The following is a 72,089-nucleotide window of genomic DNA, read 5'->3' on the forward strand; positions in this document are numbered from 1 at the left end:
TTTGTTACTCTAATTAAATCTTAACAGACTAACCGAAGAATTGTTATTAGTGCCCTTGCAGTGATCCTAATACTTACAGTTCAAATAATATACAGTTAAAATGATTTGCAAACTTTCTAGTATCTCCTCCCTTTCTCTGCTGTTATCTCACCCTTCGACTGCCCCTTTGGGTCCTAAAGTGAAAGCCTTCAGCTAGAGCAGGGTGCGTACAGCAAGTTGTCAGGTGTCCCAAATCCTTCGCTGGGAAGGATATGACATTGCTGTTGACTATTTCTTCCTCATCACTCTCGGGTTCACATGGGGCCCTTTTCATGTTCTACACTGTGCTCTCTCTTCAGTGGTCTTCAAGTACACTTTACATTCAAAGTTGCTATATATGATATCAGATACTCATTCATTTTTCTCTCTGTTAGGTCTAAACTGGCTTTACCTGGCTCCCAAGGTTACATTTCTTTCATCACCAGCAGTCATCGTACCTGAGCTGTTTACATCCTTGAGTCTTCCATATCATCCTGTGTCTGTACTTTCAAGGCCTCTGTTATCAGCTCATGCCTTTATTTCTTTTTGCTGCATTTTATTCTAGGGTCACAGTTAGCTCATTTACACGGAGTAACTACTTATTATTATGACCCATCAGTTAGTTACATATATATTACACTCTGTGTGTGTGTGTGTGCGCACGCATATGTGCGTGTGTTCGTAACATATATAGACCACAGAATTGTACAAAACTTCAACACAGTAGTTAACAGTCACCATTAGATAACTGTTAGAACTAAACAAGCTAAAATGCAGCTCCAGACATGCCAAGAGAAGTCCAGACAAAGCCCAACAAGCCCTGAAGCATGTGCTGGAGCTTGATGCAAAGCCTGTGGGCTGTTATTAGCAATAGCGACACCATGTTTACTGCGCTACAAGGTTAAAATTTCTTTAAAAGTTTTTTAAAAAAAACTATGAGGAGGTCATTTCAAAAAATTGCCTTTGGCAGTATTCAGCCCATGTTAGAAAAAAGCCCACTGACAGACTTACAAATTATAATTTTCCAGATATGAAAGAGAAAATCCATGCATGAATAAGAGAAGAGCATGAACACTCTTCAGCAGGCCAAGCAAACATGGTCAGTGAGAAAAGAACTAGGCTTGTATAAGACAGGATGGAAAACAGGGGGAAGACACAGTACACTGGTACTTTTCACTGATGAAGAGGATAGAAGAAATGTTTATTTACTGATGTTCATGTAAAGAAAAGGAAGTTAGATTAGATTTTTTCTTAAATATATAGTTTTCATAATAGAGGTTGGGAAACATTGGAATAAATTGCCTGGGAAGATTGTAAAATCCCATTGCTTGGTGGGGCAGGAGTCCAGAACAGGCTGGATAAACAGATCAGATACAGCACAGGATGATCCTGCCTTGAGGATAACAGTTGGCCTTGGCAATCTTTTGGAATTCTTCTAGTTTTCGTCTCTGCAATTCCTCAAATGAGCTCTTGTGAACCCCCAAAACTGAGATGTCAACTACCATAAATTAAGAACAACTCTGGATCAAAAAAATAAAAGGAAAGGATATGGGAACCCACAAGACAACCCAGGTGCCTCAGAATTCAGGAAAAAAAGGAGCTGATTTTGATGGTGCTCACAAAGACCTGGAGTTCCATTTTAATAGATGACAAAGACTTCAGTTAGTATTTGCACATTTCCTCAGATACATTGACCAAAATGGGAGAGCATCTCTGCAGTATTCAGAATCAAGCAGTATTACATTCTTTGAGACACCACCAGAACTCTGCAGAACCCCTGCCGCCCAGGTTCTTCTTCCAGTACAACTTAGCATTAATTCTAGTAACATAATCTGATTCCAACAGATATATTCTTAGCACACTGGAAGCAGATCCTGTGACATTAAGTGTGCATAAAGATTCAGTCCTATCTGTAATAAAATTCACACTACTTTTCTAGCAAATAAATTTTTATTATAAAAATGCATTGCTGAAAATATTGCCCTACATGAATCCTGCACCATCATCCATAAACAAGTATGAACTGGGTGTTTAGTGGACAGACACCCAGAGGGCTTGTGATGTTGGTGAGTTCTTGGAAATATATTCTCTGGAATTATAATTTTCAGTGAATTACTACATGCAAAATGTAATTAAGTTACAAATGCATACAAGTCTCATATTTTTTTCTAAGCAAATTGATACTAACAAACCTACCACACACAAGTACACACCTGAACACCTTTTTATGCCAGGCGGAAACAGACATCTACTCTTCACTTTCAAAAATAAAGTGGAGGAAAATTTAAGGCTGGGAAAATAAAATTAATGCATGTTATGATAAGTATTAGTGTTATGATAAAATACGCTGAACCGTGGCCCACTTCTGACATTCCAGGGTGCTTGTTTTCTTTTTCTTTGTATGAAATGGTTACAATGTCAAATTTGTACTCTAAATATAATTTCAAGAGCACCATTAGCATGTAAAATTGCTCCTTTTTTGCAATGTATTTCTTTCTTAATTAAGCAGAGGGTGGGTTGAAGTTCAGTGACTAGAAATACTTACCCCAGGCAGAGGGTGGGTGGTTAGCTGCTGACAATGTTTGTTGGAGCACTTAGTTTATTACTTCAGGGTTTGAATCTGATCCTCTCCTTTGTGGCAAGGCTGGGTGTGTAAATGTACCCTGCAGTGCTGTTAAAGGGCTTAAAGTGGTGATGCTGTCAAACTAGCTGTGTCACCACATCCAGAGCTTTAAAGTGCAGTTACAGCTTGAAAAATGATTATGAAAAATACCACATTCTTACCCAGCTGATCTAATCCCCATATGCACTTGAGGTATATCTGCTTACTTTACTGACTAAAACAAATGTTTTGTACTGTTAGCACTGCAAAACCAAGACAGCTCTGAAAGATTGCACAGGATTTTGCTCTCCCTCATATATCATCAACAAACCTGTCAGATAAATTCAAGCTGCAGAGTATTTATTATTGATGATGATGTAACAGAGAGGAAGAACAGATTCCTGGTTGAATTTGCACAGTAGGCAGTTAAAAAATTCATCTTTTGACTCACATACAGAAAAAAAATGCCATCAGGCAATCACTACCAGACGATGGAGATTCTTTATCACAGTCACTTTGGCCTTGAATGTTGGTGTCATTTAGAAGACCAAAGCGAGGAGCTGAAGTTCTCCATCAGTCAATGAAGAATGCTAGGTGTCTCTCTCTGGGACACAGAAAACACGTGTGTTTGGTGTATGCCTATGTGAGATTTCAAGTTAGATATTTAAAAGAGCCTAAATGAAATCCTGTGAATTTGCAGCAATATACTAATCCCCATCACTTCTGCACAGTCATTTTTCTGATGCATCCACACCTTTATGAATATATAACTGTGAAGTTTCTTGAGGATAATTTCTTTATCAAGAGGATTACACTTTTCCAGTATACATTATAACCTCAGTTTCTGCAGCTATTTTTGAGGCAGTAGCACAGGTTATTTAATTAGCTATCTACCTAATCACCTACCTACCTACCTACCTGTAATCTGTAATTCCTTCTAAGATTTCTATCAAGCAAAAACACATTTTCATAACACAGATACATTCATTGGAGTCAGGGCTGTCACTACTGTTCTTTAGTTATTCCTGCACACCAGAACCAGCTGAAGGGAAGTAAAGGATATGGATGCTGTGTGTGCAGGCTGCAACTATTTCTGAGTCTGTTCTCACTATATATGCAATGTAAGTCTCTGCAGTTGTTCCTGTAGGCTCTTCATATCTGATGCCTTAATGTACTTCACAGTGGCTCTTGTCCTTTCCAGACTGAGAGCCTGGACCCTACAGGTCAATGCCTTAAGAGTGCGCTGATGCACCTCATTAACAGAAACCTTGACAAGACAGTAGCTGAGGGTAGTAAAAAATTCAGGATATGTTACAAAGTGTGCTTTCAAACTTGCATTAATTTGAAAAAGTGCAGCCAATTTTTCCCAGACTGCTGCCAGCCACAGTTGAGACCTACAGACTTTCTTCTTCCAGGTTTTAAATTTCTAAGCAGTACCACTAGAGTTATTATGAAATGAGACTGAAAAGGAAAGCTACCTACATTGTTTCTCCATGTTAACTCAGAAAAGGGATACACTCTTGAGCATTTAAAGCATGAGTTGCTGTCTTAAGAACTTGGGTGTCAAATTGCAAGCCCAAAAGAAAAATAAAGCACACCAAAGAAGCTATAGAAAGCTGAAAACAAGCCTGAGAAAGAAACACATGTTTATCCTTAATTCATCATTAGTTCATCTGCCTTACACTGCTTCTGTGAAGATGCAATTCCAGCTTCCAAAATTCTGGCTGTTTGCAGTTTAAAGTCCATATGATGCTCTTCAGGGGCCTCCTTGGGAGCAGATCTAACTGCCAAGGAGATCAGCTCTCACACTGTGACCACAAGATCCTAGCAATAATGGCTTTCACTGGAATCAATAAATTTGCAGTGCTGTAAGAGGAGGTTTGTGAGTATGGAATGCAGAACTTCCACAGGTGCCTAGCTGAGAAATGACCCTCTATTGCTTTCAGCCCTAAATACAAAATTCATTTTTTTCAGCTAAGCTTTCTTCCACATATTCTTCACATACATAGATCCCATATCCCCTAACCCTTACTACAAAAAATAATCAATCTGTTTCTCCTACAGGCTATAAAATAAAAAGGATTGTTCTTTTCTATTTTAAAATATTAGAGAGGTATTACAGAGATCAGGAATTAAGAAGGATCATGATAAGAAAGACATACAAAGAGGAATAGACTAGAACTGTCCACAAAATTTAAATGAAACCATTTCCTATTACAGTGAATAGCAGAGAAAATATGCTGCTGAATTTTCCGTAATTTTTCCTTCCTTTTCCTGTCTATCATTCAGTATGGGTGTTACTTTGCTACTCCCATTTCATAGACAGACGGTGTAAAATGTGATACACAAGTGAACTTCAGTGATTTATTTACAGAAACCTGTTAGCACACAAGAGACCAAAATTCCAATATAGGCTCTTGAAGTCAGCTTTAGAAACATAAAGACTATTTTTTAGTCTCCTGACTGGCTGTCTATTTTATGGCAATATTTATGGTCCATATTTGAATAGTGTTGGATACATGAAAACAAATGTGAACAGCATTTATTGTAGGTCATGTCTAAGTGTGAAAAAAATGTGCCCAGCAACCTGACATACCTGAAAATGTTGTTCTAAATACTGTGACAAACTACATCACACTTGGTTCTTGGCCTCTTTCCACATTTCTGATTCCTCTGCCCTGAGCTTCCTTTTCTATATGGTATCATTCTTTGAATGTAAAGGCACAATATTTTTGCTGCAGATATTTTAATTTCTCTTTAAAAATACTTTCTGAGGCTACAGAAGTGCTTACCTAAAAACCATCAGGCAATCTACAGAAAATATCAAGAGAATGTTCCCCAGATTTTGATGGTGGCACCGAAACTATTGGAACGCTCCTCTTAAAAAATCTTTGACAGATGGCTGGTAATACTGGGTGACTCCAGATTTTGACCATCTCCAGCAGCCACCATATCATTTGTTGTTCTTAAAAAGTTTTTAGCAGCTTGGCCCTCAAATTACAAATTATCTTGTCTTCAGACAGAATCAGCAAGGAAAAAAAAAGAAAACCAAATAATGTCACTGAATGTTTCCCAAGTTATTGACTGTTCTACGAGCACAGCTTATCGCATTTTCACATTAGCATATACGCAGAATGCAAACATACACCAGCTTAAAAAACACCCTCAATATTTAAAAAAAAGCAAATGACAAATGTGCAGAAAAAGTCGCCTCAGCAGTGTTAACTCAGCCCCTGGTCTTTATTTCATAGTCAGATACTTGCATACAGCCACCTGCCTTGCTCAGTAAACAGATATTACATTCAGGTAAAAAAGGTGTTCAAAAATTCGTTTTGTCTTCTTTTTGTACAGTGTCATGTTAGGTCTTGTTAATACTGCATTATTCAAACTCTCCTCTGAAGCCATTTGTCTAGATTTCTCTGTAGTGCCCACGACTGTATTTCACAAACAGCAATGAATTTACTTTTACAACTTTTTACAAAGTAAGACTGTAGTATTACCCTCATCTCACATTGGGCAGGTAAAGCATCGAGATTCAGATCCACTAACCTGGGGAGCCTTTTTTCTGGGGTGATTCAGACTTCAGTGATCTGCCTGTTCTACTCCTGCTCAAATCACAGCCCCCAAAGACTGCAGCCTTCACATCAGCGTATCAGTGCTCATACAGGAATTCATATCACAAAGTATCAAACAGGCAACTTAGAGGAAAAGGTCATTAGTCAGCACTTAGAAAAATGTGTTTTAAGCAGCTTGCCTAGCATCAGGTAAAAATTCTGTGGCAGTGTCAGAGACAGAAATAGAAACTGGCTTTTCAGGGACCTCACCATGAAGCAACCTTTGTAATCTTGCCTCATTCATGGTACAACTTCCAGCTTCTATAAAACTGAGGCAGGGGGCCATGAGGAAGCAGCCTCCCTCATGCTCCAAGACACTTCATTCCCAGACCCCAGTCCACCCTCTCCGAGACTGAAGTTGGGGTCCTATGGTATAAAAGAGTGTAGGGCTGTGTCATTAAGGACATGAGAGGTGCCATGCTGGAAGAGACGAAAGGTCACTCAGCATCCTGTCTGACAGCTGTTGGTAGCTGATGCTTAAAGAAAGGGCACAAGAAACAGGGGAAGTGTGCAGTGGCATCGCTTTCTACCTTACAGCAATGAAACGTTTGAGACGTCTTTTTTCATTTTTTTTAAGCCAGAAGTTGCATCCAGGCTAGTGCATTTAACAGCCACCAATGGACAGCTACTAAATAAAGCGGTCTAATTCATTTCTGAACCTATTTTTTGCCCTACACAGTGTCTTACGGCAACAAGTTTCATGACTGAGGTCTGAAACAAATACACTTATCCAAAATAGCCTATATTCCTCTGCTTAGGATACTACCCTGACGGGGGGGCCTGTATGTTTGAAACCCTAGGGTTCAGAATAGAACTTATCTGAATTCTTCACACAAAGTATGAGTGTTTTAAACCCTGGGATACTGTACAATTCAAGATACTGATTGCTGTATGGAGCCCAAATGCATTAATATGCTAGGCAAGCTTTTGAAATGTTGAAATGCTGCTGACATCTCAACTCATGTGCAACATGCTTGTTATGGGGAGAGTTTCTTTGACATTCAGGACTAGTGCTTGAATAATGATTTTTACAGTTCCTAACATGAACCCTAGGAATTCACATATAGCCATGGAGCTTTATACTTGGAAGCACCTGCAACAGAGAAAGCTCCACTGATATTCCTCAATACACCTGAATACCCTGGAGAAAGAGCCCTGCCTATGTTCTCCTCATGTATATACATACATGTACATGCAAAAACAACACAGTCACTTACTAAAGAAAGAGTGAACTTACCTCTGTAGGAAATTTGAAAAATGTTAAAAATTCCTTAAAAGATAATAATAATAAAAAATCACCTCTGGAGAAATGCCCGACATTTCACCTTAAATTCCTCATTGAAGTCCATGGAATTTGGTACTGCATCAAACCCTAGATAGCTTAAGAAACCGATGAAGCATTATCCAGCTCATATGATTAGAGGTTATCATGCAACCTTGGAACGATTAGCTACTTTAAGTTCATCAGACTGGTAGCAATACACCAGATACAAACAGGCAGGTATCAGTTAAATGAACCAAAATTCAGGGAATTGACTGACCTTTATCAGGTAGCTATAAAAAAGGAGGAGCAACTATACCTCACCCCCAAAAGTTTCTTTTTAAATTTCAGCCACTGTTCAGCCCATTATAATTATCCTAACTTATAAGCAATAAAATGTTTAGTGGTACAACTCAGGGAAGCAGAATGTATGAGAGAAATTATGCAGTTAATGGGGAATTGCTCAAGTTGTAATTTACTAAATATTGTTGCAGATTCCTTGTGTCAGGTTGCAATAAAAGGAAGATCCTCCTAAATTAATTTATACTGGTTAATTAACTCCTAGATAATAACTAACTATATTTTTATGCAACATGAACCCAGTATTTTAAGCTGGATGCCTGAGGTTAGACACCCAAAATCTCACGGTACCAGCTGCTGTTCTGATCCTTTAGCCTGAGCATGGACTTAAATGGCTGAAAGAAGGTAGCCACATTTGAATACTGGGCTGTTGATATGCTACAGCAAATCAAGAATTAATGTCATTTATGACTTCACTCTGACCAGCCTTGTGTTTCTGAGGCATTTCCTAAAATATTTTTTCCTGAAAAATCAAGGTAGGGCTGAAAAATGAAAACTGGGCTGCATTTAGATTGTTATAAACACTGCCCAGGAATATAGATGAGTATAGTAGGCAGTTATTTGAGTGGCACATTTACTGGAGATCACTGGACACTCTTCAATAATCCATACCACCTCAAGCTAGGAAAATGTGTCCTAAAGGCAGGACTGTAAATGTTGCCCTGTAAGCTATTTCTTCATTTCTTCAATCCTTTACTTTAGGTGAGGGGGAGGAAGAGGAGAAGAAAAGACTTGGTGTGCTACATTTGCTGCCTGTGCTTGCTCCTGTTGGTCATGTTTTAATCTTTAAGAAATCTTACATAGTTATTGCTCTATGAATAAATAAGTAAGCATAAATAAAAAAATAGAAAAAAATAAATAAGCCACACATTTTCAAAGAATTTGCTTCATGAAAAGACTTGACATATTTCTATAACTAGCTATGGAAAAGCTGCTTGAGAAAATGTCACACCTGTACCACAGATTCAAAGAGAATCCAAACCAAGACATATTTATTGGCTGAAAAGGTTAGCTTCAGTTTTTCTGGAATCCATTTTCCTGTTCATTATCCTTCCAAAGTATGAAGGAGAAAGGGACCTGAAAATTTAATTTTAAAATATTGCTGATAATTGCCTATTTCTGTGCATTTTTAACACTAAGACTCTACAATATACAAACTGGACTAACTCCACTGAAGCTAAGAAGGGCTGAGGCTTTGATTTACAATCTTTCCACATTGTTCCTCTAACATCTGGTACTTCCAGGAAGGGCAATAACACACCAGGAAAGCTCAGTCAGGTCCTGGCGTTACAACATCACCCTCAGAGGAACTAGACAGTGATGACACTGTGGGCAGCTTTAGCAAGTGGTGAGATTACTATCACATAGTACCAATGCATTAGCTCTCATCTGTGAATTCCAGAACTTTTTAGACCAAAAAGAGTTATCATCCTTACCTTAAATACAGATAAAGAACCTCTAATTATATGCAATGACGTCCCTAGTGAAACAGGGAAAGTCAATGCCAGAGCAAGAACAGGAACTGAGCTCTTCTGAATACACGCCTGATGGGGTTTAACCAGGTAGCTTTTAGTCAAGGTTTATAAAATCACATTTTGACACCTAGATAGCTCACTCAGTAGAAGAATTTCATATTGTGGGTTGCTGTTTCCAAACAGTTTGTGGACATTTCAGATCAATATATATCAGTATCATACAGGGGAGAGACTGGCCCTTTATACTATTTGTTGGTGGCTCTTTTTAATTAACTGAATCTAACTCTAGTCTTTTTGCAATAGAATAGGAATATAGTGAACCTGAGAGAGTCACGGATCTAACGGGCAAAGCCAAAGAATGCGCTTGGGGCACTGACAGTAGAAGAAATCTGTATGATTTCTGATAAGTCCCAAGGAGGCATTGTGTGAAAGTCATTCTGCTCTCTGCCTCCACACCCTCCTAAATTAGTAGGCTGCTGTGGAAAGGCACAGTTCTGCAAGAATCACTTTGTGCTTTTCAAGACCAAGGATGGAGCCATCTTCACGTGCTGCTAAATACAGGAAACATTGCTGCTGTTGGACAAAACAAGGCCTGACTTTTAACTTCCTTATCGTTCTTTGAGGTACCTGCAGGGATCAGATCAGTATGTTCAGAAGGAAAAGTCCATCTTCCTTTATTTTCTTTCACAGCCTGTTACAATTTACTAAATGCTCCCCAGGGGTCAACCTGTGTGCAGCAGCACTGTGCATTATACAGTAAATACTATCACAGTACTTACACCAGCATTGTAAAGAACTACACCTGAAACCTTCCATTTCGTTTTGTAGTACAGAATAATGTGTCCTCTACAATACTTGCAACTTTACAGTATAACGTACTAGAATGACTCATTGTCCTACTTCAGATTCAAGAGAAGACAGACTTTTCCCTTGTTCAAAAAAAAAAAAAAAAAAAAAAAGCTTCTGTTCCAGCTGTGACAAACAATGTGAATTAAGCATTCTTGGCAGGTACCTTCTTCCTAATGTTTACCGGTCAGACATGAACGGTAGGGTCAGCCAACTTCTTTCCAACAGTAAGAAGGGCATACATTTTTATTGTAGAAATATGAGTGATTTTGTTTTGTGGTCACCTTATCCCTGTGTTCCTCTTCCAACCAAAATTATAAATGATCTTTCAATTTTAAATGATCATTTAAATGATCTTCAATCAAATTGAGGTGTCCTATATTTAGATACAGAAAATATTTGTTTTCTTCCTTTCTCCTTTAGATACTGTGCCAATAACTGAAGTCTTCTTAGCATTAGTTTGTAATAATACAAAGCAGTCACCACTGACTATATTTGCCTCTTGTGGGAATGAGTGAAAACAATTAAGTACAAAAATGTAAGTCTTCAGAAGATGGGAGTTTCCGGATACTGAAGGAGCCTGTTCAGAGATGTGAACTCAAGGTCCTAGCTTCTTCTCAGACTCAGAATTTTTTTCTCTACAAATTAAGAGCACATCTGATCTGAGATTATAGAATCAGATTATTAAGAGTGTAAACATTACTTGAAATTGGGGTGAAACACCAATGACATGGTGTCTCTCTCAGCACCGAGAGATGAAGCTTTTATACTTTAAAGAGACAGACATTTCTACCAAAGCCTTACCAAAATGTTCCTGAAGAAAAAACTTATTTTTTTAATCTGAGAGAGACAGAAGGCAGGATCTCTTGATCTCAGCATCAGAAGAATAACTTTCCCCAAACTTTCCTTTGTTGCTAAAACATGATATCCTGGATTTAAGGAAAGAATCAAGAGAGTTTCCAGAAACATTATTTTCCTTAAAGATTTCTTTTGACCTTTTTATAGATTTCTATATCCATGTACCATCATATGACTTTTCATCCCATTAAGTGACTAAGTGACTATAAGTGAACATCAGTTTCTTTCTCTTGGATTCTTGTTTTGTGGAAGAATGGAGAAAACTACAGAAACCTTCTGAGGCTATTGGTTGCCTCAATATAGGCATCTAGTGCCACTTAGGCACCTAACGATATCCTGACTAGTCTCCAGCTACCACTCTTAAAAAAGGTGTAGGATAACTCTATGTTCTGTTTTGCATCTGCCAACCTAATGCAAGTATTTGAGATACTCTAGGGAAACTAATAATAGCAGTAGACACCTTTAGTTTAGGCAACCGAATTGTTCCCCTACTTCTGAACAATATTAAGTAGTATCAGCAAAGTATGCATTAGAGATGCTACCTTCATAACCTTTCCATCCAGAGTGCAAAGTTTAAATACCTGATGGTTCTCTTAAAATACACTTCACAAGAGAAAAACGTAGCTATTCAAGCTATGTCCCAGGATTAGAGATTTATCTTGGACAGGGAACATTTTCACACTTCCAGATGTGATTTTACTTAAACTCTCTTGTAGTCATCCACAGTGTCAGCAAAATGCTGCTTCTGTGCCAACCCCTAGAGCTGTCCTTCCTGAATGGGCCCATGCTAAAATGCTTCATTTACAGTGCCTTCTTCTAAGCATCCCACAACCTTGACTAGACCAAAACTGTCAGTAACTAGGACTTCAATATAATTCTTATGGCTAGAAAAGAGGCCACTTTGTTTTCTTACCCTTATTTTGGTTCTACTACTCAACCCACACTAAGCAAAGTTACAGTGTCTCCCAAAGCATCACTAGAATAATTCTGTCTAGAAACGTTATTGCATGTGCACCTACTCATGAAGAAAAGTTTCAACAAGCCTTTTCTCCCTCAGTTTCAGGTCAGAAAAGTTTAATAAACAAAGCATCTCCCTGTTTGGACTGTGCTTTCCTTCATTTGTCACCTCAATAAAGAGTGTATCCAGCTTTTTCAAAACTCATTAAGGTGCCACTCTCAGACACTCAGAGCAGAAAGGGCCACCGTTCCTCACCCAAGCACAGTTCTACATGGCCAAGAGACACCAGATGCATACCATGTACTTTGGGGAGCAAAGATGCGAAGACAGCAAGCAGGTACAGTCATTACCCCTACTGCCCCACTGGGACCTGGGCTGGCTATGTTGTCAGCAGTCCCTTCTAGCCCATTTCCAGTCAGGGATTTCAATTGTTGAAAAGTCTGTAGGCTGGAATAACCACTTAAATGGTTCAGTGATGTAGCCCAGGAACAGAAGCCAAACCTGGGCTGCTCAAGAATCAGACTGCTCTGGAGTCACCTGATTATCTGTTTCAAACAGCTGCCCACAGAAACTGAGAAGTCTTCCACTAACTGAAGTCAGTAACTGAATGTAACTGAAAACGGAAAACTACTTAATTAGTCAATTGCCCCTTTTTAGATTCAACTATCTTATGTAATGCATGTTCTGAATGAGCTGGGAACACTCACTTAAGGCAGGTGTAAGATCCTATCTCTATCTTTGTATTTGTTGGCTTTCACTAGTATGTATCACAGCTCTCAGAATAATTGTGACATTTTATTTGTTTGAATACAGAGGAAAAATATAAATATTTCAACAGAGGGACTGATCCAGTTTTCATTTAGATCAATAGAAATTCTAACCTTCTTCTGAAATTATATCAAGCCTTTAATAAATAAAACTTTATTTTGCTTAAATAAAATATGGAATGGCACCATTCCACAGGAGAAGGTAAAAATAGTCTTTTCCTTTGAAATGCCTGTATCTGCAGGTTTATTCCACTTCCAACAGATGCATTAGCATCACATTTCAATTTTTTTACTTAATGCCAAAATATATTAAAAAAAAAAGGTTCCTCATTATGCTGAGCTGTACTTGCATAATTATTCCTTAGGCTTCACTTAATTATATGCCCCACCATGTGTTACTTTTCAGCATCCTAAGTGGTACCACCTTACTGCTAGGAATATTAAACAATGAAAGGCAACGCTCTTTTGTTTGGTTACACAGCATGCTGTGTCAGGATTCAGTCTCCTCGCACAGCTCCCCCCCTCCCAGGTTCTGAATTATATCCTTTACAAGTGTTTCAAAGAAGGGCACTTATGGCCATGCCTGCTCTACACTGTTAGCGTTGCTGTGTGGCTTTTTGTGTTTCCTGTATCGCAGAATTTCCTCCACTAGTCAAAATGAAATTTGAAAAATAAATAAAAGAGAAGAAAAAAAAACAGAAAAGGCAAAAGAAACTATAGAGATTCAGAAGTTTTATTTCTAGTCCTTTTTCACTTATCCTGCCAAGATCACAAGCTAGCAATCGAGCTGAGGAAAGAAGTATTGGAAAAGGTATTTAACTGCAAATGGTATTTCTTAGGTACCTAACACTGTGTTACTCTAACAGAATAGGGATGCTTTCAGTGAAGAAAAACAGGCAGTGACTAGAAAGATACTAAAGATTTCTCTCCGGTTCACAACTGGATGGGAGTTCTGATCAGGCCTTGTACATCCTATAAATTTTTTCAGCATACTCCAAAAACACAGAACCTCCTGACCTTACAAGTGTCAAATGCTGACAGATTGACTAACCAACTCAGAAAGGCTATTTTTTGTATAAGCAGCACTTCCTGAGAATAATTTAAAAGATCCTGATTCTGAGAAGTACTTTGGCAATGTACAATTCAGTGTGACAGATGGGATTTCTATATGGTCAACACTACTCTTTACCAGTCAGAGAAGCTGTGAACCCTAGGCTACTTAAATCAAGTAGAAGACTCCCATTGATTTATATCAGCTTTATGTCAGGCTGAAAATGAGGATCTATTAGGAGTGTCCATGAGACAGGAAGCTATTTTAATAGACCAGTCCAATAAGGATTCACTTTATTTTATTTTATGGCTTATTTTGTATAATAATATTCAAAATTATATTCCTAAAACAAAACCCCTTCAAAAAAAGAGCATGCTCAAATTAAACCTTACTGATAAATCATCCTGAAAAACAAAGCAACCTATCAATCATTTCCAATCAACAAATCCTAACATTTAATCACAGGCATATTCAACATGGATCCACTTCTGTCTTTAAGCTTTTAATTAATAATTGTGTTGTCAAAACGCAGAATCATGAATAGTCCTTAAGGCTTTTCCTGTACAGAAGATGATGAATTCTTGTACTTCACCTATCAAAAGTTTATTCACTTCTTGAAGAATATGTCCCTTTAAAGTATGTATGTCCAAACAATCAAAATTGCAGGCTTTTTGCCATTTTAAATTCCAGTATGAACGCTGTGGTAAGCAAATACTTGATAAACAAATACTAAAAAGGTACTTTCTTCTGGGTTGTCGGCTGCCATTCAACAGACATTAGCTAGTGTGATGGATTTATTACTGTGGGCATTATGGGGCAAATTTTATCATTCTTGCTCACTTACTTCATTCCAAGTAAGCAATTTTTTTCACAGAATGGAAACATATGCAAAAATGGTGGAACCTGGCCTTACTACTGCACTGGATAGGGAAGACTAATAACATGTAAAGGCTGGAGATGCTCAGGAAAAAATCAGACTGTGTGTTCTCAGGTGAATAGGTCAAAGATAAAATCATTCCTTTTTAACAAAGCTCAGAGGAAAACTGGGCTCTGATGGGCTTCTGCCTGCCAGGTAGATTCATAACCAAACCTTTTCCAGTTTGCAATCATCTCTGAAACTCCCAGTCCCCCTTGGCTTCTTGGTCCTGCATTGTGAGGGGCCTCACTTATGGAGCCTAGTTGAAAGCTGCTGTCTCATAGGCAGGTGAACAAGGTAAAATAATGCCCAAAGTCAAAGGCTGACAGTCTTGCTTTTTCTCTCCTGAGAAAATAGTTCCTTCCACAGGCTGTAACTGCTACTGCGGCTGTTTCATTGAACTATAATAAAAATTAGAACAAAAGAGATACCTGTAGTTAAAATGATGAAAGTGGATTTGTTTACTGAAAGAACTAATAATTTGGTATGCAAATAATTTAAGCTACCCCAGTGTTTTTCAACATCTCTTCTATGAAGCTTTCCAGTGTGTTGAAAGGGCATTATAGTAGGCATTTTGCATTGTCACTAGCTTACCTCAAAGGGAAATGCCACATCCATTGTTGACACAAACAGCCTGCTCTATTTGGAAATCCTTACATTTGCTCTCATCAGCAGCATAATGAAAGATTACAGTTTTAGGGAAACAGTCCTCCCTTTTCAAGCTAGGTGCACTTCACTCTCTGGTTTTGTGAAGGACTCTTTTCTTTGTTTGTTCGTTATTTTTAAAATAAAATAGCATAAAGGCAGCAGGGGAATAGCTGAAAGGAACTGAATTCTACAGACGAAGAATTCTGTAAGTGCCTCATGCTCTTCTGGATGAATAATCACAAATACCGTCCAGTGCTCTTGTCCTAGCTGACCACTCAGATAATGATCAAATGATATTTTTTACAGTCTGGCTTATCTGGGAGTTACACAGACTCTCACAGTTTCACAGCATGCTGGGAAAAGTTGTAAGCAAGCATCCTTCTCCCCAGCTGCTCCTCACCTTCTCCTCTTCCTTCTCAAAACAACTGTCCACAAGAGGGCCAGGCACAATATAGCGTAAAAAATACTAATTGAAAATCTATAAAAAAACATCATCTGGACATAAATTTTGTAATTGTATTTTGAAATGGACTGGGGTTTTTCTGAACTGCAACTCTACTGGCATGTAGAAATTGATAAGCCTATGGGACAGTTAAATTAGCACAACTTTTGCACATCCATAGGCTTAACTGACAACTACAAATGACAAGCTAACAAAAACAACCACAATGCAATGTTGTTCCTAAAGGCTTATTTGAGTAAGTGGATTTGTTTTAAAGAGAAATGAATGGATAGCACCCAATATTGCAGCAACATTAAAAGTATTGGTTTTTTCAAGTGCTAAATAAGGAATTTGTCTTGGAAGAAAGAAAACAGTATTTTCCCTAAGGCTACTCTGTACTTGCATGCTTCATTGTAAAATTTCAACCTAAAACAACACAAAATACCCCTTTTGCTTTCTTTCACGCTATTTCAATATAGAGTTGTACCCAATATGCCCTTGCCAGAGAAGGCAGGGAGAAAGAGAAACTAAACTGGAGAATAAGAAATTCCCCAAGAAAATATTCCTGTGTTACTCTATTAAAAAAATAAAGTTTGTTCTTCTAGCACTATGAGATACCTTTTGTATTCATCAGACTGACAGATCTTAAGAAAGCAAGTCATTTTGGGGGCTACCTCCACAAAAACATTATTTTCTTCATGGACAGAGCGTGATTGGCTTTAGCCTGGTTCAGAGAAAGGAACGGAATCTTTATCTGACTGTAAGAGAGGGCCTGATAGCCCTCTCCAGCCCTCCACATTTTTTTGTAACCTGATGAGCATGCCCCTCACTGAATGGCACAGACAACGCAGTCCAGCTACTCTCCTGCTTTCCTGTGTGCCTTTCTTCCAAGAAATCCTGTTAACAATTACCACATTTTGCAGCAAGACCCTGAGAAATGGAAAGCTGCTAAAAAAAAATGGGAAACAAACTGAAATTTCAGTAAGTTTTCATTTAGCAAAGCTGAAGTCAACCAATATCAATGCTTCAGATAGTATCAAATCCTACAAATAGAATTTCTGCATCTTCATAAGTTTTGCTAAAAAGTTTTGAATATCTGATCCTAGGTGATTCAGTACTTCAAAACTGACTTAGGCCAGAGATATGAATTTATCATATTGTAATGGTATTTTGATACTGTTTTGGGTATGAACGAAGAAAAATTTTAAAAGGAGATCATAACAAAAGTAAAACAGTGTCAAGTCTTTCTGCATAGAATGTTTAGCTTCACTTGTTTTCTATAAACCCAGACTAGAGACTGTGTTTAAAACAGTATTTTGGGGGGCTTTTTTCCTAAAAAAAAAAACAAAGAGGAAAACAGAGAAAAAAGAGCATTTGGACTGATGCCCTAAGTTCCATTTTAAGGTTGTATGAGTTTTTCTCCCAGCTACCTAATGGTAGAGAGAAACAATGGTAGAGAGCACTGTAAAATGTTCATTATATGTAAAAAGCTGTATTGAAAGTGCATTGCTAAAGTTGCAAAATCAAGCACTCAAATTAAGGTTAATTCTTGTTTGGCTGACTTTCGTCTTCCTTGTTCATATGCAGTATCTTACAGTCTTTAAATGCAGAATGACGTGGTTTTTTCTCTGCAGGCCCCCCCAACCTCAATTCAGGGTACACGAAGAATGGGGTTCGAGTAATGGGCAGGACTTTGATATTTTGGGTTATTTTTATTGTACAGTGTCTCTAGGCCTCCCTTATACACACTGTTCACACCCTGGGCTGAAAACAGGATTATTCATTTCCTCATGGGCTTCCCTATGGTGCTCATCACTCAAATCTGAGCTTTGTGCAGGTTAAGTTATCTGAACAAAACTTCTCTGAAGTGGCAGCATATTCTATCTCCGCTTTACAGATAAGCAAGAGAGGTGCACAGACAACAGCCAATTTTGAGCTACCCAGAAGCCAGGCTGGGGTTTTTTTGGTAACGTTTTGGAGTAATTTGCATCTTCAAGCTCAGCACCTATTCACTTTAATTGCAGCTGTGACTTCTCAGTGCTTCTTCATCTCAGACCTCAAGACCTGAAGCTGAGCATTCAGAAATGAGAAATACAGTTATTGACCATCTGTGAAACATTTGATGTAAGTTATGACACAGCATCACACAGGAACTCTGGCAAAATTAGGGATAGACTCTACTTCAAACCAGAACTTAGCTACACTAAAGGAAAGGCATCCTTTCTCTTCCAACCTTTGTCAGAAATGAGGTAGACGTTCCACATACAATGGCATCCTTCACTTCCCAAATCTGGGCAGTAAATCATTCTTAGAGTAGGACGATTTTGTCTATTGAGTGCAGTATGAGTCCAGGTTAAAAATAGGAGGCATTCACCTGAAGTAGAGCTTGCTCATAATTGCATACGAATGAAAAGAATAAATTAAGATAATGGACAAACTTCATTATAACATTTTCTAACTTTCAACCCCCTCATTGATGCTTCAGCTCTTTGTCACATCTTTCATTTCTCTTGCCTTTCTCTCATTCCTCCAGATTCTAATTACAGATTTTTTTGTGCAGCTCGTCCCTTTGCATGTCTGTTCATGCTGTGGAGATGCCCTATATGCACTTAGTCAGCATTCAAGGCTGTGAGGCGTTTGAGCATGATCAGTGAATACACACTTCAAAGGGATACAAGCTGTTATTGAGCATATGCAATCCATATTTTTTCAGACCTTACATATGGCCAAATGTGCATGAATTTTCACAGAAGTGGCAAAGGTACAATGTACAAAAAAACAAATGTTAGCCCCATAAAATATCAAGTCCCTGATCCAAAGAGTAAGAGAGCGAGGCTATTTCAAATACAAGATTTCAAAGGTAATACAGTACTCATCTCTAGCCTCAGTTATAATCCTCCTCCTCTTCCACTCTTAGTCACATAGATGGCTGATCTGTGTTTGAATAAAATAAAATAAAAAAACAAGCAACCTAACTAAAAAAAAGTTTGTTTTCCCCATTACAAATCAAGTTTGTTCATCAGATCTCCTTCATATTTAAATTATTTATTGCAAAGGTACCAAAGCAGTGATATGCTGGAAGAGGTTCACATGAGCACTTGGTTTACCAAAGCCAAACATCAGTCCTCAGTTAAAAAAAACCAGCCTCCTTTTTCAGTTTTTAAGTAATAAGTTTTTTTCAGAACATGCAAAATTTTCTTTGAAATGGTAAACCCATCTCTCAAATAACAGTAACAATCAAAATAGCTGAAAGTACCAGTTAGTAAGGTTCCTTTCTCTTTCAGGGATCTAAAGAGCTCATCATACAGGCATGCATACCAAGAATTCTTATATATAAATGCATAAATACATTTCAATAGATGATTCTATTCACACTGACAGCTACAAATAGTAGTCATTATGAATACTTCATTTTGATTGCTCAGGCCTCTTCCAAAATGATAAGGTCAATCTTATCAATGTCTTTATAAAAACGTACAACTGCTTCCAATTGTGGGACCAAAACTGCTACTGTTTTTATGAGTGCATCTGCCATGTCTGTGATCACAACAGCTCCTACAAGAATAACAACCCTACAGTATATACCACCAGGGATATCCTCTGGCCTGCTTGACCAGCTGATGAGAAAGGAAAATGTTTAAAGATAGGAAGGACATCTCCTACTGATTACAAAATAAAGTAACAATGCACCATTGATAAACCAATGGTAGATATCCTAAACATGCTTTAGCGATGTGATTCATGCTCTTGGTCAAATGATGCAAGCTCTGAATTACAAGGATGTGGAAAAAGGACAGTAGGACAGAGAAAGGGGTATGCTTTGCTCAGACCACTCCTGTAGTGGGCATCCCCTTTTACTCTACTTAGGAAGACTACATAACATTGTTAGAAAGTGAGTCTCAAGGGCCAATGCTACCTATAGAAATTTCTTTGACACCAAGCCACCAAAGTAATTAAGGAGTTATTCACATGTATAGCAAGAGATTATTTGTCTCCAGCAGGCTGCTCCTAGCAAGTAATATGAACTGACTTGCATAAAGTTATGACAAAGTATGTACATATCATACAGCTACCTCACATTGTACAGCTATCTGACTTGATTATGAGAATCATAAACATTGTTTAAACACATTTAAACTTACTAGTTAAACATAACAGATCTGCATACACGTTATACCAAATAATCACCCAATGCAACCACTGTGTGACTACAAGAAAGAAAGAAAGCAGAGACTTTTTAAGGCAATTCTATCAGCTCTGGCTAGGATCATGTAATAGACCAAACACATGTTACAGACAGCAAAATAAAAGTCGCTGGAGAGAAATAGTAGCTCATTAACCGGTAAAATCTCCATAAGAGATTCAGCTTGAAACTGACTGACTTACAGAACACTTCAGATAGTGCCACATTAACCTTTCTACTGTTTTCTTCTCAGCTCTTTAAGGAAGCCCATAAGATACCTCTTGGCAGAACAAGATGTAAGACTCTCCAACCTATGAAATGATTTCTTGAGTAGAAATAATTTCTTCTAACCTGCTTACACAGAGAAACCATTGCATAATATTCCAGGTTATTAATTTCTAGCACAATAGATTTTTCCACAGCAGCTCCACAAAAGGTCCCTTTGACCACATGGCTTTATTTCCAGAGTAGCCTTATACAGGTATTCTGCTGTTTTGGCATTCTACAATAGGTATTCTAGGTTCTTTATCTCTTGTAAACCAAATTTATGATATGCTGATTCCCATTCCTTCTAGGGGCATCAATAATTTCTTCCAGATTTAGACTTAGGTAGATTGTAAATAACATCAGAAATTAGCACAGGAAATTCTTTTTCAACACAGAACTCAAACTCATAAATATGAACCGATATGCAGTGCTCCAAATGGGACCATACCACTACTTTTTTCATCAAATAGCTGTACTCCAAGTAACATTTTTTTTCATTTTTAACTGAGTTTGTTGGATAGCAACACTCAGTCATGGGCTCATGCCAAGAGATGGGGCATGAGCTGACCAGTTTCCTGCAGGGCAAGGAAGCCTATACCAGAGTATGTGCAAGGTCTTTGCGGGATCAAAGCACTCCAGCCTTATTGCTGACTGACAGTACCACATCCCCCATTTCTGACTTTTAGTAAGCTTAGAATCATGATCTCAGTACTAACTTTTTCCCTCAATAGTTAAAACAGTCACATAGGCCTGGAGACTGCAAACTGGGCAGAGTGGTGAACATGCTTGGCCTTTTGTGGTTTTAAATATTGCCTAGTACAGGAGCAGCTGATCTGGAATGTGTGTTGTAGCAGTAATAAGACACAGGGTGAAACTACAGTTCAGCTCCAGAGCTGCATAAATGGGACTTCCATCATTACATTTCTTTGCCATGTTTGAAAAATCGTTCCCTGTGCATAGACATTCTGGCTATAACCTGTGAGAGTGTCCAGTGATGACTCATCTGTTACAATCATTGAAAGGGGGTGGGGGAGGAAAAAGGCACTAAAAACCTTACACAGCCCATATAATTCATGCCACAAAGCACAATTGATACTTCTCATGTAAGTTAGGCTACCTGAGTACCCTTTCTACAGCACAAAAGGCAGCAATTTCAGAGTGACAGCATACATTCACTGCCCAGATTCATACAGAATGGTTGATTGAGGACAAAACCTTATCCATAAGGGAGAAATTTAACATTGATAGTGTGAAGTGTATTATTTCTATTACTTCTGCTAGCAATATTTGACAGAATCATATCTCCTGATTCAACACATGAATAAAATAAAAATAATAAACAAGCACCCAAGTTCTAGGATTCTTTTCACTAGATCAGTTTCTGAATAAATATGACCTCTGTTTTGATATTTTAATAGCCATACATATTACTTTGCACCTCCCTGTGACGGTAATACAAGATTCAGTTAGTTCCATTTACTATAAGATTTTTGTGACTATTATACTTGCTTCAAAATTACAAAATGCTAAAATTAAATTTACCTACCAAGTGCCTTGAATTGGAATAGGCAGAAAAAGAGAGAAAGAACAAGTGATCTATTTCTGTTTTCTACTTTCCTTCTAAACCAGGTGATGCTGCTTAGATTTTTTTCTTCCTAATTTACATTTAACTTGACTGCTGATAATGTATCTCTAATTTGTAATTTAGACTGATTACTGATGACGTATATGGGTCTGAAGTGAATCCTATAATCAGCCTTCATATTTTCAGAAGTGACTTAGGATTTCTGGTTGCTCCTCTGAAAAGGATCTGGGTTTTTTTTAGAAATTATTGAAACACTCACCATCTGAACCTGTAAAGATATTTATGCAGTTTGTCTAATCACTGACTCTCTCACAGCCATTGGCTAGTTTGGATAATTTAGCTCCATCAGCTTTAAAGACCTGTGTTTTTCTTTTGCTTTGCAGATTTTCTTTGGTTTTGGATACATCCATCATGACCTCCTCTAAAGTAATTAAAACTCTAGGGTAACAGAAAATCTTTCAGGTGACATAATTGTTTTCTTATTTGGGGGAACATTTTAAGCATTTCAACTATATTTGACATATTGTACTCATTTTTTACTGAGAATTATTACTATGCTTAAAATATGACATCAATGGAATAGACCACTATCAAGGGGAAATATCTCCTTCAGTTATATAAATAATGATGGGAACCCATGTGGTTATAAAACAAATAAATGTTAAAATGAAGATAAAAGGGTCTTTTTTCCAGTCAGACAACATTAATTCTGTGAAAGAGATCTCTGCAGCTATGTCAGATGTCTTGTTTGCAGGCAATAATTTGGATGGTGTACTAAGTAAGGTGAAAGTTGCGTCTTGTACCATTGTGGAGCTGCTGCACTCCCATTGCTAGGAATAACAGAACCTGTCCAAATGCTTCACCCAATAGAAAAACATACTGTCCATATGAATAAAATACTCTTTAATTTGCCCCTGTTTATATCTTTTTAGTCTGTGATTAGCAGTTAAGATGAGCTGTTTAGCAGTCTGAATGACTATAAGGCACTCTGTTTAGATTCTATGTAGTCTTTGCTTCAGCCTTGTAAAGGTATTGGTGCCTGCTTAGTGCAACAAGCACTTTCTAGATGGCTTCTTACTATAAGCAGCACTATGATTTTAGTCAGAGAACTTCCCTCAGTGCAGTTGTTTCTCATGGTGTTTTGAACACCTAATACAGTCAAGGTTAGCCTCTCATCTAAATAGTATTAGTATACATAGATAAAAAGCAGGGGAGAGAGAAGGAAACATTCACTGCAGGAGAAAGCATTCCTTAATATGTTGTAAACACCTTCTCTGCTGTACACACACATTTTTTTTACTATGACTCATCTATAGGATATCAAAATCCATTTTTTTCTAGCTAAATAAATTTTCTCCCTAGAAATCTATACAAATCCATGTATCCTAAGCACATTTTAAGTACTGTCCTCTTCATGTGTCTTTGAAGACAAAATGCACAACATTTTAATGTAAGATGCTAGGAGCATAGTTATTTGCAGCAGTCAATAGCAAGTGCAGTAGCATAACTGGTAACTATTTTCCCCTCAGATCCCGTAAGAGGGAGAGAAAAAGGAGAAAACAGAAACAGCTTAACTCACCAAAAATCAAACCACTGCATTGCCCTCTTAGCCACTGAGTGTTTTGGGATGTAAGACCGAAGATTACATCAGTACAATAAAGGCTCCCTGCTCTCTCAACAATCACAAGCTGTATGCTGTGCAAAACAAAAAAAAAAAAAAAAAGGCAGCTTTTCACGAGCATGTGAACCAGTAGAAATCAGAACAGGTAGAGAACAAGGAGAGAGGGAAGGGTTAAAGGCATCATCGCAGCCATTAGAGGGAAAAGTTGAAGTAATACAAGCACAGTAGACTTCTCTTCTTCCCCACCCCCATCCCTCCTCCTCCTCCTCCTTCTTTCCCCCACTCCCCACTTCCCAAGCCGGATCACTGTTTAGGGAGGGCAGTCATCACACCATCCTGAGCAGCAGGAGCTGACGTTGGATGGAGCTGCCAGGTAGCTGAAAAAAGGCACAGAAAGCAGCTGATACCCACTTTTCAACAGGGTTTTTTTTTTAGTCTGAATCTGGACTTCAAGCAATGCAGCGCCTGAGACAGCTCATCTAAACCTCACTGTATTGCAATACTCGCTCTTTCCAAAGAAAAAGACTCCACTGAGTAGCAGAATGCTGCCAGTGCCGCAGCTAGGGCTACAATACAGCGCCTTTTTGTAACATTTTTAAATCTCCTTCTGCTCATATAATAGATACATACATACACACATATATAAATTCTTCCTTTTTTTGAGAGCACCTTTGGCTTTTGTTACCCTGATGTGACTTTTTCCTCGTCTTGGAATGATGGGCATCTTTCTGGCTTATGTTGGATTCATTTTCTTTTCAGTTATGTATATTCAACAAGGACTTTCTACCCAAGGTAAGATTGCTTGCTGTCAAATATGTGCGCGTGTGTTTTCTTGCTGAAACAGAGTGAGAACAGGATTTGGGGGAGGGGGGAGTGGTGAAGATAAAAAAGAAGAAAAACAACCACTGTGGAGAGGAGAAAAGGATGCCAAGCATTAGGCTTAAATTTGGCTTAAAATGGTCTGTAAATAGGAACAGAAGGGAGAAGTTTCCCAAAGTGGGAATAAAACAGACTTTTTTTACTTGGCTGCAAAGAGGGAAATGAAGCACCTTGCAAAAGAGTAAAGGGCTGGTAGTGAATGGACATATACACATTTTGATTGTGCATGTTTGTGCGTATGTATGCAAGCATACAATAAACATCTACCCGTGCATGCATAATTGCTGCATTCATACCGAGTACCGGATGGCTAAATCTACTGCCTCCCTTAAAATATTGCAGTCTTCCTCGGCGCTGCGTCCCCTTTCCCCTCCAATCACCCTGAGATCCTCAGTCAGACCTTCGCTTCCATTTGGTGACTATGTGTATTTCTCCAAGAAAAAAAAAAGGAAAAGAAAAAAAAAAATCGACCTCTCTGAAGACCTCCCCGCCGCCACCTTCCTCCCTCCCCGCCGAAAGGCGCGCCTTGCATTTCAAGCAGCCCCGGCGCTGCAGGAGCCAGTTGCTTGGGACCTCGAGGGCTGCGGCGGCGCTGTCAGCACCATGGACAGATCGCGCGAGGCCGCCCCCGCCCCTGCCCGCTGCCCCTGCACGCCGCCCCCTGCCCAATCCCCCTGCCCCTGCCCAGTCCCCCCTGCCCCCTGCCCGCCGCCCCTGCCCGTGCTCGCTGCCGGCAGCTACACGGGGCTCCGGGAGCGCGGGGGGCTGCGCTTGGCAGGGCAGCAGCAGAGGGTGGTGGCGATATTCCCCACTCCACTCGCACGCGCTGACCAGGAGGGGAAGGAGAAAAAATAAATAAATTTAAAAAAAAACCCAAACTTGTTACAAGCGCCGTGTATGCAAAACACAAAGCCCTTTTGTCTGTTTAACTAGGTGACCAGCAATTGCCTACTGTAGGGGGAGGGAGGAAGAAGGGACACCGTGAAATAAAAAGCTAGCAGCTTTGCTGAGCATCTGTTTCCAAGCACAAGTATAAAAGCAAAGCAAGTAAAACTCGTTGAGCGTATTCCCAAATTACCCCACCAATTCCAGGTTACGAAGACTGGATGAGGAGACACAGGGGAGGACACATTAGTAATATTTCCTTCACATCATAATATGCTCCAGTCAACCTGTAACAACACACAACAGAAAGCAATACTGCAGGTCTTTCCAAATTTTCCTCTTCTTAAAACACAAGCTTTACTTACTATGCTGTTTGGCAGTAGTCCCCCCTTGCCTGAGTTTCATTAGCTTGCACAATTTTAAAGTGAGTTATACAAAAGGCTGAGAAGGAAATGAAGATTGAGACTTAAAGAAATACTGGTGTCCTGGACTATGCCCATCGGGATTACTTTCTAAACCTGGCAGTGGTACATTGAGATAGGCAAATCTGGTTAAAGGACCAGTATGCAAAGGTGAAGGTTAGCTCTAGGAAGTGTCTGTCAGGACAAAGACTTAGAAGATGTATTGCTTCTTGATCTGATCATGTAAGCGGAGGCTCTCAGAAAAAATAAGTTACATGCATAAAGCCTTTGAAATAAGCATTTTGATGAGTGATCATATAAACATTTTGATGAGTGGTCATAACCCACGCTTCCGAACGGTGCCCATTCTATTATGCATTTCAGCTAGCCACAGAAGGTTTAACAATTCACATGTTTCAAGCTCAACCCTAAAAAACACAATAAATCAGCTAGCCTGATTTTCTTCCTCTTTCAAATTGGTCTTGCACTAAACCCCTCAGTGAGTTTGGTGAAATACTGCATTCTGCCCTAGGGTATTCGGTCCTAATTACATGTAACTGTATCGACCCACGGTAGCAAGTGGTGGGGTCTGTAGCATTCCCATGAGCAGAGCTTAGAGTACAAGGTGGATTTGTACCTTGGGGAGAAAATGTAAACTTCAGTGATTGACCAGGGGAGTTAATGTGTGGGGAAACCAGAGAAGCAGAAAAGAGAAGGAATGAGGAAAGGAAAACAGAGAAAAGAATGAAAAAAGGGGGGAGGGGGGAGACAGGAGGAAAAAAGGCAACAGATAAAGGAGAGAACAAATGGTGTGCAGATAACAAGAGATCCCAAAAAGCTATGCATTTGTTTTGCAGCAAAATTCACTGAGTTCCCCCGAAATGTCACGGCCACTGAAGGGCAGAACGTGGAGATGTCATGTGCTTTCCAAAGCGGCTCCTCTTCGGTATACCTTGAAATCCAGTGGTGGTTTCTGCGGGCAGCTGAGGACCAAGAGGCTGGAGCCGAGGTGACAGGCACTCAGGTACTAATGCTCTGCATGGGGTCCCCTTTCCGAGCAACCAAACCACCTGGGAACACCACAGGAGACAGAGTGAAGAGAAAGGGAAGGAAAGAGAGAAAGGGGGATGGGAGACTGAGGAACGAGAGGTGGTTCCGGATCTCCCCAGAGACTTAATTTGGACCATGAAATAGCAGCATAGGAACCTGCAGAGAAAAATACCCACTTCAAGTGATGGCACCTTTGGTGCCTGTCACTCTCAGGACGGCGCTGGGGACATTCACAAAACCACAAGGATTTCCAACGAGTGATTTTTTTTTTTTCTCTCTCGTTTTCCCTTTGGAGAGCAGTTGGTCAGGGACTGCTCCTTGTGGGAATTTTTATATCCCGAACGGAAAGATCTTACATGGGCACCCTGATTTACGGTTGATGCAACCAAATTTGCACCCGTAATGCAGCTGCCGCGGGAGCGCACACGCCTTTTGATCTGGGGGGCGGGGGGACCCAAACAAGCCAACAACCCAAACAACAGGGCGGTTTCAGCCTTCCAAGCCGAGCAGAGGCGGCCGTGTCCCCTAACGCTGCCTTCCAGGGAGCCTCATTCCCCCTCGCCTCCCCCCAGCAGGTGGCACCCGCGGCGCGCCGCTCCGCGCCCGTCGGCCGGGCTCCGCGGCGGGGCGGCTCCGCGGCGCCCCCGGCGGGCGGGCGGGCGGGCGGGGGGCGGCAGGCGACCCAGGGCCGTCTCCTCTCCTTGCAGGTGGAGCTCTTGCCCGAGCGGGACTTGGACAGCGACGGCACCAAGATAAGTGTAAGTGGCCCCGCAGGGAGCCTGCGCCACGCCGTGCGAGGCAGCATCGCTGCAGCCTTCTCGGGCCGCAGGAGAAGGACGGGGAGGGCGAGGGAGAGAGGAGCCCCCCGGACGCAGGGAAGGCCCTGTCCGGCTCCCGGCCCCCAACCCCAGCAGCCACCGCCAGCCCTGCCTGCCGCCATGACCTCCTCGGGGAAGGCACCCCAGCAGTGCAGCGAGGCTGCCCCCCACCCCTGCCTCCTCGCCGCACCTGCTTTACGAACACAGGCCTGGGGGCTGCTGAAAGCCCACTGCCCCTCTCTGCCCCTGCCTTGCCGCCCGGAGCAGGGGCTGCCAGGATAGCCCTTGCCCACGGAGCCTGCAGCCCTGGGGATCCCAGGGGATGGAGGCGTCAGCAAGCGAGGCAAAGCCCGCGGGGTGGGCTTGCGGGTCCTCCGTTTCCACCAGGGAGGCAGACACCCCATAGCCATCCTTTAGCTCTTGCCTCCATCTACCCTGGACAACTGCTGGGTCTGCCTGTGCCTTCCAAGGTTGGTCTTAAGGCTGAAACTCGGCTTTGAAGCTGCACTTTGTTTCAGTGTGGTGGACAGCTATTTAAATGGGTGTTTTCACAGCTTCATGCCCACTGGTAGAAAAAAACTCTTTCTGTAGCTCAGAAAATCTTTGGACAAGACCACTCTGTTGGGAGTAATCTCTGTTCTTCACCACAGACTCTACTTCTGAGGAAAGTGGGTTTCTGATACCAGAGTTAACTATCTGCTATTTGGAGATCAAACCAAAATGTCTTCTCAAAGTCGTAAGCAACATTGTTCCAGCCCTTGTCCAGGGAAAGGACACAAGGGCCTTCTCCCATTGCACACCCATAATCCAAGCCAGGCAAAGCGACAACCCCAGCCTCAGAAGAGCTCGGACCCTGCTCCATCAGCATCCCAACAAATGTACAGAAGTGGGGTCGTGGTGTGGTGCTCACTGCACTGGAAATAGATACTTACCAGATCCTGCAGCCCGAGTATTTCCTATGAGCTCCAAAGGGGTTTTTCCCTCAGATGCAAACCCTTAGGAAATGCCTTCCAACAGCATCCAAGGCTTTAACTATCAGCAAAGCTTAAAATAGCAACAGATACAAGCATTTTTGTTTAATACTTCACTCCTCTCTTCAATGCCTACAAATAATTAACCAAGTAATTAAAGATAGGTCTAAGTGCAGTTAGGTAGAGCTGAAGGGCATTTATAAATTAGAATAGATGCATGTTATATTCAGTACCGTACATATTTTGGCCATACTAACATTTCCCATGGTACTCTTCACCCTACGTTATAAATCATTTGTGTCATGGACCACATCTTCAGCTACATTTGCAGACCACCTTACAAATGAGAACCAGATGTGGCCTTTGGAAAAAATTCCACTAGACATACTGCTAGCAGCAAATTTATTCCTTATCAATGCTAGCTCATTCCAAATTCCCACAACAATCCATAAGATCTGTGACACAGTATGAGCTGTAAAGCTTGTCCCATCTTTCAAGTTAAAAATCTCTCTTTCTCTCATTATGTATGCTAATCACTCATGATGGGGCATTTATATAGTGCTTCTATAAGCTTGTGTAAAACATATTTTATACGTGCAATAAAAAAGTCAACATTAGGTTGACAGTCTAAATAGACTTTCTATAAAAGTAGCCTTTTTTTCTTGGAGGCATACATAGAATCTCTGTTAATATTAATGGCAATTATCTTCATGAAGAGGAGAATAGGCTTTTAAGTGCATCTGGTAAATTCTTATCAAGCAATGATAAAATATGGGAACTGGGTTTTAAAGCTGTGCTGAAATACACCATTTCTATTGGTTTTAAATGATAATTGGCTATAAATTGAAACCATGCTTGCATGCTGTCTGCAATCATTTCTAAATTTTAAATGCAAACCCCCAAACAAATTCTGCTCTCTATCAGTGCTGTGCAATACTGCTAACTTTGCAGATAAACGTATGGGGGCAAATGAAGGCAGAATACGACCTACAGATCTCTTTCCATTCAGATGGCTCATACAAAACTTCTTTAATCCTCTTGCTTGAGGATGAGCTGTTCAGTAGAGATCTATTATTATTGAATATGGTTTAAATAACTATCCAGTACTTTCTGTGTAATTAATATTGCATATGTTATGCCTGAAAGCATGCAATCCATACTTTCAACTCAGTTTGCCAAATATAAATTCAGAGCTGGATATAACACTATAGGCTGTAAAGCCCATTCACTACCTGAGAGCAGTAATGTATTCACAAGTATTGCTCTTCAATTTATCAAGCAGGCAGAATAACTGCTTTGCCAACAGTGGTGACTATAGTATGCCAAGCTATCAGAAGCAATGTGTTGAGTAATCATCAATAACATGTGCCTAGTTTCAGCCTAACAGTTCTCCATTTTTGTGATCTGCCACATACTCATTACCGTGATTTTTCCCCAGTGCCTGTCGTTTATATGATGCAAAGTAACATTTGTATCTGTATTTATACAATGGTGGAATTAAAGCAGATTCTAGGGTTCCTCAAAACTTAAGCTTTCTGTCCTGCTTTATCCCCTTTCACTGGCTTCCTGTGGGGCAAGAGATATTAATCTAAATACAAAGTAACAGACAATTAATTAAATATAAATTCTCTAAAGTAATGAACATACAGAAAGGAATCTGTTACCTTCCCTAATGTCTCTCAATACCTATCAGACATTTCTGGATGCATAATTTACTCATGTACATTTTAATTATGCAGGATAAAAATACATTACATTATCCTCAGATGTTAAAAGCAGCTAAAGATAAATCAGGAGTCTGATTTTAGCTGACAACTTTGAAAATGTTCTTGGATATGAGTTGCTTTGTATTCTCAAATCATAGAAATGATATATGACTTCTAATAAGTACACACTTATATAAATGAGATGAAAGGAACTACCTCACACAAGATGTCTTCTTGTGCTTAATAAACAAAAAATATCAAAGGTTTGGATATACACCTGAATGAGACAAATTGACTGACAAATATGCAATTTCAATACAGTGAGGAGTAAAGCTAATCTAATAAATTGTTAAAGAAGTTTAAATATTGGCAAACGTCTCCAACAAAGTTGTTAATGCAGTGGTTCAAAAGCTGAATTATTCAATAAAGCCAACTAACTGGAAAGGTTTAACTGAAGAAATGCCTGAAGAAATATCAGGTTTATAAAAGAGTGCTCATTAAAAATGTTCATGATCTTAAGCAATTAAAAGGAATGAGCAAGGTAGTTTGGGTTATTTGTCTGAGGCCAATTAACATTTCAGACCATACCATTAAAACAGTTTGGGAAAGAAGACATCAGATATCCTTAAAGAAGCAAATAGTCAAACCCATCCTTGATGTAACTTCCCTGCAGTAAGCATAATCACACGACTGATTAATTTGGTACTTGGTCTTCTCTGGATAGGCTTTACATCAGTAGAGTCTTCCCAGAGAAGGAATTATAATAGCTGATACCTTGGTTTTTGTTCTTGGAAAATTTGCAGACAGTGAAAGTACAAGGGAATGACATCTCCCACAAGCTGCAGATTTCAAAAGTGAGAAAAAAGGATGAAGGCTTGTATGAGTGCAGGGTGACAGATGCCAACTACGGAGACCTTCAGGAATACAAGGCCCAGGCATTTCTCAAAGTCAATGCTAACAGCCACTCTCGGCGAATGCAAGCCTTTGAGGCATCTCCAATGTGGTTGCAAGACATGAAACCTCGCAAAAACATCTCAGCAGCTGTTCCAAGTAGCATCCACAACTCTGCCAATCAGCGTGTGCGTGCCACCTCCAGCCCTGAAGCAGCAGCCAAAATCCCCAAACAAAGTCCACAATCAGGTATGGTAAAGCATTTTGAGCATTTCATTTGATTGCTTACCAGCATGTAAAAGGAGGATAACTCAACAAGATAACCAGGAGTTGTGACTAGGAAGATTGTGATGATCATTTATTCCTCCTTCTTCCTGGCCCAATCCTTCCTGGCATCTCTTTCCCTCCCAAGAGATGAAAAATAAGCTTTGGGGCAAAAGAAACAAAAAAAAACCATTAAATTCCTGTATGTGGCATTCATCTCACCTGGCTTTATCCATCTAAGGTCAGGTCTTTAATCTAAGTTTAGCATTCCCTGTAACCAGCAGAGAGAGAGAGGCATGTCAAGTGAATGATTCATCCCAGTTTAAGATGGCTGTGCATGATAAATGAAATGAAACACCCATCAGGTAGTGTTTCTTCCTAGATTAATTTAGTTCAGTCACCTAACTTTTATACCTCCAACATGAGGTGAAATGAACCTACTTTTAGTATCAGTCCTATTTTCAAAAGGAATTAGGCTTCTAAAGGTCTAAACAGACCACAGATATGCACTTTTTAATGGGGTTTCGACAATTTTTTTCTCTTATGTAGGCTTTAGGAAGAGTTTCACAAGGAATGCGGGTTTGTCATCTTTAGCAGTGTGACAACACATTTTGAATCAAGCATTAAAATGGCAATGCCTCAACTGTTTGCCACACAGAAATTGACTACTACACATTTGTCTGGAAATTTTCATACATCATTGTATAAATGACCTACATTGCTTATCTTTGCATTTGCTACATTGATACAGTAAATTCTACAGTTATGCAAAGGTACCTAGATCTACAGGAGGTGACACTGTTCACCACTGTAGGACGGCAGTAGTGAGAGGGACAGGATAAAGAAATTAGACATGTTGTAAAGGACCAAAATTTTTCTGGAAAACAAGTTGTGCAAGTTAAAGCATCTTGAGGTTATTTCTGTTTATACTGAGGTCCCATCTTGGCAAGACAGGTGGTCACCACCTAGCTTAAAACACATAGTAAAAGCTGACCCAGTTTGTTCTGATTCTTCATTTTTCTGCTGGCAAATGCCATGTCATCAAAACCAAAACTGGGAATACAACAAATTCCATAGCACACCTACAGTTAAATCCCTTTTGTCTTACAGGCAAACTTAGAGAAAAAAAAATTTTGATAATATATTTCATTTACAGAGTGGAACAATCTGTTTATTCATATGAAAATTATTGTTGTTGCTATTATAAAAGATGATGCACAGACTGTCGCCATTTACCTCTGTATGTGTAAAATCTTTTATTATTATTATTTAAAACTTACATTTAGTTCTCTTTAAATTGATTTAAAATCATCATTTTACAATCACCGTCCTTTCACAGAAATGTATAAACCTCTTATTTTCCATTTGACCCATACATAGACTTGTCCATAAAATGAAAACTCTGCTTTCTGGTCAGTGCTATGTGAAATCAATTAAACTAGTCACAAGCTTGAGAACTCTACAGCTACAGATTACACTGAATTGGGGCCAAAGTGTGCACACATCAGTTAATCCATTAAATCACCTGGATATATAATTGAATTTATAATATCGTTTATGCCTTTGGTCCCACCTATATCTTGCCTGATTATTGGGCATTTGTTTTTTGTGAATTAGTAGGTTATAACATGGAAAGGTCTCTTTAAAGATCATAAAAAACTTCACCTCTATCTTTTTATCTGAGCAAAGATTACTGTAGATCAAGTATAGACAACCCCAATCATAAAGAATTTTAAAATTAAATGTATTAAAACACAGTTTATTTTATTTGTTTTCTGATGGAACACAAATTAATGCTACATTCATCAGAGCTGAAACTCACCTGCTGAAGAAACAAAGATTATACCAGGAAAGCATATGAGGCTTAATTACAATTTAACAGTCACTCACTACACAGTAATTACTGGCGATATTTTTCTTGAGCAACAGTTTAACTTTCAAGAACAAAGATTTACTTTCCTTTTCTTGAGAAAACCTGGGCCTGATTTTCCAGCCTCAGTCTGATTTTAATTTTAACTCCATTTTGCACTCATTCTACACAGACACAAATCCCCACAGAAGCACAAGGCAGTGGGGAGTTTTAGCTCTAAGTAACTTTGAGGAGCAATTTCAGCTGAGGAAGGAGATGAATCAGTTGTGAGACGTCAGAAAAGCAGAAAGGAGATGGCAAAGATAGGCAGGAATGCTGTGAGTGCTCTTTCTTTATCTGGCATCTGATCAATGCACCTTCCTTATACTTTCAATGGGAAAATCCCTTTCTTCTTAAACATTGTGCAAACTATACTTGCATGCATGAGACCACTGTGTGATTACATCACAGGCAAGAAATATATCCATCCAACCTAGAACACAGAAACAGGTTTTAATACAAAATTAGCATTATTACCCAGATGTTCGTGTTTGAAAGACATAGTGAGTGACTGTGATGTGTTTATTCATGGTGAGCAATACATTAACTTCAGCAATATTGTCTGAAGAGAGAAGCAGTATTAACCATAGGTAACTATGTTAAATAACTGCCAGCATTAGAGAGCCAGTGTATGGTTACAGGCAAGCAATAAATTTTCCTACCATGTTCGCGTATTATTACAAAATCCTTTCTACAACAGAGGGAAACGTGATACTGGGAAATTATTGGGAAAGCAGCATTCAGCTGTTTCTGAAGAACTCAGCTATGAACATAAATAGATTGACTCTGATGATATGAATATTTTGTCCCCAAAATTTATATTTGAAAGGTAGATAACACTATTTAATTTGTCCATGCTGAAGCATACTGCAGAATTCTGTGTAATTCCAGTTATTTGTTATCCATACATTTTTATTAGGTAGCTCCAGAAAAGCAGTTGACAGTCACTGCCATTTTGAAGTATCAGCATTTGCCAGCTGAACAGCTATTTCTGCCATTCCCTCACCCAAAAGGGAGAATATCTGCGAAAACCGTCAAGGGGCTATATAGCCAGAGCTGGCAAATTAATGCAGTATGAGGTCCATTTTGCACTACTCTGAAAAGTGAGTATCAAAAAGCCCCCATTTATTATCACTAAAGTAATGGGGATTCAATATAGGAAGAAAAAAAACTAAAGAGAATATCTCCCCCAAATAGTCTTTAGATAATATACTGAGAAGCATTAAAGGTCTACTTCAAAGTCAAAGAAGTCAGGAAAGCAAAAGTCAAAGCTAACACAGCTTGACCCTTTCATTTCATATTCATGGGCTGTAGTAAATGAAGTAAGCCATCACAGCATAACAGGAATCTGAGTAATATGACAGGCTAATCTGCATATATTCAGAAAATGTCCTATGTAGGTGGAGTGACAGACATTTTTTTTCCACATAAATCATAACAACATATCTTAGTCCAAAAGTAAAAGTATGGAGTTATCACAGGGTCCCGTAACTCTAGGCAATGTGTCAATTAACTAGGGTCTAAGAGCCGAAATGAATTCAGTCCACGTGAAAGGAAGCCAAATAATCTACAGGCTGTGCCAAATCTCATTGTTTCATGGATATAAATCTAGCGTAATTCTGATAAGACGCATTCAAGTCACTCAACATTTGTAGAAACACAAAGGGCTGCAGAATTTGATGTGCTGAGAACGTGCATGTCCCCCAAACTCCTCCTGTTCTGCCAAGGCTCTGATAAAGCATTCAAAACCATTAGTTGCTTTCCACACTTGGGCAGATCAGGCTCAGAGAACTCAAGAGGGAATAGCTGCAAATGAGGAAGAGATGTTAGGCCCAATTTCTGAGTGCTTACACACAGCAGATTTCTAGCAACCTTTTGTTCTTTCCTAAAGTAACAAATTTAACCATTGACCTAACTACACGCCAAAACTGTTGCTCTGATGATGGCAGAGTTGCAGTGAGTGACTTGAAAAGCAGCACGAAGGAGAAGAAAGTCTTTACCTAAACCAGAATAACTCGGCTTCTTGGAAGCATAAACCACATCAACAACCTGATCATCAGGCATGAATGCAAAAGAAGAGGATGAAAACACATTTCTTGAGTCTGCTGATACTGATAAACAAATGACATTCCTTCCAGCCTCCACTTTAGCTACAGAATTCAGGAATTCATTATTATCAACCTATTACAAGCGCATTTTTTATGTCCAATTTGGAATCTTCTGGGATATACACCAACTTTTTTTCTTTTTTCATTTTTGGTACATCTCCTTTTAAAGCCAAAGCACAAAAAGCTCTGGAGGCTCCAGCCTCCACCAAGGGGACAGCTGACATTACTGTTTACTTCACTAAGAGAAAGACTGGTTTTTGAAACTGCTTTTTTAGAAGCTGAGTACCCAGAAGGCTAGGAGGCATCACCTGTCACTGCAGTTGTTGCACTGCAAAAAGCCAACTTTCTGTTTTCTTAAGACTCCATGAAAGCAAAAGCAAAATGAGCGTTGCCCTTCTTGTTCTGACTCTTACTCAGCAGCAGTTCTCAGAAAATCTTGAAAAAAGATGATTCAAAGAGTATCCCATTTTACACCTGTATACATTACAATCTTTATTTTTTATTTGAAACTTGCATTTAATTCTCTTTTGCTGAAATGGATCCACTCCATTTTTTTAGCTCTTCTGAAACAATGGAATAAATTATAACCATGTTAATTCATGTAGCCATACTAGCCAGTTAGTTGTTGACCTTGAAGTTGTAAGGATCTTCTGAGGAGTACTACTCTACTCCAAATAACTTCACTGGCAAAGCAAGGAGGTCATGACAGGCGCTAAAAACATTTTTTTAGGCCAGGATTTGCAAAGGAGAATGAACTGGCCACTATCTTGGCTTTCTTTCAAAAAACATACTTAATTTCTTATATGTGTAAACTTAATGATAGAAACAAATGTATACATTTAAATTCCTACTTCTACTACTTCGTCCAACTGAATTTAGTAACAAAATCAACACCATTTGCAGTGGAGTTGGAGTTCTGTCATCACAAGTTAAAAACAGATTCCATAGATCATGCAAGATGGTATCTACTGTCCTCTCTCCTTTTTTTTGTAGCAATCCCTCGCTGACATTCCCCCTCACTGATACTACAGCATTGTTAAATTCCGCTTCCTCTCACAAAAACAGATTCAGAAACTGAGAGGAGGAAGCACTCTCCAACCAGTATGTGCGCGTTTCTATTGTTCTAAGAGTTTGAGCAACTGTTCGATCCCACGTGCTCAGGCCAGACTGAGTTCTGGGCATGCTTAGTTTCAAACATATCCTCCCTGAAATCAGAGAGACTATCTGCATTCTTAACTATGCCCATGGTTAAGCACTAAGGCTGAACTCTAGAAGAAAATCATGCTCTTCTAATATTTGTTGAGATAATCATGGATTCGGACCTCCACAAAAACATATATGGCATCTTCACTGTATAATCCATACCCCTGGTGCTCGTAAAGAAACCTTCATACCCTTCATTAGATAATCACAATCAAGGGTAAGAGGGAATTTCAGAAAGCAGTTTAGGGCAGATCAGAATCAGCCTGCTAAAGGAAAGGGGATTCACTGGCAGATTTCCTTTTTTGTTAGACAGACATAACCTGGACTACTGCTGAACAGTTGCTTTTTCAAATAACTTACAAGTTCTACGTATGAAAACATGGAAAACTGTCTTTGGATGCTGCACTACACATCTGCCTCCCCTGAAGTCAATCCAGAAACAGTGAGGACAAACACAGCAGGAACTATATATTCAAAGTGAAAGAAACTCATCTCACCCTTTCTCCATCTACACTGTTGTTTATCTACACATATGTATGTTGAGATCTTTTCTACTCTGTTAGTATCCTTACCAAGATACTTGGTTATTCATCTACCATTGCTGTGTATGCACTTAATCCCATCTTTTCCTTTTCTTTTGACTATTTACAATGAACCTTTTAGAGTCACCTCACCTTCAGAACAAAGCTGACAAATAAAAATGCAGTAGAGGGCCCACAGAAATTGACTGAATAGAGGAATCACAGTTACGATGACACAACGTGCCTGATATAACTTTCTTTTGCAATTAACCGCTGGAAAGATCACAGATGGACCACACAGTTAGTAAAGACAGAAAAGAAAAGAAAGGAAGAGAAGAAAACAAAAGCTGTTTATGAGCTGTTTGTCAGCTAACTCGAATTGCTTTTCATTGCTGCACAATCAGGCAGCTTGCACTGGGTCATCAGAGATTGCAGCATATGTGACAGGGCCTGCTCTTGAAATAACTGATGGGATTTCCTTGCTTCATAACAAAACCTGTGTGTTACTTCATGCATATACAGCAAAGCAGAGGACATTTTTGCTTGTTTCAGATGAGAAGCAGGAAGCTTCCTGTCTATGGTGCATTACTTCATTCCAAAAATCCTTTGCATCACTTATAATTTTAAAAGAATGGCTTGAATTATCTGCTGGTTGGAATGGATACAACTCCACTGAAGCCAAAAGAATGGCATTTATTTACAATAGCAGAAAAATTGGCTCAAGGACGAGGATAAGAATGAATTCTCTCCCAACTCATAAAGTGAGGGTGAATTGTAAGAAGAATCCAAGCTTTACCCAGCTCACACCATCTGAGGAAGCTTAGAACAGCAAGGCTGTCCGCAAACATAATGAAGGAAAAAAACCCTGAAAACTGCTACTTTCAACTCATTCAGATTCAGGGCTGGGGGTGTGTTTTTGTTCCTTCATTTTTTGTGAGTGTTTGGTTTTATCCTTTCTCTTTGATGGACTTTCTCCTAGCGTTTCTCTTTGAAACCTCAGCCCAGACTAGCTAGAAAGCTCAAGGCTCTTAGTATTTGCTTATTCTCTGGACAGGGATTTTCAATTTGACTAAATAATTCACAAGCTTCAGAGATATTCCAGACACAGAACCTTTTTTACATCTAGAGTAATAATTAATTAATCCTGCTTCGCCGATGATAAAGCTGGATATCATTTTGAAGAACACTGATGATCTTTCCCCCAGCTTTGTGAAGAGAAGACTATGCCCCAACCCCTACATTTTACCTTATCATAAGGAAGTTGCTGTCATACTTTTTGACAGTGCAATTTGCTATCCTGTCTGTTTATGGGTGTTGCAGTCTGATCCGCCTCACTGAAGTTTGTCCCCCACCCACTGATAAATGCTACTGTCTTGGAACAAAGCTGCCTAATGTACTGGAAAGAATAAAAAGATGAAAGCTAACTGCCACAGCCACCATTCCCAGCATGTCACACATAGGATCTGTGTGTTCATCAACAGCAAGAAAAATGCAGATAGCAAATCACCACACTGCTTCTGCTTCCAGTGGTATTTCTACTGCTATTATTCCCTCAGCTACTAGTGTTGCCAGAGACACTGAGGGAGGTGTCTGGCCACCAAATCACAGCCACCATAGAAGCGCCATACCTACTGACAAAACAGGGAAGGGGAAGAAGAATGAAACTCCTGTTAAACATGACTATAGGGCTATGGTGTACCCACCTTCTCCAGTTCATCCTGTGTGACTGAACAAAGTGTTAAATGGACAAGGTATTTTGTCAAGGAGCAAAAATAAGATCATTACGAGGTTAAGAACTGGCAGTAAGTTAGAACTATCTCACAGAGAGCTAAACTTTCAGGTGGTGCAAAACCCTTCAGTAAAATAATACTGATTGGTACTGTTGGAGACTATGGCTACACAGTATCATGTCTGTCTGAAACTCTTACCTACCAAAATGACAGCTCAAATATCTATTTGATGTTGTGTCTAATCCTTCATGTACATACAATATGCATTAATCAGCAACTGTCCTATACCCCAGGAGGCTTTGAATAATGAAGAACATTTCATGACTATGATTGCTCCCACACCTCAGAATTTGGAAGAAAATGGTAAAAAAAATCTGAAATAAAAGTAGAAAAATTCAAAAATTTAGAATGTGAAGAAGATGAAATTAATACAGGATTCAGCACAAATCCTTCAAGCTTCCTTCTAAAAATCCACCATTTTTGAACAAGTGCACAGTGGTTGTAGTGGTGATAGCAAGTTGTATATCTTTATTTGTATCACAGTAAGAGCAAGGCTGAAGGTTATGACTTGTGAACTCTAAGTTAGCTGCTACAGTTTAAGATGCTGCTGCTCTGAAATTCTTGCCTTGCCCTGGATCAGCAGGTATTGTGCCAAACCTGGATGGGAGAAGCGAACAGGTGCCAGCTGCTCAGCTGTCCCAGTTCACAGTCTTGAGTATTAAATTAAGCCAGTGGACTATGACAGACGATAAACTAAAACATTGTGTTGTTTAATGGAACAGATGTAGAGGTGGCACACGTTTGCCTCTGTCACTCCTACTATGGGGGTTTTAATTTCTCAAAGAGGAGGAAGTAGAGAGATGGAGGCACTAACATCTTAAACTGCTCCAGCTAAAACCATTAAGCACACATGAGTCACAGCCCTTAGACGGAGGTATGCTGTTAGTCAGAGGCATTGTTCTAATCTCTATAACAACTACATTATCCATCAGGCAAACAAAGGATTAGAAGAATGGTCCCTGCCTCAAAACACTTACAATCCAGGAATCAGACAGAAGAAAACAGACTGATTAGTCAGATGCGTACAGATAAATGGGAGCTTAGTTGAATTCCATGAAAATAGCTCTTACTGGAATGATACAAGTAGAAGGAGATTAGGTTGACTGTATGTCAAACACAAGCCTAAGCAGTGTCAGGTGTGAAAAGTGAGCAAAGGGATTGAATATCTCATGCTGAAATATTTACAAAGAATGATAATTTTCCTTCTGCCTGGGTTACATTAAGCCTCTTTGTAGAGGCTTACTGTTTTTCTTGGTATGACAGTGCTGTTGAAGATGGCAGAGTAATATTAAGGACCATCCTACTTAAGACTTTGTAATAGATGAAAAGATGAACAGGATGTGAAAAGCACAGGAGAAGGAAGAGATGAATTCAATTACATTTTTCTTCAAATAAAACTTACTTTTTGTAAGCAGCGTTAAGGTATCCTTCAGAAAGGGCACTGTTACCAGTTTAACTGCAATGCTGCATATATCAAATATACACACATTTATTTGTATTACAAAAATATTGAGCAATTTTTGGATGGAGCCACGTTTAGCTACAACAATAGAAGGTTACTAACAAAAAAATAGAAGGTTACTAACAAAAAAATCAATTCAAGAAGAAATTTGGTTAATAGCTGAAGTTGCCACCTTCATTCCAGATGGGGCATAACTCTGACAAGTAAAGGGATGAGGATGGGTTACCACAGGTCAGCCACAGAAGCTACCATTTACTTTGGAACCAGCCATTTCACACAGATAAACAGAAGTGCACCGATTTACTCATTTTTTCTGTCATGCATTAAAAAAATGTCTACGACATTTTATATCCATGGTTTTCTGGTGTAGCATAAGGCAGAAAGGTGTTCAGTGTTGATAAGAGCAGCCATAAAACATGCTGCCAATGGTTCTCAAACAATAGGATTAACACCACCAATTCACCAAATTAGGACTTGCATCTGCTTGAGCTTACCCCTCCTCTTCAGCTTCAACTACTGTAATGGGCACTGAGATCGGGTTGCTTCTCACACTAGTTCAAATAGCTAACACCCATGTCACCTCTACTTGCAACCCCTTTCCCCAAAAGTACTCTCTCACTGAAACAGAAACAGCTGAAGTCAATGGATTACTTATATATGTGAAGAGACATTCAGGGTAAAAAGAAATTACAGGCTGAAGTATTAAATAAAGGGAGAGAATTAGCATATCCATTTCAAATGGCTGATGCCTGAACATTTGTGACTGAGAGCCACAGACAAACAGAATGTCATTTTCTGAAGAATAATCAAGGAAGTCTGGGTATCGAGACAAGAAAATCCACAATATAGCAATGGAAGTACTTATAGTCGTACAGGCACTGAACAGTTCAGAGACTTCAAGAACCCACTCCTTGGCTGAAAACACGAAATTTGAGGCAGCTGAGCACTAAAAAAAGTTTAAGCTGCTAGAAGGAGGAACATGCTTCTGGGTATATCTAAAGGTGAAAGCTGTGTGTCTTAGGTTCAAAAATCATTTTGACTCTGACACATTCCACCTTGCGTATCACCTGCCCATCAGAGGCAATTCATCTGCACCTCATTTCACCAAACACGTATCTAATCTAATATACTTCTCTCAACTTGTTTAAGTCTCCCATGCGAAAAATGTTAAGAAAACTGAAATTTCAGGAACTGAATTTTTCATGGGATAGTCTGTCCAGATTCCTAGACTCACTTTCAGACCAAAATAACTTAGATTAGTTTCTGAGAAGCATTTGAACAAAACTTATGATAACTGCTACAGAAAGTAAAGACACTCACAAAACCAAAGTAGTACTATGTCAAGACTTCCAAATCATGCTAGTATGAAAAGTATCATCTAATCCTCAATTATTTATTAATGCAATTTGAACACAGCTATATATTAAAACAGAAGGAAATGCATTGATGTGAATGGGAATTGTGAATTACAGGATAAAGGAGATGAGAGAAAGAGAACAAACAAAAATTACACTACAGGTAGACTAAACCAATTACATTACCCAGCTCATTTTCTCAAAGCCATGTGGTTGAATTCAACAGCATATTTTTGGCTCTTCTCATCAGAACAGTACCAAAATCTACAAAAATTGATGCATTTCCCACTTCTGCTAGATTTTTTAGGATTTCAGCCCTCCCTTCTGCCAGCCCAAGCTAAAAGGATGACATGGTCAGTTTGGTTGATGTAAAGGATTATTTTAGCTTCTTCACAGTGAATGCTGGGGCGGGAAGTGCAAATGACTGGTAGCCCAAGTAGAAAGCCTGTTTGCAGTCAAGGGTTAAATAATGAGAGATGAACAAGAACACTGCTTGAACATTAAAAAGAAAAGAGTGACTTGGAGACACGTTGCAGAGGTAGAACAACACTTAAAGGTAGCCTTGGGTACAGGTTGAGGTAACAGAATATGTAGAAACCAGGCAGACTGTAAAATCCCACTTTTGGTCACACCAAATATTTGTGTAACAATAATTCTACTTCTTTCCTTCTCCTTGGCATTGTGAAATTGCATAAGTCATTCAAATTTCCACTCTGCATTATCTGCTTGGACTAAAAAAATTTTTTTCCTTCTTTTTCTCTTCATACTGCTATCTGTTGTCCTTTCATAGATTTATTGTAACTTTTTCTGAACCCTGCTTGAAATCAAGTATCATTTTACTACACGCTGCCTATGTTTGAAGTCTCCTCGGGTCCTTCTCACAAGTGTTTCCATCCCATTTCACATTAGAACATGGCTTTAGGCATAGCTAGGAGCAAGTTAAAGGCTGTGACCTGTCCCAACCCAGAAAGAGCTCCAGGAGTTATAGTGACACAAACCTTTCACACAGGCCTCTCCTCTGCTCAGAGCGTGGAGCACTGCTATTTTCTTTTATGCTGTCGCAGTACTCAACACCTCTATTTGCCCGGGCACCTTTCCCAGCGCAAGCTAGGGAATAACCAGGATTCCATTCTTCTTCCTCGCCGGCTCTTCTGGGCATCGCTGGCAAAAAGGAACACATAGCAAGACAAGTAGAGCTACACATCACACACAAAGTCTAAGTAGACTTCACAGAAACTCTACGTAGGCTAGTCTAAGTTTCTATCAATTTAACTACTGCTTTAGCCGCTCTTCTTGCAAAATGTTAAAAGAATTAGAAATTCAGACTTTTTTGTGTGGCATGCAAGATGAATTTATTTGCCCTCCATGGTACATTCATCCAAGACAGCAATGAACAGTTCACACTGTTTAAGACTGATAGAAATCCAACTAGTGTACAGCCAATGGAGAATGGTAGACTGGAAGCCTCAGTTAAAATACCTACATTAGAAAGCCTGAATATGATACCCACTTCTCCCCCTTTATTGTTTATTTTCCCCAAATTTAACAGAAGTGATTGGTCCTTAAAATATACATTAGAAGTAATTCCCCTAAGGAGGAAAAGGGGGACCTTATATCTATTAAAGGGAAATTCTTATTCCAAGTGTGTGCATATATTCCAGATGTATAGAAGAGCTATATGTAATTATGATTTCCACAATTCAGAAGAATAAACAAAGATAGCAATTAGTAGGCCAGAGAGAAAAAATGTATTTATTTCAAACCTGTGTGAGGTATATTCAGATCAAATTCAAAATAAAAACAACCCTGCTTGGCTTCACCTATCTTTACGGACTCAAACCTGCAAAGGCCTTTCAGTAAATCTATGATTCATGGATTTCCCCAATAAAATTACAGCAGGTATTTCATGATCTTTTACTTATTTTACATAGAAATCATGCAAAATATGATTTCCTATGGTTTTAACTAGGCTTGACAATAAGGCTATTTCAAATCTAACACTAAGGAGCAAAACTGACTGCTGCAGAACAGCAAGCCAGACATTTCAAAAGTGTAAGAAAATGTCAGCATAAGTTCCTGAAAAGCAAAACTGCCAAATTTGTCACACCTCTGTGATTTCAGAAACCAATAATATAATGAAATTACTTGGTATTCAGCACAAGCACAGAAGGAACCCCTTCACCTGAGATATATTTAGGGATTGTTCAGCATCATGCGATACATACAGAGAATCCAGGATGGATTGTTGTGTAAGTAGCTGTATTTTTCCTGTATTGGTCAGCACAAAACCAGGACCCTGCTCAGACATTAGCTTTTGCTTGTGATTACTGGCTTAGTATTTAAAGGAAACATAAGGATACCCTCACTAAACTTACGTGATGAATAAAATATTAAAGCAGTGCTGTAGAATTCACAAATTCACTCTGTAGGATAATAGACTAGTCACTGTAAGCAAAACTTTAAGAATTTAGTTTTCATAGTTCAATAGCTCTGATAGGTATTGAGAATCAGAGTGCAGAAGACTATTACATCCCAGCATCTTTCCAGACCTTAGCAAGCCCAAGGTATGCCAGACATGCTAGACTCTTGCAGATACACATTGCTTACTAACCAACGTGAGTAAGCATGTAAGGTACTCTCACAAATAGCACATTCTAAAACTGTATGACCTAAAGCAGCTGCTGCAGTTTATAAATTGGTGTTTTGTCCATTCGTGAAAAATAAATAGGCAAAATTACAAAACCAGCATTAGTCTTTCTCTGCTTGCCTTCCCAAACCCCACATATTTTTATATAAATTTTGTCTGATCAGTACCTTAGTGGAAGCAAGGAATGACAATCATGCAGGCATCCTAATTAGCTTTTTGATCACCTCCATTATGGGTTTACTTAAAACTTACAGCTTCTGCTGATAGGCAATATTTTATACTGAGACGCTACAAAATTAATCTCATTAACAGAATAAAATTTATGTTTAGCCATTCGGTGCACATAGTAAAGAAATCTGGCTCAGCATTTGTGGCATATATTATTTTATTATTTCAAGCAATAAGGCCACAATTATTGATATTGTTTGCTTTTCTTAGTTCTCCTGGCATTTAAGTAAACCCTAATTTGAATAAAACACAGTTTCAAAGAGTTTAATGGCACGAACTATTCTTTCACACTGTTACACAGAAACTTCTCTCATGATCACATGCCTCTGGCAAAACAGCATTTTTAAATAGGAAAAAGAGTAAACATTTCCCTGGCATTTGCCCTTTTTGATGCATGTCAGTGGTAGGAAACAAAAAACAACACATGGGCATTCACCTTTTCGCTTCTCACAGCAAGAATTTAACTGGATGCCAGTGGCTGACGGGCCACAATGAGAATCCTTGACCCACCCAAGAAGTAGGGTTTGACTAATAATGTTGAAATGATACACGCATAAGCACTACCATTCTTCTTCTAGGTTACTATCTTCGAGTGTAACCCCATTATAGTCCAGCTTTGCTTAGTACTCTTGACCTCCAGTAAAATCTCTTTTTAGCTCTCACTGCGTTAATTAGGGAATAATGTTAGAAATGACAGGAAAATGAGTAATCAATTTAGCAAACCCACAGCCACACCAACAGCTTTGTACTTACATTACTGTGCTTACAATCCCAGTGACTTTATTCAAGTTCTGGTCAGAACTGTACAGCAAAAGCAAATCTGTATAAAAATTCTGAATTTGGATACTCTATATTTTGGAGACATTTGGATTTGGATTCTGATCTGAAATTTGCCTCTGATTTAAGTGTAGAAAAATGAAAATAAATTTCTCATTTAAACACCCTATGACTTCTGGGGCAATCTAGATTTGCAGTCAAAATGGAAAATCCACACCTGTTTCTCTTAGCTGACCCTTTACTAAGATGGAAACCAAAATAATAGAAGATGAACAAATATAGACAGAGCAGGAAAAGGAAGAAATCTAAAATAGCTACTTTGGGTAGCTAGCTTGGGGTAGCACAGTTTTACTATGTTATTATTCTACTTTGCAGCTTTCACCCTTCTAAAAACTAAAGAGATATCTGAGTTCATGAGAGCACAAAGAGAAATCTTTTATGTATCTGTGGAAAAAAGCAAAGCTGAGTATACTTAAACTCTCACTGTATTTCATAAAGCACCATTGAAAAGATAAGAGTGCACCTAACAGTTATACTTGCTGCATATCAATTTTATTGAGGATGAGGTATTACTGAAAATGCATCCGTTTGGGTTAGACAGCATTCTGCAGACTTAACTATTTAAAAGCAGTAAATAAGGCCGTGCTATGGCATTAGGATACACTAATCAGTTCCTGAAACCATGTAAAGCACACTGCACACTGTAATGTCTAAAGCGATTTCCAACAATCCTAACAGCCTCCTTCTTCACTTAGAGGCTGAAATTGTTCTAGCAGTACTTCCCCAGCTTTTCTCATGTGTTCCCTGTTGCTTCAACTTGCACTTACTGTATATACGCTGACCTAAATTCCTTTCAAGATAAAGACAAGCTCACTGTTTACAGAAGAACATGCATGTACAACATGTGACATGACTGGAAGGAAATGGGAATTTATACAATGACTGAATGATATATATAAAAAAAGTTATCATGTGTATGCAATATGTGACCCCTAACTTTGGGACCTACAGATTACTGAAGAAAGCAAAACAAAACAAAAACCAAAGAATTCTTTGCCTGCAAATATTATGGTGCTGCTTTTTTCCACTGTGAAACAGTTTAAGTCAAATCTATTTTGTATCATACTGTTTCTCTTCCACACATTACAGCTTTCAAATTCTCAAATTACAATGTCATTAATTGTTAAAAAAAAAAAAAGCTACTTTAACAAATATCCATGAGACTCCTGTGAGTATTTATCCTTATTTGTGTTCTGTATATTTCATGCAAAGGAAATATATCTCTAAAGACTTCTTAAGAGAAAAACACTGCTCAAGACTATTTTATTTGATTGAAAAGATACTGAAACAAAAATAAGAAGAGTGAAAATAATTCAATATAACATAAAGCAATCTAACAATAAAAGAGGCCCTAAGTTCTGTCAGGGGAACAAAAACATTTATAAAGATCTGCCAAATGACAGATTTTGTGTCTTAGATAAAAAAGAGAATAAAGCCATGCCACGGTAAAATTGAAAACAGAAATTAAATTTGACCTGTGGTCTCGAGCACAGAAATACTACCCATACGACAACAAACCACAGGAAAAAGTCCCAGCAAATTTGCATGTGTGCTTGTTTCAAGGCTCCATTTCCTAATGTAAAGCATGTGCTTCGAGCTTTAAGCCCAGAAAACCACTGCAGCTTTGTACGGGTAGGCCAGCACTATCGGATGGGCAAGAGAAAACGGGCTTCTGTCTCCCACCTGCATTCAGCAGGAGCTGAGCACACAGTTCCCGCAGACTTCTCCGAGAAGCTCAGTCGTGTCTTTAAGACATGGCTCTATTCAAAAGTTAATATTCATTCAGAAATTCAGTTCACACATGGATAATTGAAATATAACTGTTACCTCTGAAGCTCTTGTGTATGTTACAGAGGACTAAGAGTCTTTTATAGCAACTACTATACATGCAATGTCTCACACCACGTATTTACAAAAGAAAGCAGCATTTGGAGACCTAGGATTTAGTTTAATCCCCTTTCTGAAGGGGAAAACTTACAAAAGACAGGAAATGAAATACTTCTTGCTACACTTATAAACATAGTTAGCAGATAGAGAAGAATGTTTTACTGATATATGTCTGAAAACTCAAAGGAAAATGAGCATTTGCCTCGAGTTCTTTTTGTTTTCATTATGATGAGAAGAGACACGAGCTTTTGGGGGCTGCAGTAGAATTCAGCATTCAATTTAATATTAAGTTTTCATAAAAGTAACTTAAACATGATTAATAGATTTTTAAAAACTAATCAGTTATTAAAAGTCAAGCACTATTACTGACAACATATAACATTGTTCTCTTACAGATTTGATGTCTATAAACATCAATAACACTCATTCTAGTCAAATATACCACATAGTCATAAAATCTATTAATCATGCATATAACCTGTTATAATTAGAGTTTTTATCTATGGTATAACCACGTTCAGTTTATGGTTTTCACCTCAAGTAACGTGTTTCAAGTTCTGAATGTAATTCTTTATGCTATAGGGAGTTACCAAGCACTAACACTTGATATGTAAGAAAGACATCTAAATACTCATGTCCTTGGCGTGCCAACTTTTCAAATGCATTAGTGTAGTTCTGAATATTTTTATTCTGATAACATACTTCAAATATAATGCCATGTTTTGAGAAATAATGACATATACCATTGCTTTCATAGGTCTCTAGAAAGAAAAAAAATCTGGGAAAATACAATTTCTCAAAAATAAACACAGTTCCAACCTTTTGGCATTCTGTTTCCCCTTGTAAATAGCACAGCTGCTTTCCAGCATCTCCTCTGTTGCTCAAGGAAATACTAGGTGGCCACTAGACAGCTTGTTTGTTAGCAGCCGCCAATGTCCCTGCTCGCTGCTAGAAATGCTTTTGTAAAGAATGCTCTGAGGTGGAAGGTGTTTGTTCCTCTTGGTATTCAGTTACTGGGTTACATTGTTCAAAAAAGACAAACAAGAAACAAACGCAAAGCAATGCAGACGAACCTCCCTGGGACTGAAATACTTTGTGTTGTCATTTGCAGTGCATGCCAAGACATTCATGGGCACCAGAGCCAACCTGGCGAGCTAATTAATATATAAATGTATGTGTTTAAAACAGCCTTATAAGGAGCATTGGAAATCTGCAAGATGAGCGAATATCTTATAACTTCTTCCGCAGGTGCGAGGATAGCTACAAGCCATGGACTTTCTGTCCTGCTTCTTGTTTGTGGCTTTGTGAAGGGTGCTTTGCTTTAATCTAAAAGTGCTGACTTTTTCCAATATCACTTTCTCTTCTTAAAGCAAAGAGCAAATCGCCTGTAAAATCCACGGAGCGGACAGCAAAGTTGACCCTAACCTCCAACCACCACTCTGCACCCAATGTACTCTAAATCTCTACACAAGGAGCACCTTCTTCAGGAAGTACAAACAAAAATACTAAATAAATAAATAAATATTATAAAAAGAAGAGGATACCACATGTTTTCTTGATAGATCTTATTTTCTTTGGCCTATCACTGATCTTTTATTTGAAGAGAACTGGTGTGATGTAATAGGACGTTTTGTAACAGGAAGACCTAGTTTCCTTTTCTTTCGGCGAGTAGAAGCCTCATATCCTTGACTTCTCAAGGGTTGGCCTGCGAGTCATCAGTATTATAAAATTAGCCATGGATGACAGTTTCCTACGCTGAAAGAATCATACGAGCCGGGAAGCAAATAGAGGCCAAATAATGAAACAAAACATAGTGAATCAACATCAACTCTGATAAAACACCTCACAAACTTTGTCAAAAAGTCTTTTTTTGTTGTTTATTTTGTTTTGTTTTGTTTTGCATGAGGAATAGAGAGGAAAAAGAAACCCTAGAAAGCAGCTAAGCAGACTAGAGGGCATTGTTTCTGGAGAACAAATGAGGGTATTTTTCTTTCAGGTTTTTTTTTCTTCCCCATCATTCTTCCCTGTGGGTTTTTTCCCTCCTTTTTTGGTTTGTTTCTTGTTCAATGGTGGCATTTGCTGACTTAGGCCAACCCCTGACAACTGTGTGGAGGTTGATATATATACATCTTTTTTGTGTGTGTGTTCTATATTTCAATGTGTTTTCTCTAATTTTGCAACTCCTGTATATGCAAAACTAACTTAAATTCTGTAAATTGCTTACAGTCTGTGTGATATAACTTCAGAGCAGACATACTTTGGTTCTCATGCAAGCCAGTTTTTAATCTTACCTATATGTCGTGCCACCAATAGACATGTTTATTTCCTTTCTTGACAAAACATCACTTTTTAGTTTGTAATTCAGTATTGTGTGGATTTTGTAATACATACATTCACTTCCACTGGTTTGACCCCTACCAGCCCTCTGTTTATTCTGTAAATGCACATTAAAATTTGTTATGGTCTCTAGACAATGAATTATTTTAGTTTTGTGTATGTTGTGTTGGAGTTCAGTAGCTGAAAGCTCTTTTCATTTGTGATGTTTATACAGGATGAAGTGATTTGATCACTAGAGACTGTAAAATACAGGTTTGCAGTCAAATACTGCACATAAAGGAAGGTTAGGAGGGGAAAACAGATACACCAAACAACCAGACCATGGCTTAAAGGATATTCTTTCGGCAAAGAGTTTTAGGAAAGTGAGCTTATTATATTGGTAAACTATATTCACAAAGCAACTCTACCCATGTGGCCCAAGAAGTGTCTTTCTTCGCTTTTTCTGCAAGTGGATTGTCATTGCTCATTCATATTCTTAATTAAAATACTTTGTCTGTGAACCGAACATGAAAATTTTGCTGTTGACTGAAGTAATATGCATTACATGAATTACATTCATTAATGCAGGAAGGAAAAATTGCTACCATTTGCAGCTGCAATCAGGAAGTCTTTTTTTTCTTTTCTTGTCTCCCTCCTTCCACTGATGCTGAACAATCCAAACCCTTTCATTTATCAGCACAGACAACCATATATACCATATGCTTATTATGATCTATTTACAACAACACTAAGCAGCTGCAGTGTGGTCAGCTATGTGATTTCTCCTCATTCTAAAGATACATAGAGAGGGAGATAAAAGAGTATGTCTAGTATCTCACCAGTCCATGGTGTATAGGCCTATAGTTTTATTTCAAAATGTCCGTATGGGCCCATTCTTGCACACTCTGAAGTCTTCCCCCACTATTTTCAAAGGAAAAAAGAACAAATCATGCAGTACAGAATGAAAGGGTAACACGCTAATGCTTTGGACATAGGTGTATAGTTGTGCATATATTACCTGCCTTATCTATGTATTCAGTACCATCATCTTTGACTGGGAATAGTCAGTGTTTCTTTGGTCTCAGAAAATTCTTAGTAGTAGTAAATAGAGTGAAATTATAACCTAATATACACAAATTGGAAATAACTTTCAGGAAAAAAGAGGGAAATTTTATTTTTTTTTAATGCAAAATTAATGACCCACTGGAATATTGAGTGCTTAAAAGGTTTTGCCTCATAGTAATAATAACTAAGCGGCCTACTGACAAACAGTCCTCTCATCCCCAAAGTATTTTGAATGAAAAACAATAGTCTGGAGTGAGCAGAAAGTAAATCAGGAAAGAGAGCTGTTTGATGTTTCCTTTTCTGAATGCACCCATGGAACCACACTTGCACAACTCTGTCGGAAAGCCGACATTTTTCCCATGTTACAGTTATTTATGATTCGGTGCTGTGAGATTTTCCCACACGGAGTTTGAAAATCTCAGTTTCCATCAATCTCAATGGGAATCAAAGGCACTGATCCTCCAGATGATGCTTAACATCACACATACTTCATTCAAATACATGTCTACTGTATATATATATTTTGTATGAATATTCTGTGTATGCACATAGTCATATAGACAATTTGCAGTGACAAACATGGCATTACGTGTGGCACTTTTCAGGAGCAGTTTCGCCTCACATTGTTAAAGTTTGCCTCTGATTTTTATCTTAACCTGATATTGTGTTCTATATTATGCTACCACTTAGCTATAAAGCACCATGTATTAGGGGGTGAGAGTAAAGAACCAACTGAATTTAAAAGCAGAACTCCAGACCATCCGGACTAGCATGATATAAAAACTCAAAAGGCTGTCTACCAAGGAAAGCACAATATGGTGATCTGCTATTGTTCTTCAACTGCGCCAGCAAAAAAGTGGATATAGAACAGGAAAATTACAATATATAGGACTTTTGAAAAGTCTTTAAATGTTGCCCAAGAGTCTAAAAGGATATAGAAATTTTCCTCCCTCCTTCCACTTCTCCCCTCCCCCCCAAGCTAATAAACCCAAAAAGCTCACATGAGGCTGGTCCAGCCCTTCTGGCTGCAGATCTGGACCGCAGCTTTAGGGCTTCTGCCAAGCTGTGTGGATGTGACAGCAACAGCTCCAAATAGGAGCAAGTATTGCATTTCTAAACTTTATGCTGTGTCTTAATAACTGTTCTTCAAGTTACAAATCAGCCTCTAGCCTCGAAGAATTCTCTAAGAGCAAGTTAAGCCCCAGTAGCCCCTCTTTTTCCTGTGAACCTCGTTACAAACGATTAGCACATACATGGAACAACTGCCATTTTCTGCTGTGGTTCCAGTTCCGCACATCCCTTCGGTATTCATCTAACTTTCAGTTTGGGCTTAAATCCAGTAGGAAAAAAATTGACTTAATCATATACTTAAAAGCTCCATTGAGTTAGGTCCCTCAAAAGAGGCAACTTGCACCTGCTGGTGGCAAAATCTCTCATAAACCAATGTCCTCAAGTTTTCTGCAGAAAAAGTTTAGTTCTGAGATGGCTATTTACATGACTCATGCTTCTCATGGCAGTGCTCCCAAGACCTCATTGCATTAGATAAAGCTACAAATTATAGCAATAAAAATAATATTCTTTAAAAAGCCCGAATATGGCTTCCTTCACATTGTTCAACAGTTTTTGTTTTTAATAGAAGAGTTAGTATGGGTGACCATGAAGCACCTTCATATTTCAAGGTATATGCCATCCAAATATAGCACACACATTTTTAGGTGTTATATGTTATGAAGCTAAAAGAAACCTATTCCCACTCTATTAAATATTATCAATATTGCACTGTCCCATCCTCCTTTTGTATTACATAAAAAAAAAATCTTCAGTATTTTTGTAATACTAACAAAGATTGGTACTGCTACAGATCCTGTCCCATAAATCCTTCTCTCATTCAGCGGTTACCAACATTTTTCTCTCTGGAACTTCATGTATGTAAGTCGTTGCATAACATGTTTGAACTTCCCTTTCTTAATTGTCTTTTGTAGATGCCTCAAAGAAAACCCCGGAGCATGAGGGATGCTCAGCCCATAGATTAAAAAAAGCATGAGAGACTAACTGAGGATTGACTGCTTCTTCCTCAGAATTATTGTTAAGAAAGGTACTAGAGACCCTGAAAGAGAGCTGTCACTTGGTAAACACTGTTTCTCTCATGGATTACTGTTATTTTTATCATTCTAAATGTCTAATATTTATATTACAGCACTGTCTAAAGGCAAAGATCAGAAGTAGGTGCATACAAGGAGTCAAAGCAACAGCAATAGGACTGCTTGGAGGTTTAAAGCTATGCATGTGATTCAACGCCTCTGTAACTTAGGATAAGAACACACATTAGAACCCGTTTCTCTTATTCTTTCTTTGTAGTATTTTTGTTTCTTTGAAATAAAATGAGGAAACAGTGGCCACTGCAAAAATCTGAATGCTTGCCTAACATTGTCCAGTGTTAAACTTGTAACTAAGTAACAATCTTTACAGTGTTATCAATATTTAATTAAACATTAAAAAAAGACTGCATTACTGCCAATCCTCAATTCCTTCCTCAAAAAAAAAAAAATAATAAAAAAAAGAACGAAAGAGAAAAGAATTCAAACTGTTGTTATTTGTACAATAGAGGAATGTTTATGCCTGACATTACTACTGGTAAATGTCAGATGTTGTTTACAGAGCTCAAAGCATTAGGAACCAAGAATGGGATCAGCATAATTTGCAATATAAATTTTTAAAGGTTAATCTTCCATGATTAGCTTAGCTAAACAATGCTAAGCACAAAGTAAATGGCTTAATGTAAGTCACCATAAATGGCTTCAGTCTTTTGTTCTGAATTTCCTAAACAGTGATTTACTGATTTCACAGTCATGAAGTCTGCACATACGTTCACACAATTTTATTCATGATAGTTGAAAGATTATAGTTTTCCTAGTGCTCTTCATCTAGACAATACAAGAAAAAAATAAGAAAGCCAAGTTTGTCTGTAATAAAGAATCACTAGAATTACTAGCAAAGAAAAAGTGTGCTTTCTCAAGAGTCAAGTATAATTGCATTTTTTAATTCATTTTCTCCTTTCCTTGACATTCTTTTCTTGTTGACACTTCAGCCTAAAGAACACGACAACACTGTTTCTTACTACTCACTTCTTACACAGTGACAGAGGACAAAATGATGTCTTCCTTGTTATGAAAGAAGCCAAAACAAATTAGAATCATTTCATTTAACAATAATTTAAATGTTTATAGTGTCATGTCACTTCAAAATCTCTCTGCTGTTAGGTTTAGGGAGGAGGAACAGAGAGAGTTTTTTTGTTTCAACATGACTTCTCAGCTCTGTGAATGCTGTCAGTTAATTGTCATTCTGCACCTAAGGACAGAGGCCCAAAGCATAGTCTTCTCTAAGCTTCACAAATACAATTATTTTCCCATAACCACCAAAGACAGATTTGTGTTTTGAAATGGTAAATATTTGCAACTTGTAAAATTTTTTTTACACAGTTATAAAATTTGCAGAAAATTGTAACAAATAAAGCCATAAGGAAGTCTGAAGGAACATTACAAACTAGAAAGCACTCAAAAGTTTCAAAATACCAGAAATACTTTTCAGTCAAAAAAGGGGCTTTTTTGTGATTTTTCTTTAAAAGTTTTGTTGCCACTCTCATGAATCCTGCTATAAATACTGTGAATTTGAATCCCATCTATATTAAGCTGACAGTACAAAGGGCCTTAAATTCAAATGGGAGCAAATGAGATTTTTATTTATTGAAATGCTCCTTTACATTGACAAAACAGCATAGGAAGAGTTCTTAGTGTATCTATATGAGACTGTTTACAGTGACAGCTCATAATGAAGCCAGAATGTACATAATAGACTCTTAATTCCTTTCCTCTTTTTATATACTATGAACTTGAAAAACAAGAGAGAAGATTGGATTTGACAGCTAGCTGCTTAAAATAAACTATTGCATATAAATTTTTGAAGAAGTAAAGTCTCAAATATTCCTTATTCAAAAGGCTGGTAGAACAATGACCTTTTATATGGCTTTCAGATTCTGAAGCAAAGTTTTATGCATTGTATATGACATCCTCGTACATAATACTAAGAAGGAAGGGGATGATGACTTCTTTTGTTCCTTCAAATAGAAGAGTACATTAATTGCTGCTGATTTTTTTTAATATCAAATAATTTATCAGACCCTTCAAAACACTGGCAGCTATACTTCTTAAAAAAAAAAGTGCCAAATTTTATCATCACCTATGGTACAGCTCGGTTTTTGGATATTAACTAAATCTGGTTCAAGTTTCAAAGATGTTGATCATGCACCATTACAGAAAAGGAGGAATCCTCGCTTACTTTCTTAAAAATAAATTATGTTAACTTATGATACCAAATCACCTCGATGTCTTTTTCTTTGGTGAATCAAGCACTCACTCCTTTTATCCAGATGTGGCATGTGCATCTGTAGGAGTAACCAAAGGTGAAAAAGAAGTAGAAATGTGGACCCTGGTAGATTCACCTACTCACTGGATTCCTGTGCAAGAGACAGGAAACAAAAGACAGGATTCCTTTCACTCCCCTACGACAGTCAACAAGGAAGCGTCTTACAGGAACCACCAAACCAAATCACTGCTGTTAAAAGTGACATTGACAGGTCAACTCCACAATAAAGTGAAACACCCTATGAAATTAACTGTAGTTTCTCCAGCAAAACACAAAGGTATTTCTCCTGTAACTACTGTTCTTTCATCTGATCCCTGTTGATAATGTGGGTCAATCCTAACACACAGACCAACTGCATGGTATCAGCTAGAGAAGGGTCTAGTAATTCAGGCTTTGACCAGGCAAGGGTTTTGTCTACCTTTTGTAACTGCCCAATGGCAACCCAGAGAAAAGAGCCAGCTGTTTCCCATCCAACATCACTGTCCTACACTGGACTGTTATTTTCAGTTTTATAGCAGAAAGACCTAATTATATCATTCAGCTAATTTTCCTTAAAAAGTAAGACAATGTTTACATCTTTTATGATTTTACCAGGTATCTTCCTATATCTCACAATGCAGGTCCCACATCTTGAAGCCATGTGGTTTTATAAGTATCTTAGGGGAATTTTTTGCTTAAAAAAAAATAAGTTCTCAGCACTCACGACAACAGAAAAGGCTTAAGAGGTGACCCAGCTGCGATCTAAAGCTGCGTATGTGTCAAGAACTACTTACATTAACAGAAAACAAACACACACCTCCCTGCCTGGAGCTCCTCCAGATCAGCTAGGAGAAATGCCGGGGAACGAAGGCAGCCAGGAGAAAGCTGCTGGAAAGCTCCAGTTCTAGTGACTTTAATCTGATCTTTGCCTCTCGCCTTTCCAGCACACTTCTTAGACCCAGCAAGGGAGTAAATTCCAAACAGACCTGCTATATATGTGCAGCAGCAGAAATAACGTATGCAATAAAGCTGACAATCCTGGAAAGTGCAGAACCTACTGAGTTTGCATATGGGCACTGTGCCCATAAGCAGAAGATCTGGCATTGTCTGGATTCTGGGAATGCTGCGTGCATCACACATCAGAAGAAACTACCAGGTAGAGATTCCTCCAGCCACTGGATGGGATTCGTTTGACTACAAAAGCCATTCCCTTTCTAAGGCTTCTAATCCAGATGACAAATAAAACACTACCGAAGAGTTTTGAAAATAAATCCTCAAGAGTCCTCGTTAACGGTCTCCCTCACTTTAAGTGCATCTGATTAACACACCTGATAGAGAAAGAAACTACTCTCCTCAGGAAAAACTTTCACAGATGGATTTTGGAGAATACAGTTTCACATGAGACATAAATTACCAAGTACATCTAATAGTAAAGCTAACTTTTATCAGACACATTGAAGAAGTCACTGATTTTTCAACATAAACTTTAAAGAGGCATCTGGGAATTTCTGCTATATTACTAATTTGTTTTAAAAAATAACAACCTTAGAACTGCTTGTCATCTGGTACATTATATGATATTTAGTATGATTAACTATAAAGTTAAATTTATATATATACACGTATATATATATAAAAAAGACATTTATCATGAAGATGTACACAGAACACAGATTTATGGATATAGGCCTGTTAATGGTAACACATATCTTTTTCTCAGCAGATGGATGAAGCAGATGGATGATTTATGTTTTCCTCACACTTTTCTTACTGATCAGTAGTTGCCAGTAGTAATATCAATGTCTATCCTCAAAACACATACATACAGTGATTTTTCTTTTTTTTTTTTTTAATTAGCCACTTGTCTTTCTTCATCGACTAGGCTTTTGGTAGCCCACAGAAAAATGTAGGCACATACACAAACACATGCAGTCATACAGAAATATGTGGGGATATAATCGTTTTCATATTACACAAATAAAAACAGGCTAAACATTTTCTTAGAGAAAGAGAAATACTAAGGATCTTATTTGGTAAGACGAGTCTGCTATATACAATGGAGTACTATTAACTACCATTGCATCCAGCGGGTCCCTCACAGAAATATTTTGCCAGAACAAGTCTCATCTGAGCCAGTGTTCAGAGAGCTGCCATCACAAATGTCACAATAGAGACTCTTCTTGAAAAATTCCTATTGCGAAGATTTTAAAATAGCCTTTTGTCCCCATTTCATCATGGCTTTCTGTATTGCAGTCTACATTTTATTTCAGCAACTTAAGCTTCTATGTCATACCGTGCTGCTAAAGGAAATGAGAAGCATTTGCACAATCTGGTTTACCAGTTTAGCTTTGAGGACCATAACTTCCCAGCTAACAGGTAGTAACAAACAGGTGGTGTGGCAGAAACACCTTAAAACAGCTACAGCTATCTCTAATCATCCAAAACAGATGATTTGAGGGGACTTCAAAGGAATGTTGTTCAGGTAGGTTACACAGATCTGCAGATGAATCAGCACATAAAGCATTTAAGATGAAGCCAGTGGAAGAATGTGGCCTTCGAGAGGAAGGGTGTATATGCCAGCCACTCCTTCACTCTGTTCAGGCTCTATCTGCCACAGAGGGCTCTTCCAAAAATACTTACATTACCATGGGTATAGGTTTGGAAGATGCATTATATAGGCAAGGTTTTTCCAAATATGATATTGAAATATGATATACTGATAGGCAGGTTTGTTTCTGTATTAATCATAATCGTTCCAGAGAAAGACTGGGGCACAGTGTGGCAAGATCAACAAAAACCACCACTGCAGTGGTTCATGGGTAAACAAATAGCGAATCTATTATGCCATATATGAAACAAAAATAAATAATAAACTCTGAAAATAATGAAATGGCTCCACATACATTTCTCCTATATCCTGCTGGGAATACTACCTGCAGATTTGGACTAATATCAATCAGCATTGATACCAGAATGTAGCAGTGAGTTGGAGCTCTATCTCAAAAGGCTGTGATGGCTGAAGTCACTGTATCCTAAGAAGTAACTATATAAATACTTAAGAGAGATAGCAGAATTCAAAGTAAACCTGGGCACTTCTAAGGATAATAATAAAATCTACAGATACAGTAGAAAAGCCTTTTTAAAAGGTTTGGGTGAGTGAATATAAATCTTGATGGTTCAGGACAGAAGCTAATGAACAGCTGTCAGTGGTTAACAATAAAATAAACTTTAGGCACATTATTCCAGGAATACTGAACATTGGATTTCTTTTGCCTCTCTCTGAGAAGCATGTAGCTATAGCTACCACTATATGCTGACTACTGAACTAGATGGACCCCATCACCTGTTGCAGAAATGAAGAGTGCAGAGATTTCAGAGACTCTTTGACCAGGAACATGGGTATGACCATGGCCAAGGCTAAGGCTGTAAAGCTGTGGCATAATTCTCTCAAATTTCCTGACAATAAAGTCTGGTTTCAAGATTTTCAGTTTTTTCACACTGTAGTTCCTGCACACCACGATGTATCTTCTAAATGGAATGGAGAGAAACAAGATTATTACCATAGGCCTGTCTGCAGTATGTTCTGAGCTTTAAACAGAAGCATTTGGTGATTTATGAACTTTAAATAACTATAAACAATTTACTGTCAGCAGCACATAATGGCATAAGAGGTAGATGTGGTGGTTACCTGAAGCTGCCAGCACAAATAGAAGAGCATTAGCACCTAGCACTAGCACTCTGAGGCAGTGAACTGAGACTTGATTTTTAAAATGATAAGATGTAATAATGAAGCTGATAGTTTTATCTTGCTTTCATTGGAACTACCAAACAGTTGTTGTATGCCAAAAAAGATGGAAGTGGTATTTTTCTCAGCACAGCTGAAGACATTGGACCATACTGTTAACCATACAATGCCCTATCGAGGAAAAACATACCTTATATTGGCCTTATATCCTTTTATTTCCTCACTAGCTGGCAGATATTTGGACTGATATAAGCAGTCTAGCCCTAAGCATAGTGCAGTCACAACAATCTTGTCATTGATTTTCTTGGCCTAGAGAAGGGGCCATGTGTAAAAATAGGGGAGGACATAAATTAACAAGTAAAGACTGAGGAAAGGTAGATGAACAGATGCGTTATCATCACTTCCAGCTCATTTCTTTCTTGCAGGAAGTACCATGGAAGCACATCTTTGCCTTTTAGTATCTCAAGCCGCTAATCCTTTAATTTTTTCCCCTTCATTTTCTGTTTTCCTCTCATGCATCTACTGCAAAGGAATGTATAAATATGATGTGCTCAATTATTAATCATGTATCATTCAAGCCTGGCAGGCAGCTTGAGACACAAAAATACAGAGGAGACTTAGAATTAAATCCTATTTCAGAAGTTTTACCTAAATATAGCTGACTCCTGTATTAGCCATATCCTGTTCACTTTTATCACTGAAATAGCAGACTGGGATTCTAAGTATTCATAACTGATAGGATGCTCCCCCCCAAATAATCAAATAAGCGAAGCCAACTGTACCCAAACTCAGCTGCTTTCTTCTGCTCTAGTGGTATACAGAACATGCTGCCTGTTGAAATTGCATGTAAAGTAATGCAGGAATAGGATTTGTTTACCCAGATTACAGAAGACTGACATTAAGAAGAGAAAGTAAATTTTTTAAATCACAGTCTGATTCTGGGTGCCCAGCTTGAAGGCCTGACCAGAATTTGCTAGAACACTCTTTCTGCATTGTAAAAGATCAGATCCTTTAAAACATCATCAACCTAGCATCCAGTAAAACTAATACCAAACAAGCTCCATTTACTTTCAAAAACAGGTCAATTCTGAGAGGGGATGGGAAAGAGAGGTGGGAAAATTAAGATTGCTGCTGATAGTAAGGCCAAAGTAGCAGAGCTAGGATTTTGCTGCTTTTCATCCCCCTCCTCCCCCCCAATTTCTCCTCTGTAAAGTGCATCTTCCTATCACATGAGGAAATATTAATCCCTTTGCTCTCACTGGTGTTCTGGAAAAGAGTAGGGAAAAAAGGAAAAAAAAAAGAAAAATTCTCATTTGCACAGTGTATGGGATGATGCCTGACTGACTTTTCTTTCATCTCAATAGGAAACCTTTCTCGTTATGTCTAAAGGTTTTTGGTAACTGTTCTTGAGTTTAGGGTCAGACCTCAGAGGCAAGTGACTCAAAGCACAGTGTCATGTGTGAGCCTCTTTCTAAACCATGTCTTCCTGTCTGGTTCATTCCAAGTTAGAGCCAGAACAAAACCCAAAATGTAGACACTGTTTACGCAATCCAGGAATGTGCACTGAAGTGCCATCTCAAACTGTAAGTTTATTTAACATAGATACAGCAAACATTTGTCTCCCTTTCCAAAGATAATACCACCTATGGATGTATTCTTAGGTAATCTGGTGATCTAATCTCCATCACAGCAGAACAGGCAACCTCCTCTTTGTCCACAGAAGAGCTGCAAATTGGACTATTCAGTTCAAAGCCACACGAATAGAACATCTCCTAGGTTACGGCTTCTTGTTCAGCTGCATCAACTTTAGAAAAAAACACTCCTCTTCATCCTGCTTCAATGTCCCTTTAAAATCTCTCAAGAGAGCTGCCCCTGCTAAAAGGTAGAAGGTTAAACGGCAGAACGTAAATAACAGAGGTTGGTCAACAAACTGGTCATGTATCAAACACAGCCTTCATAAGCAATAATCACAGAATCAGACCAGCGATGTTTATCCAGAAATCCTTGCCATGTACTACGTCAAGGGAGGTAGTGATGCTCCTCCCATCACTGCCTGTCACTGACTGCTGAAAGGACGCTGGTTCTTTTCCATTTCCTTCTCTGTGCAGCTTTCCTTCAGAGTGATTTGTTGTCCGGTCCTCTAAATGTTTATTTATTCATGCAATTATTTTTCATTACAGTTCTTTATGTCTCTTATGGTAAGAAAGGCAAAGAGAAGAAGAAGTTTTGATGTGTCTCTTGACTAGCAATATTTGTCCCCAAGTAGAACTGCATAAGGCTGTTTAGCCTGGGGAGCTGGCATGAGAAGGAAGACGGAGTGTCAGGCCAGAGTGGGAAATTAAGACTGCTTTTCCTTATAATGCTGCCTTTTCAAAATGAAAGTAGCAATATTAGAGCTGCCTGTAAATGACTCAAGGACTCAGATTTGGAAGCAGGGAGCCCCAGAGCCAGCTAGAGGCTGGAGCTTTTTATCAAGGAGGGAATCTTTTCAATCTAAAACAATCCCTTCACTAGTTATTATGAGGAGAGGAAAGACCTGAGAAGTAAGAACACCATTTCAAGCAGCACAGGGACCAAATGAAGATAGTTGTTAAAACCAAAAATATCACTAGCTGAGAGCATGTACTTAATAAAACAACCAGGGAACTAGCTACATCTAGAATTTAGCCTTGAAAACACAAATTCTCAGGTCTTTCAATGTCTATATTCTTGGTCAAAGCTTTTCCTCAGTCAGACAAGGGACTTCAAAAACGAGAACGAGAGAGAGGTATTGTAGCTGACAGGAGTTTTTTCAGGGTCAAATTCTCTTCTTAGAATCTGTTCTGAAGCCACTTTTGTAGTGACAAATGGCAGGTAGTGTGAATTGCCTCCCCTACTGCTCTACTGGGAGGCTCAACTTTTCTTCAGAGCCATTCAAAGCAATGCTAATGATGGTGTTAAATAGCATGGGGGAAATGACTAAAATAGCCCCATACAGCCAAGGGTGAAAATGTATAACAGGAAGGAATTTAGACTGTGTAAAACAGAAAACAAACAAACAAACAAAAAGTTTTGGTAGTTGTGAAGGAAAAAAAGCAGGTTAGGAAATCTCTGATAACAACCTATTTACAAAGATCTGATGCAGGAAAAAAAAAAAAACAAAACCAAAATAATCCAGACTCTCTGATGAGCAAGTTGATTAGCTCAACAATTAACTGCTTCATCAGTCTAGAGACCTATACTTATCCAGGCATGGTTCCAGGCAATGGTTAAATTATGAAACACACATATACACACAAATGAAAATGGAGATTCACAGAAAGCACTTTTAGGAACCTGCATGGTAAAAAGAATAACATTATGGAAAATTCTACAAACTGATAATAAAATCTATGCAGGTATATATATACAAACAAGATAAATGTGTATCTTTTGACAGTGTATCTGGCTAAATCTCCATGAACATGACACAAACTTCTAAAATTATTTTGGTGCATGCTAAGTTGGTAATCACACCATGCAGTTAATTGTGCTTTAAGTTTGCCCACACAGCAAACAACTTTCCAGCACTTTCTCAACATATTTTTATCTCATATAGGTATGATTTCAGTAGGATGAACAACAGCTATGGCTTTCCAGTGTGGAAAGGAGACAACAGAGAGGAGGTATGATAGAGAAACATAAAACTACCAGCAGCATAAGGAAGGGTGGACTGAAACTGTTCACTCTCTCTTCCAGTGCAGGAAACAAAAGGCATCTATTTAAGCCCATATGAACGAGTTTCAAAACAACAGTAGGTGCAACAGACCTTGCCAAAACCGATGGGGATCCTAAAAGGTCATATAGGTTGAGTGGAAGACTGAACAAGTTCATGGAAGAAAAATCCATCGGGGGTCACCAAACATACAGAAGCATGTGGATTCAGGATATTTCTAAACTGAAAATTGCTGGACGTTGCAATTAGTATTAGACAGACGTACTGCATAAACTTGTCCAGTTCTTCCTTTTTCTAAGGCATCCACTTCTGGATGCTGTTAGATGCAGCACACAGCTTGGTCTTTGGCTTGAGCCACTACAGATGTTCTTAAAATTGTATTAAGTGCTCTGAGTGCAGTCACCCAGAGATCTCTCCAAGTGAAAATGAAAATGAATCCTCCAAGCTTTTTGACTCTATTAACTTGCTTATCTATTCAGCATAACTATCTTGGGGAATCTTAGACAATTTTTTTTTAATAGCCTGCAAACCCTTCTATTCCTACTAGTTTCATACATGAGATGTTTTTATATATCAAATTCTTGACATATTACTCTAATCCCTAGTCTTACGGAAATCATATTTCTGTCTCTCCTGACAAAGCTTTCTCCCCCTGCTTATTCCTACCACTCTCAGGTTCTCAAAGATTCTGTCATAAATGTGGTGGGTTTTACAGCCATGCTGAAATAATACTGTTCTTTTTTCTTCTACATGTAAACTATAAATTTGCAATACCTTTGCAATAAGGTACCAGCTTTCATTTGCAAACAGCTTTTTGTGGATGCACGTTCTCTTTTTAATCCTGATTCTAAACAACACAGGGGCAGTTTTAGAGAGGTAACTCAGGGGAGAAACTTGCCAACCTCTACACAGACAGCAAGAGGCAGACAAACATTTTAAAGATTTGCTGACCTCTGGAACATTTCTATGGTCACATTTTCCACAGAATCAGTAGTCTTGACTTTTTTCTAACAGTAAGCAAGAAAGTTAAAAGCTTGGGTTGAAAGGTGGTAAGAGAAAGTTTTATGTCTATAGGATTGTCTCCCAGCAATGACCCTTCTGGCACACAACTTGTTCAGAGGATACCCTTGCCTTTAATCCCTTGGTAGTCACTATATTCATCCAGCTGGTTATTCTGCCAGGATTTTCGTCTGGAATGGATACTGGAGAAATTTTCATGGGGATGCAAGATAAGCTGAGACTTTTCAGAGCACCGGAGAAACAGTTAAGTTGTTCATGTAGACAGAGCCATAATCTTTCATTTTTATGCACAAAGAAGCAATACAAATTCCATCATTTTAAAACTTTCTTTGTTTAACTGTGCAAGTCTATCAATCTCCCAATTTAATTTCTCACATGGAAAGTTTTTCTCTATATAATATTTTTGCTATACCTTGACAGGATGAAGTAACACAAAGCTTTTCATGACCTCTCTTTGGCCACTCTCCAAGGTGTTAAATCTGACCTCAGTATTCACTTCACTATCCTGTGGTTTATCATTGACTATATAATACTTTTTTATTTTTCTCACTTTATTAATACTATTTCCTATTAGTAATAATAACGATGACTTACATTTACATAGTTTTCTCTCTTAAACAGTCCTTATGTCCCTTACAAACTATACATTGGAATCACTTTACCGTGCACTGAATTTCTTCCACATGTCAGCTGAAACGTAGTAACTGTCTAATAACATTATGCAACACCATCATAATGGTTGAAAACAGAAGAGATCAAGGTGAAGAAGCAAGAATAACTTTTCACTATCTAAGTAGCTAAATTAGAATAATGGTCAGTCCACTGCCCTTACTCTTGCACAGAATGCTAAGGAAAATTCATTAATCACAAATAGTCACTGCCTTTCATTTTATTTGACACTTTACTTTTATGGTTTACCATTTATTAAACAGATCATTGTAAGGAGTGAACATTTGCCACTCATCCATAAGATAATGTACATATTTCCTGCTTTAAGGTTAGAAAATTATTATGGTATTATGATACTGCCATATGGTAGCTTTCTCATTCTGGCAATAACAGTACAGCAGTGGTTCCAAAACAAACACACCTTTTAACACCCAACATTATAATGGCAGGCATGGTTGGTCTCCACCAAAGTCGCCCTAATTCTAAGATAAGAATGCTTGGATATTTACGTAGTACTAAATTAATACTTAGTCCTGGGTAACTGCATAAAGTCACACCATCTTCACCGACAGCACCCGACCGTATATATTATGCAACCTCCCAGTTGCTTACTTGCTTATTTCTAACTGGTGAAGAACCCAAATCAGTTGTAATACCAACATATTACTAATAAAAACCAGCGAAGTTCACCACCTCAAAAGCAGCGATGACAATTTGTTTCTTTGTCTTAAAAACAACACAAGGTTTTACATAAAACAATGCTAAAATATTTGACTATTTCCAAAAATTACTCAAACCTATGGGGGAAAAAAAACTTCATAAACAATCTCCAGACAAATCACTATCAATATTTAATTTATTTCTACTTTCTACGGTATGCAATGCTATGGCATAATAGCAACTACCCATTAACTGCTCTATGTTTTTTATTTCTATCTACACAGCTAGACTAAAAACGGTTCAATGAATGGGGTGTGCTCTCTCTGGCCAAGGCTCTCCTAAGTCATTATTTACATGCACAACTGTGATAGCTCCAAACCTTCTTCCTACACACCGTTGTTTTTCATTTAGCACTGAATTAGTGAATGTGGCTAGAGAGTATCTCTCATTACAGGCTTTTAGGAGCAGATTAGGCAAACAATTATCAAAACGGTTGTAGTACAAAGCACCCTGGAGTAGGGAAATGAACTCAGTGACTCTCAAAGACATACCTGCTAGGCTTTTGCAAAAGTTCAGTCAAAGCTGTAGTTGAATGACAGAGACGACTTCGACTTCGACAACTCTGGGCATGCACTTTTGTCAGGTCATATCAATGATAGCTTTTTCAATCAATTGCAAATCATATAGGATTAGGAGTGATTATTCTAATTCGTATTTTTACAGTCTTTTATATCTTTTGTCATTCTAATGTAAGTTGTCACAGAGATGATAACAGATATTGCAAATACATTTAAAAAATATATTTGAACACATCCATACATTACAGAGTATCAGACAGCAATGTGTAATCTAAATTGTCAAATGTGTTTTGAAAGCTATGTTTCTAGCCCAGAGAGCTGCTCAGTGATTTGTTGAAGGGCAGACATCTGGATCATTATGGTATCTGTATGAACAAAAAATAGACAGTTGATTTCACAGCCATTTTTGACCTCTCTGAATAATTTCAATCTGACTATGCAAAAACTCTTCCCCAAGCAGACAACAGCATTGTCCCCATGTCAATTATTGTAGGCAGTCAATGTATCATTGCTGAATAAGTGATTCAGTCCTTACAGAATTGGTATTTAGATCGGGCATCTGTTTTTCTTGGCGGCTTTCTCTGCTGACTCTGCCAGCTTCTTAATCTACCTCCCTTTTTTTCTTTTATAGGCTCAGACATTTTTCCTTTGCCTCTCAATTTTCTGCAGCTAGCAACACATTAACCTGTCTGCTTTTCTGTGATCACGTTCCAGATGTAGTGTGCAACCCATTCTATTATCCCAAAAAGGATGTTTAAAGGTTCAGCACATTGCTTGATTTTGTTTCTTTCTTCCCATATTGCTCTGGACACATAGGACTGTGAGATGAAATGCAGAAAGGTCTGAATTCAATGCAAGAGGTACAGGAGTTGGGGTAACAATGGAAATTTTTCCTCCCAAGTGCATATTCCTTAAGCACATGGTTAACAACGTATTAGAACACCGTACAAGAGATTCAAAACCTACAGCTGCAACACAAGAAAGGTTATAGAGGCATCCAAAGACTGGTTTTAAATTATATTCGTCTCTAAGGATAAAGACAGGTTTCTAAGTAGTCATTTCATCACTTTTTTTTTTTTTTTAATTAAACAGGAAGAAGGTGCTGTTTCACTTATCTGTATCCTAAGAACCTAAACAGCTATCAAACTCAGAGCCTACAGTCTCCGAAGAATATACTAAGCTGAATCTTAACTGTGGTATATTTCTAGAGGTGTAAGGTAATATTGAAATAACTTCACTCCCAATGCAGTCCCATACAGCCTAAAAATTCAAAGTCTAGCAATCTCCTCCTGCATAACCTACCCAGAAACAAAATGCAGGACTACAGGGCCCTCAGCTCTCACCCTGAAGGGCATTGCCAATGTTAATCTGGAACTCTAATTACATTGCCTGACGAGAAACACTCAAATAATCAGTTAAGGTCTTTAAACTGAGTAGATTCCAGCCACTAAGTGCAACAACCCTAATCATATGACAGCTGTACTCACTGTTCCCTTTAATAGTACCAAACAAAATATTTGCATGCAATGTAAACAGAAAGAGAAGACAGTCCAAAATTAAGTCCTTGGAAATGCAAAGCAAAAGAACACCTGGTAATGATGACCATTACAACCATTTTCTACACAGATGTACATGCAGGTGGCTTGCAGACATTACTGAAAATCACATTTTTCGGAGATTTTGAAGAGGGCTGAGGGACTGCTTCCCATAACAATGGAACAGAATTTCTAGAGCTAGCTGGTTTGCTAGGTTCCTGTGCAACGGCTATTTTAATGCCGGTGAGCTAGTGCTGCCATCACCAGTGGCAACGCAAAGGCACTTTGAGAAAAATAAGATCTTAATAGACTAAGGGAGGAGACTCTCTCAAATGACTTTTTTTTATTGCCAATTATCTTGCATTGATTCAAGAAAGGTTACTAAACAACGTATTTAAAACTCTTTGAAAACATGTTTAGGTTTCTGCGATCCTTTTATTACCGTCAAAGCAAAAATTAAAGGAAGTCTTGACCTTTTTGATTCTTTTAGAGACCTTGGAAAGTCATTCCCTCCTCATTTTAGTGTATGTCTCCCACCTGGAATCTTCTTTCATACACAGAAGGCAAGAAATTCATAATCATTACCACTATAAAGAGGATATATACCTACTTTTACCTTTACCATTAATATAACTTCACCTAATCAGTCACTTACCTCTTGGGCTTTCACAAGTGCCTCCCAATTTATGCAATATTACTGAATCCTGAAGTACAAGGCCCATTGAGCTGACTACATCATCTTCTACTGGGCTGCTAAATCAGCATCCTTATTTTCAATATGCAAATAACAGAGGTGTCCAATGTTCCAATACTTTCTAACCCTGTACTTCTTTCTCTTAGTTAAAGAAGCTGATCATCTTCAGCTTACAAACTTAATGACATTTGAAACTCCAAGCAATTCACTTTCAGCTCTGAAAGTAAAATAGTAGGGTTGACTTTGGAAATGCTATCAAAATCTGATAATCTAATTCTCTTAAATTCTGCATTTGCTCTGCTCCTCAGCAATGAAGGAAGAGAGCCTCAATAGATGTCCACATTACACAACTGCATGTAGTAAAGGTACGCTTCTCCCTCCTGCCTTTCCCAAAATGAAATGAACTTTTACTCTCAACCCAGCAGCACTCCTGTGTGAACTGATCTGTTGTACCTCATCCTTGAATGCTGTGGGTCATAAATTTCAACATTTCATAGATGCTTAATGTTCATGAGGGCATTAACATCCTTTGTGAAAAGTGAAACAACAGAAGAGGTTGATAAGAGAGGAGAATCGAGTAGGCAAATAGGTTATTTGGCTCTACAGGCTTAAGAATTTAGCTTCCACTTACCAAGACTGTAGTTTAATACAATAAACTTGATCACTGAAGGCATATCTCAGCAAAATCTTCCCGACCTTTTACATCCCCTCTAATAAAACCATTTTTAAAAGCTGTGCCATTATTTCTCACTCTCCTAATCAGTTATTCATTGGCCTTTACTGACTATCAGCAATACCAGTAACATTTCAAATGCTATCAGAACCTTTATTTTATTTTCCAGCCCTACCTTTTCTTATTTATCCTGCTAGATATTATATTAGAGAAAAATGAAACAGGTAAAAATAATACGCAGAGAATTCTGCTCAAGAAGCCAAATCATGTGCAGAAGAGTGTTCCCAAGAGAAATACTTTTGAATTCACGGGAGAATTGTTTTTCTCTTCAAAATTTTCTTTGCTTTCTTACATATATTCCCACCACTCTCACCATCCCATAAACTATGGACCTAAATTAAATTTCTGCTGCCTCTCTATTTAGCCTTTCATAGACAGTGTACTGATGAGAAAAGGGAGATGGATCATTATTCTCCTCTTGCTGCTTCCATGTGGTGATTTACTTGTTATGATCTCCTTAACTCCATCAGCAGTGCTATTTATTAAATATCAGTGACAAGACTAGGCAGCTTCACCTTGGCTAACATTCTTAGACCTATAGGGCTGTTCTCATGTTTATGAAAGTTACATATCAAATATATAGCTAAAGAACAGCAGATTTACATAGACAGGCATAGTTTGCTCTGCTAGTTCTTAATTTTCAATGGAAATGAGTTAAACAGTGGTCAGTCAAAGCAAGGTCAATTTCTCAGAACACTTTAGCACCTTCTAGCTGCGACAGTGATGGATGGAATTATTTTTACCCTTAAAAATATATTACACCTTACTTTAGAATATGCCTAGAGTATTTTATGTGATTATTTTACTGTGGCTTAATTCAGAGCAGCTTGCCAAACTGATTTTATGGTCTGTGATTCCCAAGCCTAGTCCTCAGCTATAAACTGGAGTAACTTCATTAAATTCAGTTGAACAATAGCAAATTACAAAGCCAAGGATCTGGTTCTCTCTTAATCATTTAGAGGTTAGAGTGAGAGTTTCACCTTCAAGACCCACATTTATTTCAAGCCCTGATTTGCTTCTATTATCCGTGCCTTTCTGTGCACATGCAAAATTCCAACACCTACACACTCGTTGATAAAATCACTGCAAGCAAAGCCTCTTCTAATTTGATTTTATAGTTTTGATTTTGCAAACACTCTAGATTTTGATGCTATTGACTGCATAGGCTGGCGTCAGTCCTGTCAATATATAAGCCTAGCTATGACTGTGCATTAAGAAGCAGAGACCATGTTGATACCCTGCTGAACAGCAGACATTTATAGTCTTCCAGATCTCCTGTGAGCTTCTTCTTTTTAGTGATAAAATATGCATCATTGCTGTCATGGCACAAATACTACTATTTGCTTTTTCACATCAGTGAAATCATACTGTTATTCATCTTATGCTAACTTGTAAAGGGCTCCAAATCTTAAGAGTGCTCCACATTTTGCATGTTCTGTCACCAGACCTAAAAGGCATCTTCTTAAATCTTTTTCCTCCTACATTAATTTTTTTCTCATTTGCATAATGTGCAAAGATGAATTTGTTTTAGTCTTTTGGATTTGCATATTTTAAGTTTAACTTGATTAGTTAATTTGATATTTTTCTGCTAAATCTGGATGATTACAATCAAGCACAGCAAGAACGATATTCATTTTTTCCCTGGTGTTCTTCAAGTTCAACAAGTCTTACTGCAGCAATTAGCTGGTAGGCTCCACTTTCCGCCCTTTGATAATTAGCTAGCATTCCAGGATTTTTTTCCAACAAACAGGCTCTTAAGAAAAAAAGGCCACTGTGTATTCACAAGCACCTTCCTGCTTCTCTCCTTCCAAAACGGTAAGTGCTCTTCTATGCTGTTTTGTGAAACACAAAGTACCATGAACCATAGGTAAGTTATAGTCATCATTTATTTGGACCAACTGCCTACAGATATTATAGTGGTAGGATGCTACCAGTTCCTCTTTTATTGCCTCCTACATTCTGCTGGAAATGGAGTCTGAGCTGGCTATAAAAATCAGTGAAGTATCTCCTGAAACGAAGCATAAATGAAAACAACAGGAGATTTGCTTAGCTGTTAGCTGAAGTCTAAAATTTATCATTTTAACTAATACTAATCAGTTCAGGAGCTACAGATATATTTAATTTAAATGAGTATGTATTTATTGCAGAAGCAAAACACTTAACTGAGTGCCATACTTCGCTATGGTGAGCATCTTGTACAGAAATGCTCGGCCACAACCTGATTGTATATCCATAACCATATAATATCTATATTTTGTCTTCCTAGTAGAGAGATCCATAGTCAATTTAACAACGCTTATGGCACCTGTCACTATCATTTTAGAAGAGGACTTGGAAGAGGCAAATGAGTTAACATTTGAAGACATACAACAACAGAGAAAATGGGAGTAAGGCCGCACTAAAGGCATTCGACGTAGTTGCATATATTGGCTATGTCACATAATTCTCTGGGGAGAATTTCCATTTCTTACAGGTAGTGGATGGTAAAAATTGAAAAATCCCATTTCTAGAAGAAGATAATTTGGTTACTTGACATTAGCAAAGAATTTAAACAGGGAAATCATGTTCTAGAAAATATTGCAGCTTTGTGAGTGGAAAAAGGCATCAGTTTGCAACCAAGGACTACATAATTAGAACAGAAAATTGTGTCATCCTCAGCCTGCAAAAAATTCAGAACTAGTTTATATTTTTAACATGCCCACTCTTTTTATTCTAGCAGAACAGTGAAAACCATGGAGGATAGAAAACTGAAGTCCTGTTGGACAGCTAAGGTGTGGTGAATTTGAATATCAGAAGTCAACTGAAGAGACCACAGAAGCTATTTATTAATGAAGACCAAATGGAATTTCTGTGATGACTTAAGTCCAACTTTAATTTACAAAACTACCTTAAATGCATTCTTGTTTGAACTAACATTTATCTTTTAAGGGGGAAAAAAAAGGGGGGGGGGGTTTAATCTTGATTACAAAATAGCCAGTGACCATTGCTCTTACTAAACCACCATAGGGGTAGGGAAGCTATGACTGATCCACAATCTAAAATCTTATGCATCTTATTTCCAAGATATGTAAGTCAAAATTTTTTTTTCTAGGCACTGGGTCTCCTTGCACATCAGCTCAGTTTTGAGGATCTGACTGGGGAGAAATTCAGGAAGTCTCTAAAGAGCCAAGCTATTACATATTAATAAAATACATACAGTGAAACAGCTCTCAATTATATTAGCAAAACTATCTATTCAGAAGATATTCATTCATAATTTGAACATCCAAAAATATTCAAAAACAAATAGATCACATCTGTCATATACTTTGAGAGAGTCACTAAGTGATTGATAGCTTCATTCTATAACAGCTAATGTGTGAACAGCTTTAAATGAAGCTTCACTTAAAGCAGTCTCCACAGATCTCAAAGTGGGATAGACATGAATTACCTGCAAGATCCATATAAAAAACATTCTATTCCTTAGTAAACACAGACAAAAAGACTACTGAAAGAAGACTAGACTGTAATAAGCCTCCTCTATTTTGCAGGTGCACACAGGGCATTTGCAACCTATAGTTTTGGGGAGCTGTCTGGGTATAGATATGTCCATGGTCCTAAACTTTTCCTAAATTGCTACCTAGGACTAACAGAACTCAAGTGAAGTGAGACTACTTCTGTGTGTCACCTCTGTCTCCCAACTTTTAAAGTTACTA

General features: G+C 38.4%; 1 protein-coding gene across 2 annotated transcripts; it reads left to right on the top strand.

The window, feature by feature from the left end:
• Positions 1–23,772: 23,772 nt before the first annotated feature.
• VSTM2A (V-set and transmembrane domain containing 2A) lies at positions 23,773–53,168 on the top strand. Of its 2 annotated transcripts, none has more exons than XM_026096079.2 (5): positions 23,773–24,264; positions 26,495–26,661; positions 27,395–27,445; positions 30,986–31,322; positions 48,655–53,168. In XM_026096079.2, exons 1-5 carry the CDS (start codon positions 24,186–24,188, stop codon positions 48,741–48,743), a joined length of 723 nt encoding a protein of 240 aa, XP_025951864.1. In that variant the 5' UTR covers positions 23,773–24,185; the 3' UTR covers positions 48,744–53,168. The 2 variants fall into 2 exon arrangements, with proteins under 2 accessions (XP_025951864.1, XP_025951865.1); XM_026096080.2 differs by lacking the exon at positions 48,655–53,168 and adding an exon at positions 48,533–48,647.
• Positions 53,169–72,089: the final 18,921 nt, after the last annotated feature.

This window comes from Dromaius novaehollandiae, chromosome 2, assembly GCF_036370855.1.
Source record: "Dromaius novaehollandiae isolate bDroNov1 chromosome 2, bDroNov1.hap1, whole genome shotgun sequence".
Taxonomy (NCBI): Eukaryota; Metazoa; Chordata; class Aves; order Casuariiformes; family Dromaiidae; genus Dromaius; species Dromaius novaehollandiae.

What these genes read in the sequence shown, in the direction of transcription:
- VSTM2A (XM_026096079.2), top strand. Translation starts at nt 24,186, where the DNA reads ATGATGGGCATCTTTCTGGCTTATGTTGGATTCATTTTCTTTTCAGTT. An exon ending in CCGAGGTGACAGGCACTCAG is followed by an intron (nt 26,662 to 27,394) that starts GTACTAATGCTC and finishes CTCTCCTTGCAG; the next exon opens with GTGGAGCTCTTGCCCGAGCG. An exon ending in CAAACAAAGTCCACAATCAG is followed by an intron (nt 31,323 to 48,654) that starts GTATGGTAAAGC and finishes CTCTTCTTAAAG; the next exon opens with CAAAGAGCAAATCGCCTGTA.